We start from the raw sequence: 72,089 nt of genomic DNA on the forward strand, positions 1-72,089 counted from the left end.
TGGGCGTTGCAAAGCCTCTCCCCCCATCCGGTCTAAAAGAACCGGGCCTTCGACTTTGCTCAAGTTAGGGCGAGGTTCTCCTCCTGTCCCTAACAGGGCTGTGGGGGCACATATGGGCGTTGCAAGGCCTCTCCCTCCATCCGGTCTAAAAGAACCGGGCCTTCGACTTTTATAAGGTTGCCCTCTCGTTTTTGATACCGTCTGCTTGAATTGTCCCAAGATAAATGGGCATGCATTTTTTTTTTTTTTTTTTTGATTAGGACGAAATCACTGGTAGTACATCCGTAAGTTTTCTGAGCTCCACAGTCGCGGGAGGTCGGCTCCTCCGAGCTCCTTAAGATAATAAGTTCCAGGTCGGACTACTTCTTTGACCTCATAAGGTCCCTCCCAGTTTGGGGCAAGCTTCCCCTGGCCCTGTGGTTGTGAGACAGCAGCTCGCCGGAGCACTAGATCCCCTGCTTTGAATGCCTTGTTCTTGACCCGGGCGTTGTAATATCGGGCAACTTTCTGTCTGTAGGCTGCCATTCGAACCTGAGCAATCTCCCGCCTTTCTTCCAGTAGGTCGAGGTTGGCTCTGAGACTTTGCGTGTTTTGGGGTTCGTCGAATGCCACGACTCGTGCCGACGGGAGTTTAAGCTCGATCGGGATGACGGCTTCCGTACCAAAGGCTAAGGCAAAGGGAGTCTCTCCTGTAGGCAACCTCTGGGTGGTCCGATAAGCCCATAGCACATGATAAAGTTCGTCCGCCCAAGTTCCTTTTGCTTTTTCGAGCCTGGTCTTAATCCCCTGCAAAAGGGTTCTGTTTGTTACCTCGGCTTCGCCGTTCTCCTGGGGATGGGCCACTGATGTGAACTTGTGGGAGATGTCTAGGTCTTCACAGAATTCAGCAAATCTGGCTCCCGCGAATTGCCGTCCATTATCAGTGATGAGGGTTCTAGGCAATCCAAACCTGCACACGATCGATTTTCAGACGAAATCCTGCACTTTCGCTTCTGTGATTTTGGCTAGCGGCTCGGCCTCGACCCATTTGGTGAAGTAGTCGATTGCTACAAGGAGGAATTTCCTTTGACCGGACGCCATGGGAAAGGGGCCAAGAATATCCATTCCCCACTGCGCAAAAGGCCATGGGGCACTCAAGGGTGTAAGCTCGGTAGCAGGTTGTCTCTGGATGTTGGCATATCTTTGGTATCGATCACATTTCTTGACATATTCGATCGAATCACGATGCATTGTTGGCCAGTAGTATCCTTGGCGGAGCAACTTGTGGGATAAAGATCTAGCCCCCAGATGGTTTCCGCAGGCTCCTTCGTGAACCTCCCACAAAGCATAGTCAGCTTCCGAGGGCCGGAGACACCTTAAGAGGGGCAAAGAGTATGATCTTTTGTACAATTTGCCCTCATAAAGGATGTACCGGGAGGTTTGATTTCGGAGCTTCCGGGCTTCTTTCGCGTCCTGGGGGAGAACTCCATCTCTAAGATAGGTTATCAGTGGGTCGACCCAGCTGGGCTCACGGTCGATCTCCATTATGGGCCGCAGTTCTTCCGTACTCGGATGTTTTAGGACTTCAAAGAGGACGCCTTTGGGCAATTCGGCCGGAGCTGATGTCGCCAGCTTGGAGAGAAAATCGGCTCTGGTATTTTTCGACCTTGGAATTTGCCTGATGTCGAAACTGCTAAAGGCGGGGGTGAACTCCTTCACTTTCTCCAGGTATTTGGCCATGCTGTCCTCCCATGCTTCAAAGCTCCCGCTGACTTGTCCCACCACAAGTTGGGAGTCGCTGTGCACCCGGAGTTGATCTATCCCAAGCTCTTTGGCGACCCTTAATCCTGTAATCAAAGCTTCATATTCCGCTCCATTGTTTGTTGCGGAGAACTCGAAACGCAGAGCGTACTCCACGACGACTCCCTCTGGGCTAACCAAGATCTGGCCTGCACCCGCGCCTGCCACGTTGGAAGATCCGTCCACATAGAGGGTCCAAAAGCAGTCGGAGGGGCTGGCTTCTTCGTTGGGGGAGTCCGGTTGAGTCTTTAGGTTGCCAACTTTGCTTTGCTCAGGTTCGGCCTCCTCGGGGATGGTGCATTCTACTATGAAATCTGCCAATATTTGGGCCTTTATTGCTGGTCTGGGTTTGTAGTTGATGTCGAATTCTGTGAGCTCGATTGTCCATTTTGCCATTCTTCCGGAGGTATCAGCTCGATGCAAAACCGCCTTGATCAGTTGATCGGTGAGTAGTGTCACCGTATGTCCCTGAAAGTAAGGTCGGAGTCTCCGAGCTGCAATCAGCAAAGCGTAGGTTAGTTTTTCTAATTTAGTATACCTGGTCTCGGCGTCCCTCAGCACGCGGCTAATGTAGTAGACCGGTCGCTGGATTTTTATTTCTTCTTTGACAAGGACCGCTGCGAGGGCTGTGGGAGAGACTGCTAGGTACAAAAATAATTGCTCCCCGGGTTCGGGCTTCGCCAGCAGTGGAGGTGAGCTAAGGTAGCCCTTTAATTCTTCGAATGCCTGTTGGCATTCAGGGGTCCAACAGAAGTTCTTCGGCTGCTTGAGGGTTTGAAAGAAGGGCAAACATCGTTCGGCCGACCTCGCGACAAAGCGATTAAGAGCTGCAATCCTTCCCGTGAGGCACTGGACCTCCTTGATCGACCTTGGGGCGGTCATCTCTTGGATGGCACAAATTTTCTCCGGATTGGCCTCAATCCCACGTCCCGACACCATGAAGCCCAGGAATTTTTCTGAGGTTACCCCAAAAGCACATTTGGTCGGGTTCAGCTTCATTCTGTACTTTCGAAGAGCGCCAAAAGTTTCCTCGAGGTCGGCGACATAATTTTCGAAAGACCTGCTTTTCACGAGCATATCATCCACATACACCTCCATGTTTCGGCCGATCTGCTCCTTGAATATTTTGTTTACCAATTGCTGATAGGTTGCGCCTGCATTCTTGAGGCCGAATGGCATGACCCTGTAGCAGTAGAGGCCGCGATTAGTGATGAAAGCTGTCCTTTCTTCATCTTCTGATGCCATTCTAATCTGGTTATAGCTGGAGAACGCGTCCATAAAAGTGAGGAGCTCATGGCCTGAGGTAGCGTCCACCAGTTGATCAATCCTGGGAAGGGGGTAGCTGTCTTTTGGGCAAGCCTTATTCAGCTTTTTGAAGTCGATGCACATCCTCCACTTGCCGTTTGCTTTCTTGACCAGAACAACATTGGAGATCCACTCAGGATAACTGACTTCTTTAATGAATCCGGCCTTGAGAAGCTTATCTACTTCCTCGGCTATCGCCTTCTGCCTTTCTGGGGCATGGCTCCGGATTTTTTTCTTTTGTCGGCCGATGTTTAGGGTCGACCGCCAGACGATGCTCCATGACTTCTGTGTCGATCCCCGGCATATCCGTCGGGACCCATGCGAAAACGTCCGCATTCCTTCGGAGGAAATCCACAAGACGCGCTCGCACCTCCTCCTCTAGATTGGAGCCGATTAACACCACATGCTCCGCATTCCCATCATTCAAAGGAATCGGTATTAGATCTTCGATTGGACCGCCCCTCTCTTCAGTAAGGTCATCGCGCGCGTCCAACCCGTCGACCGGACAGAGGTCCACCTGATCGTTCCTTTGCAAGGCAATGTTGTAGCAATGCCTAGCCAGCGCTTGGTCTCCCCGGACTTTGCCGATCCCCTGGCTGGTGGGGAACTTCAATTTCAAATGGTAAGTTGAAACGACAGCTCTGAGGGCATTGAGACCGGGTCGGCCAAGAATTGCATTGTAGGCAGATGGCGCCTTTACCACCAGAAAATTTACCAGAGCTCTGGACTGTTTTGGATGCTGACCCGCGGTCACAGTCAGAGCTATCATTCCTTCCGTCGGAACGGCGTCACCGGTAAACCCTATTAAGGGGGAGCAGATCGGCCTTAGATGACCGCCAAGAGTGGCCATTCTTGAAAAGGCGTTGTAGAACAAGATGTCGGCTGAGCTCCCATTGTCGACGAGAATGCGACGGACGTCGTAATTTGCTATGTTCAATGAAACTACGACCGCATCGTTGTGAGGGAATTGGACTCCCTGGGCGTCTTCTTCAGTGAAGGCTATGGGTTCTTCGACTTTTTGCCGCTTGGGGGGTGCAGCTGATGTGCTGATCGCCTCCTGCCGGGATTCCCCCGAGATGACATTGATGGAATCCGGCGGAGACTGGTCACCCGGCCACCCTTTATCAGCGACCATGGCCGGAAGTAGTTGTGCAGAAACCCCGCGAGAAGGCATCGGACGGGGAAAGGAGGATTGGGTGCCGGAAAAGATGGCCGGAAGCGGATCCGTTGAGCGCTCCTTTAAGAACAAGGGTGCTGCGAAGACACACCCCTTCCTCTAGCGCCAATCCTGTTGGTGCAAAAATTCGCTTGCGCCGGAGAAGCTGGAGTCGGGGAAGCCGCGGTCGCCGCCGGGACCTGCAAGGGAAGTCTAAACCGGAGGTGGGGTTGCTCCGGTAAGACCCTCCGACGCTCAAGTCAGTTCTCTGCCTCAACAAGAATGGAGTGCTCGAATGGAGAATTTAGCAGAGTTTTGAGATAAGAAAATGAGCTTAAAGAATAACGTATCTGAGTCTCCCTTTTATAGGTGGAGGGGGCAATGGATTGATGGCGACACCTGCAACCGTCTGGTAGTGGGCCGCCCATGGTCAGGGAAATTTATTGCGAAGAGTGGTGGGGTAGACTCGTGGCTATTGTCGTAGCCTGCCACGTAGGGCCTGTTGCAGGTAGTGGAGCGGCGTCCGTTGCCACGTAGGGCCTATTGCAGGTAGTGGAGCGGCGTCCGTTGCCACGTAGGGCCTGTTGCAGGTAATGGAGCGGCGTCCGTTGCCGCTAACTGTCAGCGAGTAGTGGGATCGTGCAGCACCTGCCGCAGGGAGCGGGGTAGAATCGTGGCCGTTTGGTACAGCCTGTCAGGGAGTAATGGGTTCGCCGCAGGGGGTGATGGAGCCGCGTGGAATCCGCTAAAGGACGTGGAACAGGATCATGGTCGTTATCGTGATCTGCCAAGGAGCGCGGATCTGTTGATCGAGGCTCGGCAGCGGTCGGAGTCCGGCCTCTGTAGAAGTCCGGGAAGGGTCCTCCTTTCGGTTGGGGTTATAGATGGAGTCCGACTCCCGTTGGAGTCCGGACGGAGCTTACCTGCAGTAGATACTGAAAGCGGAACCCGGCTCCCGTAGGAGTCCGGGCGGAGCACTCTGCAATCAAAGTTAAAGATGAAGTCCGGCTCTCGTAGGAGTCCGGACGGAGCTTACCGGCAGCCGAGGTCGAAGGCGGAGCCCGGCTCCCGTAGGAGTCTGGGTGGAGCCGCGCTGAAGTTGGCGGTGGAGCCCGGCTCCCGTAGGAGTCCGGGCGGAGCCATTCTGATGTCGACGGTGGAGCCCGGCTCCCGTAGGAGTCCGGGCGGAGCTGTGCTACAATCAAAATTAGAAGTGAAGTCCTTCTCCCATAGGAGTCCGGTCAGAGCTTACCCGCAGTCCATGTCGGAGGCGGAGCCCGGCTCCCGTAGGAGTCCGGGCGGAGCCGTGCTGATGTTGGCGGTGGAGCCCGGCTCCCGTAGGAGTCCGGGCGGAGCCGTTTCGATGTCAGTGGTGGAGCCCGGCTCCCATGGGAGTTCGGGCGGAGCCATTCTGATGTCGGCGGTGGAGCCCGGCTCCCGTAGGAGTCCGGGCGGAGCTATTCTGATGTCGGTGGTGGAGCCCAGCTCCCGTGGGAGTCCGTGCGGAGCCATTCTGATGTCGGTGGTGGAGCCCGGCTCCTATGGGAGTCCGGGCGGAGCCATTCTGATGTCGGCGGTGGAGCCCGGCTCCCGTAGGAGTCCGGGCGGAGCTATTCTGATGTCGGTGGTGGAGCCCGGCTCCCGTAGGAGTCCGGGCGGAGCCATTCTGATGTCGGCGGTGGAGCCCGGCTCCCGTAGGAGTCCGGGCGGAGCTATTCTGATGTCGGCGGTGGAGCCCGGCTCCCGTAGGAGTCCGGGCGGAGCTATTCTGATATCGGTTCCGCCGAAGGTTTCAGCCGTGGGTATTTTATACCCAACACCTAATAATTTTTTTCTCTTTTTTCTAATCAGCACGGCGAGAGAAGGAAGGATTTCCTTCTCTTCCATGGAAATGATGCCCCAAATACCCATGCACATTTCTTTTCTTTCGTGGAGGAGACGCCTCAGCCATCTATCCAACGCACACAAAAAAAATATGATGGCAAAAAATATAGTTTTCTCTTTTTGAAAGTTTCTCGATCATGAGAATTTTTTATTAATATATTTTAATATAAAATCATCGTGATGGAGTGATGTTGGATATTCATCCTCAAAAATGGATTTTCTATCACCACATTAGATGGTGATTTGAGGAATAAAAATGATTTGGAATCACCATCATATAGGATTACCATGGTGCAACCAAATATGATGAACTCATCATCTCCATCCACATCATCTTTGATTCTAGATAGATCACCCCATATTAAATACCCTCTGTCCGTCTATCTCTTGTCTCCTACACTCCCCTCTTCTTTGAAATCATCCTCCTCTTTTTTGTCCACTAGACTGCCGAACAGGGTGCACTCTTTCATTTTCCTCAGGAAGTTGGAATTGCGAACTTCGAGTCTTGTGGCTACAATACAAAGTCGTATCTTGGGTTGTGCTGGATCCAAACCCGGCCCAGTTTAGCCGTTGAGCGGGTCTAGTTCTGAAACCTTTGGAGGACAATGATGAGACTAGGGCGCATCCATAAGCTTACTTTCACCGAAATCACGATGGGACTAAAAACCTATATCTGTGATACCAATTCGAAGGACTTTACCTCTACCAAAAAAAAAAAAAAGACTTTACCAACTATTTGACATGCTGTGATTTCTCATATTCAAATATAAATATTGTAGGATAGATTTCATTGAGTTGCCAATCAATGCCCATTGCCGAAGTGTATGTCTATAAATTCTAAGTTTATTTTTCAAAATAATTCCTTGACATAATTTATCTCTGAGAAAGAACAACTCAAAACTGATAGATATTTCTTGCACAGCTGTTTCTTCTGAAAGGCTTGTCCCAGATGGCCGGTTGATATTGACTTAATTAGATTTTTGAAAAAAAAAAAAAGGCTACGCCAGACTATTTCCTTTGAGACCTTGACCGAAATGCATGCTTTGTGTTTAAACTAATGATCTAACAATTGAGATCTAGCCTCAAGTACAAGTATTCATATAACCCTTTAACAAATCATCTTCCATAGAATATGTGACCTGAGAGACAAGATGTTTGGATCTGGGAGCTAAATGAATTCACTCATGTGCCCTCAATGAAGTCCAAAATAAACAACATTATTTTATTCTCTGACGTTAATCCAGAGATGGTGGATAGTTTCATTTCTTGAGTACTTTACCATGCTAATATTTTTTTAAATTTTTTTATCAAATTAATATAGATTTAAATTTATTTATCAAATTAATATAAAAAAAATATCATTTAGAATGATATTTTTATAGACAAAAATATTATTCAAAATGATATTTTTTTTGACCTAGTCAGCAACTCCTTTACAACCTATATGGAATTAAAAAAAAAAAGAGCTAAAAATGCCATTCAGAATGGTGCTTTTGAAAACGCCATTCAAAATGATATTTTTAAATCATTATAAAAAATAAAAAAAAATAGCCAGCCCTACCGGCTTCTTCTTCTTCCCATGCCTCCTTTCCGACGACTCCACCGATGCCATTCATCTCTTTTTTTTTTCTCCTTTCAGTAATATATTCATTAAATTAATGTATCTATTAAGATTGTTTGCTATATTCTTGAAAATGAGATCGGATCTGATTTTTTCTAAAATCATTGGACCTAAGCCTGGCCCGAAGTTCGAAAAAAATTTTCGGATCAGACTCAGTTAGAGATAGTGTCCGGCCCAGCCCGGCTCGTTTGCAATGCTACTCGATACTTTGATAGACGGCTAATTTAAAAATTTTAAATATATTACATTACATAAAATCGTAGACCCATCTTTTAATTAATATACATATTCTATGGTATTCGTATATTTATATATTTTTGTACGAATGAGAGAATTATATATATTGATCAATTGACTGTCCAGTTTAGATAGTTTGAAAATTACACTTAATCCTATGAGCAAGTATAGTAATCAAACGATAAGTAGAGGGTTTGAGAAAAATTTTAGACAACAGTTTTCTTTAGTTCTCCTCACATATCTTCAGCCGTGTGGAGAAAACTAAGAAAAAATACTGTCGAAATTTCTTTCGATTCCTATTGTGTATCATTTGATTATTATAATTACCTCTAGAATTAATGCAATTCTTGAATGAGATAGAACCTATCTATACCCATTAGTTGATGATAGAATACATTTATTATATAAGCTATTTTATTAAAATAATTATTAATACTAAATATTTTGATTTTGATATTGTCATAGAATTTTTTGAGAAAATTGTCAGTGCTCGAATTCGTCTACTATTGTATTATGATGGCATAATAGAAAATGGCGAAGATGGTATATAGTACGATCAGCCTGCGAGCTGGATGATTAGGCTATCTTTATCATTATCACATCAAGAATTATTAGATCATTTATACAGTGGTATTCCTGTAGATAGAGAAAAATATGAAATCAAATTGAGGTGGAGATCTTCTAATTTATCAGGACAATTAATGCAGAGCAAGTATATCTTAGTTCTAATAGATGATAATGAAGATATCTAAGAAATATTGATATTTTTTTTAAATATCTAAAATAATAATATATTAAATTATATATTAAAAGAAAAGATGTGCCCTAGATGCCAGATTGGTTGACATATTTCTATACAAATCTAAGGGTAAATTTATAATTTTGACTATAAATCAATAAATTAGTTATTCTTCTATCACATTGTGTACATTGTGTCTGTGATACATCTTTTGAGTTAGTAGGAATGTCAATTCATATTTTCAAGAGTTGAAAATTTAAGATATGAATTTACATAACTAACTCATAAACAGCTTCTGACCATAGGATCATCACGAGGATGGTGATCGATCCAGAAGGTTGGTGTACGATTACTTTCTTAGGGTAGATGTGTCTTGAGTCTACAGTGTGGAGACACCGAAGTGAGAGTACAGGTATTCGTTGAGAATGAGAGTACTGAGCGTGACCACCTCGAGCAGTCATAAAGAAGTTTACCTTCTCATCGATGACTAGCTCGATGCTGCAGTTGTGTGTCTAGTTTTTTGACCTGAGGTGCATCGACAGTTCACCTTGAGTGTGTTATAATTTGACTACACCATAACTCGATCTCCTAGTCATTCAAAACCCTGAGGTGTATGTTGGCTGTAGCATATTCATCATAGGAACTAAGTCGTACCAAGATGGGATCTATCAATCTCGGTAGATGAAAGGAGTAGTCCTATGGTGATCAAAAGATCGAGTCCTTAAGCCCATGACCATGGCAGAGTGAAATAATGGAAAAGAGTTTTCTATTAGGGTTTCATATCAGACTCGGATCGATCGATTAACTCATATGACTGATGTTGGATTTGACGAGTTCACCTTAACCCTAATTCAGTCGGGACTCATGATAGAAGAACTCAATCACATAGGTAGTTGCACCGAGAGGTTTGTCTTCAGCTCTGATACCAGTTGAAGAAAAAATTGCCTTTATGAAATCTGGAAGATCCTACAAGGAAAAAGATAATTTTTTCTTCAACTGGTATCAGAGCCAGGTTGATGGCTCAGTTTTAGATCTAATTTAGATTTGACTTTATTTTAATTTATCTGTAAAAGATTTCAGATGTCACATCAAATATGATAGAATCTGAAATTAAAATATTTAAAAATAAATATAATAAGATTTAACATGTATGAGATACATGACTAGACTAGGATTAGTTGAATCCATAAATAGTCTTGTAAGTTTATATTTTAATATGATTAAAATATGAATTAGATCTAATTTATTCTCTATTTTTTTGATATTATAAATATTATAATCAGATCAAAAAATAGAAAATAAAATTTTAATTATTTTATAAAATTGATCTGTTGCATGCCTAGACTAGTTGTAGAATTGTTCTAGTAACTTGTCTAGAATAGTTTTTATATTGAATAGTTCAATTTAAATTTTATTTTTCAGATTTATATGTGATGTATTAAATCTGAAAGCATGATTAATTAGATCAATTTTTAATACATGAGATGTATGCAAAGCATGTATTAGTTAGATCTTAAATTGTATATGTGATATATAAATTTAGATCTAACTAGTTTTATAGTTAAATTTATATTTTTGATTAAGGTGTTCCTCATGACCGTCCGATCATAAGAACAAAGTAGGGTTTAAAAGTCCTCTCCTCCCATTCAATGGAGTGTTATTATGACGTGTAGGGGTGCTGCGCGTTCATCCTTAATCAGAAATTAAAACTTACTTTTCTGCAAAATCCTAGATCCTTAAACTTTAAGATTTATTTTATATATTTTATTTATTAACCCAAACTTAATTAATGAATTAAGCTTATGAAATTAAGTTAGGTCTAAAATTGAGAATTTCAGATCTAAGATATTTTCATAAAATTGGGTTCAGACTTGGGTAGCTCAATTAGGTCTAGCGGTTGATCAAATTGAATCAAGAATTAGTTAGATGGGATCATGAAAGCTAATAATTGACCAGCCTAATAGGATTAAGTCTGAGTCAAGGTCGAATCACATTCGGATGTGACTCGATCAAGTTAAGACCTAATTTGGCTTAGTGGTTGGAGCTTAGATTGTAGACTAACTCAATTGGTTCTGTTTCAACAATTTGGTGTCTAAGGTAAGTTGGACAGATGTGACCGACTGATTTTTAATTGAGAGCTACTCGACTCGAATGCGTTCTTATCGAGTTAATGGCATATCCCTTCCATCGGTCTCACTTACCTGGCCATATGTATTGATCCAGTTCTGATTTGAGGTGGCTAACAATTCGAGCTAACCCATGCCACTAGGTTAGTCATAATTGTTATGACTATGTTAAGTCAAGTTTAATGAGACCTAAATCAAATCTTCCTAAGAAAATATTAAGTCTAAGGTGTTCCACCATTGTGGATATGCGGGCCCTTCCCGAGATTGATTGTTCTCGACTGGTTACAGTGGCTCAGTTGCACCGGAAAGTCGCAATCATGTCCATTAGGCATTGGATGCTACAAATTAGAGGATGGGTTGGGCTCAATATTTTGGATACGATGAGGGAACCAATCAGGAATCTAGTTCGTGCAAATGGTGGGTTTGACTTAACTAAGGATTGGAGCAATATTTCGGCACGGTGAGCTTCATGAATTAGAGATCAAGTTTTGGATGCACCATGATTAGAGAATCATTGGACAAGAATTGTCCACTCATCGATTGACCCATCACCAATAACTGTTAGGTGAGGTGATGAGCCAGTCGGTGAGATCGCACCACCCACTAGAAATCACTAATTACGGAGATTTTCACATCTCTACCAAGAAAGTGTAGGGATCTGAGAAAATAGTGAGAGCCTAATTTATTTAAAAATGAAACTCCTAAACAAATTAGTTAAGTCTGATTACAAAATCTAACTAGAAATTGTTGACTCTCTACAGGAAATATGTCTGTGTCCAACCCCCTGACTAAAATACTAGACACCCACAGATTGACTGGATCTAATTTCAAGGACTGGTTGAGGAACTACAGAATTATTCTGGGTTTCGAAAAATTGACTCATGTCTTGGATTAGGACCCACCTGCCATGCCAGCACATCTGACTGCTGAACAGAGAGCGTCTCTAAAAAAGTGGACGGATGATGATAACAAAGCAAGGTACTACATGTTGGGTGTAATGTCTGATGACTTACAGCGCTAACATGAGAACATTTTGACTACCCACCAAATGTTGGCTCACCTACAAGAGTTGTTTAGTGAACAAAGTCGCGCAGCCAAGTATCAAGTCTGTCAAAGACTTTTTAAGGTTAAAATGCATGATGGGCAGTCAATCCAAGATCATTGTTTGACTATGATCAAGGATCTTGAGGAGCTTGAGAAGCTCGGTATCATCTTAGACAAAGATTTTTAGATTGATATGATCCTTCAATCCTTGTCCGATATATATAGTCAGTTCATCATGAACTTTCATATATATAAGATGCAGTGTACCTTGGCTGAGTTAATGAACATGCTGGTTACGGTTGAGCTTTCTATGAAGGGTTCAAAAGGCTCAGTTCTTACTGTGGAGTGGACTTCTTTCAAGAAAAAATCTTTTGGAAAGAAAAAGAACTCTGTGAAGAAGCAGAAGATGGATGGGAAGAAGAAGAAGACAGAACCGAAGAAGAAGGTTGCTGAAAAGAAAAAATATTTTCACTGCCATTCAGACGGCCATTGGAAGCGGAACTGTCCTCAGTACCTAATCACCCTAAAGAACAAGAAGGATGGTCCTTCTGGAGGTATGCTCATTTTAGAATCTAACCTTATGGTTTCTTTTGCATCCAGTTGGGTGCTTGACTCTGGTTCTAGTGCTCATTTGTGCACTTCTATGCAGAGTCTTGAGGAGAGCAGGAGGCTGAGGGATAGGGAGATGATCCTACGTGTCGGAACGGAGCAAGAGTTGTTGCTGTGGCCGTGGGAACCTATCCTCTGCAATTACCATTAGGATTAGATTTATTTCTTAGAGATTATTATTATGTGCCTGCAGCAAGTAGGAATTTGATTTCTGTTTCAGGTTTAGCACAAGAAGGCTATGTGATTAGCTTTCATAAGGATCATTGTAACATATTTTATGAAAATAATAAAGTTACAAATGATTTTCTTATTAACGGTCTCTATCAGCTACATATTAATGTATCTGTATTTAATATCGAACAAAATGTGAATGCCATAGGAATTAAAAGGCCTAGAGATAGTCTAAATGATAGGTATCTGTGGCACCTAAGGCTAGGTCATATAGCGAAAGACAGGATTAACAAATTGGAGAAATCCAGGCTGTTGAGTCCGTTGACTTTCGAGTCATATTCAGTTTGTGAATCATGTCTTCAAGGCAAAATGACCAAACTTTCTTTTGTAGGACATGGGGAAAGGGCCACAGACTTACTTGCCCTAATACATACGGATGTGTGTGGCCCATTTGATGTGCCAGCTAGAGGCAACTATGTCTACTTCATTATCTTTACCGATGATATATCAAGGTACGGGTATGTGTTTCTAATGAAACACAAGTCTGAAGCCTTTGAAAAGTTCAAAGAATTCAGACATGAGGTAGAAAAACAAACAGGAAAGCCCATTAAGATTTTTCGATCAGATCGAGGAGGTGAATACCTTAGTTGGGAGTTCCTAGACTATCTTAAGGATAATGGCATAGTCTCACAATGGACTCCACTTAGAACGCCACAACTCAACGGGATTTCAGAACAAAAAAATCGGACCCTATTAGATATGGTCTATTCCATGATGAGCTTCACAAACCTCCCTGAATTTCTTTGGGGATATTGTCTCATGACAACAATATATGTATTGAATAGGGTTCCATCTAAAATCGTTCCTACCACACCATATGAGATATGGTATGGTAAGAAGCTAAGTCTGAATCATCTCAGAATTTGAGGTTGTCCGGCTCATGTCAAGAGACAGCAGACGAACAAGTTAGAGTTCAGATCTTTTAGAGCTCGATTCATAGGATATCCTAAAGAGTCATTAGGATACTATTTCTATATTCTGAAAGACCACAATGTGATTGTGAGTCGAAATACTATTTTTCTTAAAAAATAGTTTATTCAAGATAGTGGCATCGGAAGAATAGTTAAGCTCAAGGAGAATGTCTCCCAAGAGCAACGAGCTAAAGAACCTGAGGAACCCAATCAATCAGAATCAGTCCTAACACAACCTCTTCCATCTCGTAGATCGACTAAGATTTTTTGACCTCCTAAAAGGTACTTAGGTACCATACAAGAGGATGTAGAGGAAATATTCCTCACAGAAAATGGGGCTTATGGTGATGATCCCAAGACCTATGACGAGGCGATATCAGATATCAACTTCGAGAAATGGTTAGAGGCAATGAGATCAAAAATTGACTCGATGCACTCAAACCAAGTCTGGACCTTGGTAGATCCACCTGAAGGTATTGTACCTATTGGGTGTAAATGGATCTTCAAGAGAAAGATAGGTGTAGATGGAAATGTAGAGACATTCAAGGTTAGGCTCGTAGCGAAAGGTTATAGTCAGCGTGAAGGCATTGACTATCAGGATACCTTCTCGTCCGTAGCCATGCTAAAATTCGTCCGCACATTGCTTACTATTGCAGCCTATTTCGATTATGAAATATGGCAGATGGATGTGAAAATGGCGTTCTTAAATGGACATCTTGAGGAAGATATCTATATAGAACAGCCACTTGGTTTTACATCCAGTGATGATGATCACAAGGTCTGCAAGCTGCAAAGGTCCATTTATGGACTTAAGCAAGCATCTCGGAGCTGGAATACTCGTTTCAATAATGTGATCAAAACGTTTGGTTTCATCAAGAATGAGGAGAAATCATGTGTGTTCAAAAGGTCAGGAGAGTGCAGTTATCTTCCTCATATTGTACGTAGATGACATCCTCCTAATTAGGAATGACATTCTCATGTTGACCTCAGTCAAAGTATGGTTGTCTAAGGAGTTCTCTATGAAAGATCTAGGACAGGCATCCTTTATACTGGGTATTAAGGTCTATAGAGATAGACCAAATAGGATGCTGGGACTTTCACAGAAGATATACATAGAGGAGGTGCTAAAAAGGTTTAGCATGAAAAACTCCAAAAGAGGTTTAGTACCTTTTAGACATTGCATTCATCTCTCCAAGAAGATGTGCCCTAGCATACCTGAGGAGATTGAACGCATGAACAAAATTCTTTATGCTTCGGCAATAGGGAGCCTCATGTATGCTATGCTATGTACACGGCCTGATACAGCCCATGCTGTGAGTGTCACAAGTAGATATCAGTCGAATCCAGACGAAGAGCACTGGACTTCTGTGAAATGTATCCTTAAGTACTTGAGAAGGACTAAGGATATGTTTCTAGTCTTTGGGAATGGAGAACTCCAGATTCAGGAATATACAGATTCAGACTTTATGTTTGATATAGATGATCGAAAGTCGACATCTGAAAGTTTGTTCATTTGCAATGATGGTACAGTTAGCTGGAAGAGTTCTAAACAGATGGTGATTGCTGATTCCACCATGGAGGCAGAGTATATTACTGCATCGGAAGCTGCGAAGGAGGCATTCTGGTACAAAAAATTTATCATGGAGCTTGGAGTGATGTCATCGAATATCATCTCTCTTTACTGCGACAATAACGGCACCATAGCCCTAGCTAAGGAGCCAAGAACTCACCAAAAGTTCAAGCACATAGAGCGATGATTCCATCTGATCTGTGATTATCTCGAAAAAGATTATGTCGAGGTTAAGAGAGTCGACTCCACAGATAATGTGGCAGATCCACTGACAAAGCCATTAGGCCAGCAAAAGATCGAAGCCCACCTTGAGAAGATGGGACTTAGATATGTAACCAATTGGCATTAGGTCAAGTGGGAGTTTGTTAGATGTGTGTCCTAGATGCCAGATTGGCTGACGCATTCTTGTACAAATCTAAGGGCAAATTTATAATTTTGACTATAAATCAATAAATGGGTTATTCTTCTATCACATTGTGTACATTGTGTCTGTGATACATCCTTTAAGTTAGTAGGAATGTCAATTCATATTTTCAAGAGTTGAAAATTTAAGGCATGAATTTATATAATTAACTCATAAATAGCTCCTGACCATAGGATCATCACGAGGATGGTGATCGATCCAGAAGGTTGGTGTACGATCACTTTCTTAGGGTAGATATGTCTTGAGTCTACGATGTGGAGACATCGAAGTGAGAGTACAGGTATTCATTGAGAACGAGAGTACTGAGCATGACCACCTCGAGCAGTCATAAGGAAGTCTACCTTCTCGTCAATGACTAGCTCGATGCTACAGTTGTGTGTCTAGTTCTTTGACCTGAGGTGCATCGACAGTTCACCTTGAGTATGTTATAGTTTGACTATACCATAACTCGATCTTCTAGCCATTCAGAATCTTGACGTGTATGTTGGCTGTAGCATATTCATTGTAGGAACTAGGTCGCACCAAGATGGGATCTATCAACCTCGGTAGATAAGAGGAGTAGTTCTATGGTGATCGAAAGATTGAGTCCTTAAGCCCATGGCCACGGCAGAGTGAAATAATAGAAAAAATTTTTCATTAAGATTTCACATCGGACTCAGATCGATCGATTAACTCATATGACTGATGTTGGGTTTGACGAGTTCATCTTAACCCTAATTCAATCGGGACTCATGATAGAGGAACTCAATCACACAGGTAGCTACACCGAGAGATTTATCTTCAGTTCTGATGGGTTGCCACCATATACTGTTAGGTATCACTAGTGGATTTTGGAAGCAATTAGAATGATCTTGATGATCGATCATTCTAATTGTATGAATCAGAAGAATTCTGATCCATCGAAAGGAGTTTTGATGATGTCGATAATGAGATCACGACATGTCTCATTACCATACGAAATTGAACCTAACTGGATCACACTAACAAGGGTGAGGATCTGGATGCCATCAATTGGGCTAGCCCAATTGATTTGGATTAGATCCAATTAGGTTCAAGAAAATCGTGCTAGCACACGATTGAGCCTAACTTTCTCCTCGTGTAATCTTTTTCATCTCGACTGAGCCAAATGTGATTTGACTCACCCAGAGAACCTTGAGAAGGTTTCTCTTAGTCTAAATAAAGTTTATCCAGCTCAGAAAAGGCTTGTCTTAATTCATGAGATGAATTTAAGATAACACCTGCTAATTCCTGACACCTGTCATTTTCATTTTAGGACATCTGTCAATTGTTGACATATGGGTCTTAAACTGAAGGCCACTTGGCAAGAGGTTATTAAAGAATTTTTGTGGAGTGTCCACAAGCCAAACCACATCAAATTGGGCACCATAATCAGATTATTGCGTGAGCCCAATTGGATTAAGTGGGCACCCCAAGTGGATAAAAATGGAAGGACTCTTGATAAGATTGGACTCCTTGGCGCCAACTCTCTTTGTGCTTATCCAAAGTTGGTGCCAACTTTGAGTGAGAGGATTGGGTGCTTATCTGATATGATCAGATGATATCAAGCAATCAATCAAAATTTTTTCAAAATTTAATGGAATTATTTGATTGGTTGATTGATGAGAAATTTTAGGCACAGCAGGGTCTATTTAAACCCTTCTGCGCCTAGGGTTTTTAGGCTGAAGTTGTTTTATGCGCCAAACCCAATAGTTGCCACCCCCTCTCCTCTTCTCCAAATCCTCTCTACTCTCCTCTATCCCCTCTTCACGTCCAAAGAGTTGGACGTCCATCTGGCAAAGGTCTAAGGTGTGGTGACGCCTGAAACAGGAAGGCTGTAGGACATCTTCGACAAGCTGCTGCTCCAACTTCAGAAGGAGTTCTGAAGTACTTTCAAATCAGATAGAGATCTGATTTTTAGATCATAGATTCATGAGGAGAAGACGTTCCAGATCCTACCTGAGTGGATACCGGTAGAGACCAGGCGCTTGCGTGGCTACATCAGAACCTTGGGATTTCTACGATCATCTACAGGGTAATCAGATTACCCTTGAGGTACTTGTTTCCTCTTCATGTTTTAGATTTATTTTAGACTTCAATATCAGATAATAAAATTAGATCTAGAGATTTAGATCTGAAATATATGTAGGATAAATTTTTTTTAAAATTATTTCATCCCAGATTTGATGAAATCTGGAAGATCCTACAAGAAAAAAGGTGATTTTCCTTCACCCTTTACTGAAAATACTACTCAAATGATGGTACCGAGGTTTGGATATTTTAGTAGACTTTTAACCTAAGAGGACAATACTCCTGGACCTTCCTCACCTTTCGTAAGTCCTATATATTGGTGTTGAGGTCATGCTTACAGAACAACATTTTAATACCGTTGGCCCTAATTGTCTAATTATTCAAAGTCCTATAATGACTTTTCCTATGATAATTTCTCCTATGGTGGAAGTAGCAGTAAGTGTAGGATATGACACTCAAATGGAGGAGATAATTGGATCAGCACTGGAATAAATTCTGATAATCAAGATTTTGAGTCAGATGAGAATGAGGCTGAAGAAGAATGGCTTGATGAGGATAGTAACAATGATAAAGACGAAGATGAAGATTGTGATGAAGATGATCAGCCCGATATTAATATAGGAGAACCTGAACCTCATTTGCATGAACCTTCATAATTTTTTAGCAACTTAAATTTAGATCATGGTGGTGGTGTTAGTACTGGTCGAAGATTGAACTATGACTATCAGTTTTGAAACTCTTCGATAACTGAATTTTTTATAGGTCTGATGTTTGAGAGTAAAGATGAGCTAAAGAGAGCTGTTGATCTTTATTACATTCAGAAGCACTAAAAATATAATATAGTTCAGTCACATTGAAAGTTGTGGTCCATATGATATGCATCATCAGATACTGAACAAGAATGTAAATGGAGGCTTCATGCTGTATTGTTGAAAAAGTATGGATATTTTGAGATCACAAGATATGAGGGTTCTCATACTTTTTTATTTATGAGGTTGAGTCAAGACCGCAAATTTGTCAGTAGAAAGATGATTGGCAAACTAGTCCGACATTTAGTTGAGAAAGTCCAGGTGTTAAAGTTGAAGCTATTGTGGCAGTTGTTAATGAGCAATTTTAATATATAGTATTATACAGAAAAGCATAATGTGAAAAACAAAAGGTATTGATTGATATTTGTGGAGAATGGGAGCCGTCTTATGCAAAATTATCCTATTATATGGCTGCACTCTAAAATGCAAACCCAGGTGCTGTTGTTGCATAGAATTTCTTCCCAACTGAAAATTTTGATTTGCGGATTTTAAATTATATTTTTTAAGCTTTCCAACCATCCATCCAGGGTTGGAGGCACAGCTGTCCTATGATCAGCATCGATGATACGCACTTGTATAAAAAGTTTAAAGATAAGATGCTAATTGCAATAGGAGTTGATGTAGAGAATGAGATTTATCCCTTAGCATATGTAATTATGGATAAGGAGACGACTGTTAGTTGGAGTTGTTTTTTTTGGCTCAAAATACATATTGCACAAGATAAAAATAGAATATATTTAATTTCTGACAGACATCCAGGTATATTAAATGCTATTACAGATGAGTCTATTAGATGGAGTCCACCATGTGTCTATCACCAATATTGCTTAAGACATGTTTATAGTAATTTCAATACTCACTTTAAAAATGCACAGCTCAAAAGAGCATTATGACAAGCAGGGAGTACTCATCAAGTTTGCAAGCTCGACTTTATCATGGGTAGGATCAAGATAGTGAATGCAAAGGCTTGGAGTTAGCTGTCTAAGTTGGAAAAAAAAAAGTTGGACATTGACACATGATGCCGGTATGTACTATGGTGTTTTAACTATAAATTTGTCAGAAATTTTTAACAGTGCTATACGAGGAGCAAAAAATATACCAATTACAGCTTGTGTTCAAATAATATGTTACCGTCTTATAAAATATTTTAATATGAGACGTGTCCAAGTCTCAAGATATATGTAAGAAAATCTAAATAGTTTTTTTACTCTTCATATTGTAATTAAGATTGCAGAGGATCGGATTAAAGCTAACCAACACACTGTAATAGCGTTCGACCTCCAAAGAGGCATACATGAAATACTTACGAGGAGAGCAAACGCAGGGTTAAGAGGTGAAAAAAATTTTCAAACTGTGACATTAAGTGACAGAAAATATTCTCATGAAAAATGAAGCATCTATAGATATCCTTGTTCATATGTTTTAGCTGTACTAAGAAATTACTATATATTTTAGTAGATTCATGGATGATGCATACACAGTTGCGGCATACATGAATGCTTGGAGTGACGAGTTTTATCCATTACCATGTGAAGACTATTGGAGATCCACACATATGTTCACATATATGCTTGATCATCATTATTTAAGACCTAAGTAGAAAGACATGCCAAAGTTAACAAGGCTGCGAAATGAGATAGATGATAGGCAAATAAGAAGCAAGAATCATTATGGCATTTGTAAGAAATAGGATCATGATCATCGTCACTATCCCAAGTTACTTCCACACACATCAACTTCAAATAGTGGAAGAAATTAAAGGCAGACTAGTCTATGTATTGCTCTATGTATTTTCAGAGTTATATATTATTTTATATATTTTCGATAGTTGAACTATTGTGTAGTCTATGTCCAGAGTTGTGTACTGTTCTATCCATTTTCTGATTGTTAAACTGTTGTGTAGTCTATGTCCAGAGATGAATCCTTGTTCTATGTATTATATTTCTCATACTCTAATGCACTTGGGATGTATGTCATTATTTTAGATTCATTAGTGTATTATGGCTTACGATGAATGGCATCCAAATCCTCAAGACTATAATATTCTTACATTATAGGAGATCCATCACTCACAGACCATCTTAGATGGCAATGTAAGCATTCTATTACTCAGGCACATAAGGGGGTCACTCAGCTTGCAGATGCTCTGACAGCATCTTTTATTCCTCATGTACATAATCAGGAGACGTTCACTGATATAGGAGAGGGGTCATCACAGGTGACACAAGAGCAGGAGCGATCGTTGAGGATCTTTCTGAAAATATCTAAGCAACCAAGGGCACCACGACGTCCTTGTGGGACGGTATTTTTTGGACTTGTGGTACTGTAGGATTCTTTTTTGCATACTTGATATTTTTATTTTATCTTATATTATTAATTATTATTTCTATCAGAGATTAGTTTAGATATTTGCTTGCTTAATTTCATGTGTTAGGATGCTATGGTTTGTAGACATGGATACAGATCTTTAGATGTGTCTCAAAAAGTTGGAAGAGAAAATGCCAAGCTAAAAAGGGCATATAAATCAAAATATAAATATAAATAATAATAATATATCGAGTAATTTAATTATATTTTTTGAAATAATAAGAAACAAGCTTAGACAACTTAGCTCTACTTCTCTAATGTATGAGAGAAATATATCATATTAAGATGTCAGTTGAGGAGACATGCTCCAACAAAAAAAAAAATATTTCCCAGCTAGACAACCTAAGAGGAGGGAGAGTGAATTAGGTTTAAAAATTTTAAACAAATATGTGCACTAGCTATGAGTTAATTCAAATGTTGTATTATGAATTTAAGCTAAAGCAGGCTGTTAGGACTTCAGAAATCGATTTAGACTGACTTCGAGTCAACTCGACTGGTCTTCCAAGACTATTATTCACTCTTCCAAGACTATCTACCCATAAAAATGATCCAAGTTTCGGTTCGGAGTCCCAACAAACATAATGATAATCCAAGATGCCACTACCACCATAGCCATCTAAGGCACCATCGACATCACCGCCATTATTACCATCATCACTACCACTAGAGCAAGCCAATTAAGATAGTACTTACAATCCGGATACTAGTCTCACAAGCAAACTAAAGTGTCAGTAGTGCTCCAACAATCTCAGATGCAGTCTTAGCGAATAGCAATTCAGTCGGTATTGCTCCGCCACCACCAATAGCACAACCACTGCTTGAGCACTAAGATGCAGAGGTTTAATCTAGCCATCAATCCGCATGGGATGACCCTAAAAGTGCCATTTCGAATTGGGGGGACGGAGCAGCAGGGTGGAGTGGACATTGAGAAAGAGACAGAGGGGTGTCTGAGTAGGGTGATGAAGAGCTTTTAAAAGTGCTTTTTTGAATGGTGCTTTTGAAAATGCCATTCACGGGGAGGGCGTTCAGTTGGGACGGAGAAGGGAGTCAGCATCGACATAGGCGAAGTGGTCGGGATGGAGAAAAAGCAGTGTGGGAAGGAGCAGATAAAGTATGCGAATAATGACCTAAAAGTGCCATTCAGAATGACGTTTTTATTCCAAATGGCATTTTCAAAAGCGCATTCTGAATGGCATTTTCAAAAGCATCATTTCGAATGATATTTTCAAAAGCATCATTCTGAATGGTATTTTTATTTTTATTTTAATTTCACATAGATTGTAGAGGGGTTGCTGACTAGGCCAAAAAAATATCATTCTGAATGGTATTTTTGCCTATAAAAATATCATTCTAAATGATATTTTTTCTTTTTACATTAGTTTGATAAATAAATTCAAACTTGCATTAATTTGATAAAAAATTTTAAAAAAATATTAGTATAGTAAAGTACTCTTCGTTTCTTTCAGCCCTATAGAGCGATGGAATGGCGACTAAAATAATGCTAGCAAGCTAATAAAATTATGAAACCAATACGAATCCCCCTTTTGTTTATTTTTTTATTTAGTGGCCTATGCGATCAAATGAACATAATTGGATCTCCATTTATTCGAAAGGGAAGAGGTGTCATAATTTTTATGAAGGGATATCATAATTTTTAAGAAGAGATGTCATAATTTTTAAAAAGAATATTTTCATCATTCAAAATTATTCAAAATTTCAAACAAAAAAGTAAATTGCGGACATTAAATGTGTATTGAAAAGCGGTGGCTACGGATTCAGTAGGATGAAGTGATGTGCTCCACATCAGATTTTCTACACCACGGACGGTGCACAAAGAAATTCTACCTCCACCTAACCACCAACCATCCTAATAAAGCATAAGCCCAGGCCAATGATCCTTGGGCTGGTTTTGGGCGCATTACATCGTATCCGGCTTTAGAAACATCAAAATGCTTTGTTCTACTCCATCCAAGTTTACTTATCTTTGTGCTCTACGTGAAGTAAATCAAGTGGTTGATCAATCGGCAAGCATGGCTTGCATTGAACAATGTCAGCAAGTGTGGCACATAGGGATATTCATTAAATAGTTCAAACTGTTAAACCAAATCAGACCAAATCATTTTTATCGATATGATTTGGTTTGAAAACTAAAATAGCCTGTTTTGATTAATGATTTTCATATAAAATAGTTTAACGGTCTGATCTGATTTTATAAAAATATTAGATCAAATCAAACTATAAACCATATATATATATATATATATATATATATATATATGTGTGTGTGTGTGTGTGTATGTATGTATGTATGTATGTGTATATATATACACACACATAGTAGAGCTAGCTTTTGGTTGGCTATAGACGTAATCTTCATTTTAATGATTCCAAAAATCAAAGCTATACATTAATCTGAAAGTTATCCTGATAATTTCAGTCTTTATTTAGCTAAAATATATTTTTTTTCAAAATTTTCTATCTTCCATATTGTAATATATTAAATCGTTAATCAAACTAGATCAAACTATAATAAAACAATCTGATTTGATTTGTAAAATTACCGAACTGTAATTTATAAATTTAATTTAAAAATATCTTCAAATCAGATCAAAACCGACCATATACTTCCCTAGTGGCACGAGGGTTGTCCTCCACTGCCGACTGAATCTATTAGAGCGGATGCAACGGGTCCATTGTAGTGAGTGCTTTTAGCTCCCTCACGCCAAGGGGAGAGAGGCACTATATTTTGAAGCACCATATCCAAAATACCGAACGACACGAGAAATCAATCATGGAAGTGTAATCTGGGTCTTTTCGTTTGTTAGCCAATCTGAACCTGATCCTAAAATATACACCACATGGAGGGCCCTTTTGACAATCCCTGCAGAACTATATATAAGTCCAAAAAAACATGTTAGCCTTGTCTATAAGCAAGTAACACGTCATTCTTGGGCGAGGTCCACTGTCCTTCTACTGTCCATAGGCTGACAGAACTGGATTTTGAATATATAACAAATTAGCTTCAGGCATTAGACAGGGAAAATTTAATTCAAAATGTGCACATATGGGCCTCGGATATTTGGTCTATCGTTTTAATTACGAGCTGCACATGGCCTCCAGTTTTTTAAGATCCTGGCCGCAGTAAATGTTGAATATAAGAGGGGCCTTTCCGAAACTCTAATGAAATGAAATATCAGATAAACAGGGACTCCAGTCATAAGGAGCATCAATGCACAACTTATTTGGCGGTTGCTTATTTTGCAGCTCCGAGGACTGCATGCTCCGTGGTCCATAGAGAACAGATTAAAACACACACATTCATGTACATACATACATACAAATAGATAAATAGAGAGAGAAAATCAGATTAGAATCAGATCGATTGAATTTAGACATAAATTCAATCAAATCAAAACTCTATAATATGAATGCTCTATCGATGATTCAAATCGTTGAATGTGATCTACTGTCTTAAATATATTTGGACACAAAAAATCATATGATTTGAAAATTTTTAATTTATGCATCAAGTAGTCAAAAATTGAATAGTTTAAATAAAATTAAATTAATTTTGAGATGATAGATTACATTCAATAATTTGAATTATCGATGTACAATTTTTATTATCTAATTTTGACCTAATTAGATATGTAGCTAAATTCAATTAAATTTATTCAAATATATTTTTATATATATAATCAAAAAATTTATCTAATTTAATTTTATTTAAATTATTTAATTTTTAATTATTTGATGTATAAATTAGAGATCTCTAAATTATATAATTTTTTATATATAAATAATTTTAAAATAATAAATTATATTTAATAATTTAAATTATCAACATAAAATTCGTATTATAAAATTTTAATCTAATTGGATCCGAATACAGAGAGAGAGAGAGAGAGAGAGAGAGCGCGCGCGCGCATTAATTTCGATGGAGTAGTCAGGAGGCAAGCATATAGGAATTGGTTCGTGGGGGCTTGTGAAGGTTGAGAGGTTGTACTTGTTAGGTAGGGGGCTGATTTAAGAATGGTGTATAAATTCTTTCGCATGATTTGACATATATATATATATATATATATATATATATATATATATATATCACGAGATCAGGGTCCCATTCTACCCGCTCTTGGACCAAGAAAATAGTAAGTAAATGCCATTTGAGTTGGAAGAGGACACTTAAAAAAGGTTAGCTCACCTGATGCTAGGAAAGAAAGCGAGCGATCTGGTGTGCGGCTCGTACACTGAAAGACATGGTCAGTAGAAGTTGACATACCAATTACTACATTCTTGGGTCATACAAGCATAGTGCCATGGGTTGGATGGCACGTCGTCTCTGACAGCCAAATGTCACTGGGATCCACTTCAATCCATTTTCTGTAGCATATCCCGGATTAAGTAGGTTTTGGAATGCAATAAAAAAGATTGATGGAAACTCGTTTGAATGATTTAATTTTTAATTAAACTTTAGCCAAATTTATGAGCGTGGAGTTAAGTTGGCGTAGGGGTTTTATTGTAGGAGATTTATTGCATTTTCCAATAAAATTGGAACTGGGCTGGGCCGGGCCGGGTCTTATCCCTATTTAAGCTCGGTTCGAAATAATTTTTTGGACTTCAGATCGGGCTTAGGCTCGATTTTTTTGAAAAAAATACAAGCCCGAGCCCGGCCCGAGCTCGGATCCGAAGATAGCCCGAGATCAATCGAGCCAGCCCACATCCAATCGCGCTTCAACTTCTTCACGTCCAACCACCACGCCCGACACCACCCGCATCACCTCTGCCCATCTGCAACTTTGAGCGCAGCTCTTCCATCTCGATCCCCTTCCCCCGACCCCCCTACCTTGGCATCCATGGACATGTCCCAGTTGTCGACGGGCGACGGCGATGCGGAATCCGCTAAGGATGGCGCGAACGGTGTTGCGGAGGGATGTCGAAAATAGGATGACCTTGGGATGCTTGGGCTCATCGGCGAGGTGCTTCCAGAGGGGTTTAATGGCGGGATGCTTGTCCTTGGCCTTGATCAGGCGATGGTGGTAGTACGTGAGGGATCGGGGGAGGAGGTAGGGCTTTTTGGAGGTGGAGGTGGGAGAGGAGAGGTCGTCGAGGTCATCCATGAGGTCCCAGGCGTTGATGACGACAGTGGGTGAGGCAGAGATAGTGGCAAGCTAGGGATCGAGGTTGTCTAGGGTTTTGAGGGAGCCATAGGTGGTGAAGGTGATGGACACGAGATGGATAGACTAAAGAGGAGGGAGAGAGATGGAAACCTAGGGAGAAGAGGAGGTGGAGCGGTATGGGAAGGTGGTGCCGTTGGAGAGCACCACCCAACCTGCCTCCCTCGTGAGAGGGCGATGACCTCATTGATATCCACCCGCACCCGAAGGTTGTAGTTTCCATACCGTCGAAGCCTAGACAGAATCCTCGCAATGATCACTAGCCGGTGCCGCTCTCTAAGCTTCGTCCTTTCCTTCTCCTCCTTCGACCGTGGTCGCCTCATCGCCCCCCTTGCATCATCCCCTCCCCCTCACCGCTGCTGTCGCCGATCCCCCCCGGTTGCTCGAAGTAGCATGGGGGCTCAGGTTGAACCTTGGGCCGAGTTTTGGGTCCGAGCTCGGGCTAGGCCAAAGGTCTGCTCGAGCCTAGCCCGAAAGTAAAACGGGCCTATTTTTTGGACCCAAGTCTGGCTTGAATGATTTCAGATCGAGTCCAAAGCCCGACCCGAAGCCGGCCCGAGCCAACTTCCAACCCTAATTTTTCTATTTGGCCGCAATTTTATCTTTATTGTGGGCTTGAGTGCCATGTACACAAGTTTCATCCCTGACATTTCTTATCACTCCTTATCTACGTATTTAATTTGAAATATATATTTATATTTTTATCAAAATTTAATATCAATTTGGGCAGTTTTATAAGTTCAGATGATTATAAATTTTAATTTAGAAAAAAATTATGGTGGCACCACTTTAAGTTTGGTCCAGTTAGACTTAGGCTTTAAAAATTTAAAAAATTTTACTTAGAAACCAGTATTTCATTTTCATTGTAATATATTTAGATTCTAACACTATTAATAGGGTGAGAAAAAAAATAAAAATATCCTTAAGTCAAAGAGATCATAGTAGATCTCAAAATACTCCATCTTCTATCATCTATCTGTCTATATGGATCTCAAAATATTTTATCCTCTGTCATCTATTTACATGTGCAGATCTTAAAGTACTATATCTTCTATCATTTATTTATTTGTACAGATCTTAAAGTACTCTATCTTCATCTTTTATTCATCTATATAGGTCTTAAAGCATTCCATTATCTATTAGATATTCTCACATAAACCTTAAAGCATTCTATCACTTTTCATCCATCCACTTGCACAAATCTTAAAACACTTTGCTCAATCATTTATCTACCTGCACAGATCTCAAAGTATTTCATCCTATGTTATTTATCCACCTACAAAAATCTCAAAATATTTCATCTTTTATCATTCATCCACATATATAGATCTTAAAGCAATCCATCATTTATCATCCATCCATCTATATAGATCTCAAAGCACTTTATTCTTTATCATTCATCCACTTGCACATATCTCAAGGCACTTTATCTTTTGTCATCTATCCTCTCATATAATCTCAAAACACTCCATCTTCTATTATGCATCATCTGTATAGATCCTAAAGTACTCTTTCCTTTATTATTCATTTCTTATGTAGATCTTATTGTTAGGAATAGTGTCCCAAAGCCAATCGTCAGCCTGTTGACGGTTGTGCTCATTCTTGTATTAGTATATGAATTATAAATAAATAAAAAAATTATTTTGATATTTTTCATCATAAAATATTTCATTTTCTAATGAACTCCTGTGTTGTGGTGAAGTCCTTAGGACTATTTAGACTCGATAAAGGAGGATTTGTCGTTTAGTCCTTAAATCTGTTCGCGATCAAATGATACGTTGTAACCAAGGACGACAGCGTTTATCAAGCATAGGTCGTTGTGTGCCATATGGGTTGGTTGTCCTCTTAACCAAGGAGTGTGGAGACACTGGTATGGCATACAGGTAAGATGTAAGGGTACATCTGCACTGAACGTGATCGACTCCGGAGCTATTTCTGCTGTCAAGATTTGCTCCGATAGGATATGGGTATAAATATCCCTCCAACTTGAGACCGCCACGGTGACTTGCAAGCAACTCACTGCACTTAGGCACTGGACTACCTGAATTTCTAATTCAGTGACGGAAGGATGCTGGGTGTAGTCAAGTACTTGACTTGTCGGTGCGTGTGTCAAGATGGGATTGACCACTCCAGTTCTGGAGCTGTGTACAGTCGTGTTTTAATTTAGCAAAACCTTGGTCAGGGTAGTCCTAGTGAGGAGTCACAGGACTGTTTGAATTGAGCACGATTCGGATGATCTAATCAGGGTTGACAGTTTAACCCTGAGTCATCCTAAACACAGGGTCAAAAGGGATGAATTATACAGTAACCATATTCACGTAGGTTCTGAGTGTTGCGATTGTGACTATTCGACCTATTCGGATATCGAGTACCATTGCTAGATGGTCACTTCGATTAGTGCAGGAATTGGTTCTTATACTACCGGCTTAGGTTCGAACCTGCGGGGTCACACACATTAGAGATTTCTATCTGATCTGATGGCTGATGAAGAGTCCTATATGTCTGAGACTCTGTGATCGAGAATCAAGATTCTCTGATCATGAGTACCACACATTTTGGATACCGGGATCAAGAGTCCCACTGGTTTGGAACTTTTTTGATCAGGGTTTCATATCGATGGACTCTGATGTCCGATTGTCCATCAGATTTGGACTCAGTATTTATGAGAGATTTAATTAGTGATTTGATCACTAATTAACTCAATTTGATTGAATAATTATTTTTGGATCAAGTCCAATTGAATTGGATTCAGTTGGGTTTGATCCGATTAGGTTAAGTGTTGATCTAATCGCTAAGGTGTTTTGGTCACTGATTTGATCAGGAGTTGGACATAGTCAATTTTTAATTTGATTAGAATTTTATTGAGCCTAATTAAGCTTAATTAAGTTGAGTTTAACTTAGTCTAATTGTGCCTAACCTATTTTGATTAGGTTGGCTCAATTAGGTTCAAACCATCTTAACTAATCTCCCTGCACCACCTCACTTCTCATGCACCCATTTGAATTCACGAGAAACAACTTCTCATGAATTTTCTCCCACGCAGAAGCCTTCCCACGCCCTCTCTTGTGCGCCATTTATCTGGATAAAAATGGTTGGTTGGCCATTCAAATTCAAATGAAGTTTGAATTTGAATGGGGTAACCAACTCCTTGCGCCAACTTGCCTTATCCATCTTGTGCGCCACTTATTATACACGAGAAAGAGTTTCTCGTGTAAACTCTCCATGCACAAGAGAGCCCACGCCCTTCTCTTCTCATGCCAAGAGTGGATAAGGATGGGTTGTTTTGCATTTGAATTCAAATTCGATTTGAATTCAAATTCGATTTGAATTCAAATGAGCAACCACTTATCTTTATCCTCTCACGCGGATAAGACATGTCTTACACTGTTTTAAAAAAGAAAAAAAAGTGGAGCGTGCGTAGAATTTTTTCTGAGAAAGAATAGTGGGCGTGAGGAAGCCTTGTGCACAAGTTTGAAGTTCAAAAACTTCCGAGAGAAAAGAAAAGAAAAGAAACAAAAAGCGGGCGCAGGGTTTTCAGAGAGTACCCTAGGGTTTCAGCCTGGGGTTCGTGAAGTGAGTAAGTGAGCTATGAGTGTCGTGAGCCCACCAAACTTCGAAAAGAGCTTCATCAACCTCTCAAGCACCTCTGCTAACGATCCAGAGCATCCGAAGAGTCGGTAGATCAAGATCGAAGGAGTTTGATCAACATCGACCATCAAAAGGGTTCAGCTACGAACTAGCATTCGTGAGGAGCCGATCAGACTGAAAACTTTGTGTGGATGATTTGCAGAGGTCAGACACACTGTGTGGCTGTATTGCGACAATCATATTCTTCCGACGGTGATCAGATTACGACGATCGACTACTCGCACAAAGGTAATGTGTTCTGAATACATAACAGTAAAATATTTACTGTAGAAGTTTAAATTTCAAATTTAAATGCATACTATGTATATATCATATTTAGATCCTTGTGTAGGATTTATACATGTTAATTAATTAGATCAATTAATAATTTTCACTATAAAATAATAATTTTAAAAAAAATTTAAAATTATTGTTTTATCCCTGCACTAAAATTCACTACACTTATAGTGTTCTGTTCTCTATCATTCGTTTACTTGTGTCAATCTCAAAATGCTCCATCTTCTATTAGCTTTTTGCATATATCAGAGAGCATCCCATCTTTTGTCATTCATCTATCTACACATATCTCAAAATATTCTATTTTTTATCATCCGGTGCATAGATCTCAAAGTATTATGTTCTTTGTCATTCATGTACTAGCATGGATCTCAAAGCATTATGTTCTTATAACTCTCCTTTCTCTTTTCTTCAATTCATATCAAAAAAAAAAAAAAAAAAGCACCTGATTAAATTAACGTGAATGATAATTATAAAATTTTATAAAAAAATAATTTTTCTTGTTTTTAGTATGTGAAATGTCCAAAAAAAAAGCAAAAAGAAATATTAGTCTCTTACATAAGACAATCCTTGGGCGTTAGCATGAAGTAAATTTTAAAACTCGCCAAGAATACAGTCACCAGCTGAAAAATATAGTTTAGTTTATAAAACTTCAGTTATTAGATGATTGCGGTAATGTTTTGTGACAGAGATTAGACAACTGGTCATATTGCAATGTATTTAAGATTATGCTGATTAATTAGTTATTTTAAATTTTAAAATTAAGTACAAATTACTAAGGGATTTTTTCCTTTATTTTACGTGCTTTTTTCTCATTTTCAGTAGTCATACACCGAAGGTCCCAAACCCATGATGGGTCCAGTCCTCCCCACGTCCCAATCTAGTTTTGCCTTCTCGCGCCTCAATCGTTGTTTTAACTTCTCACCCCATTGTGGGCTCAACCAAGCCTTGTGATTCACTCCATTTCATCACTCCGAACACCCTTCCTCTTCTCTCTCGGATTCCTTCGTCCCTCTTCCCCTCATTCTCCTTCAAACCCATCCCCCCTTGTCAACTCCCCCATGTCCTCCCCAGAACCCTTAACAAACTAAAAGCCTCATTCACCCCCTTCTCATCCATTCCTCATTTCTTGCTCAAGACCCCTAAAACCTATCACCGTCCAACAAAATTTGAAACACATCTCACTCCCAATTACTAAATCCACGCAACATCTCCCACTTCCCATCTTCACAAGAAGTCCTCTTCCATTCCTTTCCCAAATTTTCCTCCCATCATCTCGCGCTATAATGAATCAAATCGTCGTCTCCCCCTAATTTAACTCCTCTCTCTCTCTTGCTCGCTCGCTCGCTCTCGACAGAGTGGAGCCTAGAAAGATGGCCACTACCATCTCAAAACCCTCGTCAAAGCTCTCCAAATCCCCTTCCCAATCCTCCACTTCCAAGTCCTCCTCTTCTTCGCTTTCTTCTCATTTGGCCATGGTGGAGCTCAAGTCTCGGATCCTCTCCGCCCTTTCCAAACTCTCCGACCGCGATACCCACCAGATCGCCGTCGACGACCTCGAGAAGATCATCCACACCCTCCCCCCCGACGGCGTCCCCATGCTCCTCAACGCCCTCCTCCACGACCCTTCCCCTCCTCCCGATCCCAACTCCCGGCAGACTCCCAACGTCGCCCGCCGCGAGTCACTCCGCCTCCTCGCCCTCCTCTGCTCCTCCCACCCCGACGCCGCTGCCGCCCACCTCCCCAAGATCATCGCCCACCTTGTCCGCCGTCTCAAGGACCCCGCCTCCGATTCCTCCGTCCGCGACGCCTGCCGCGACGCCGCCGGCTCCCTCGCCTCCATCTACCTCCGCTCCTCCGCCGCCGCCAACCCTGAGGACACCTCCGCCGCTGCCGGTGGCGGTGGGTCCTCCTCCCCAGTTGTTTCCCTCTTTGTGAAGCCCTTGTTCGAGGCAATGGGGGAGCAGAACAAGGCGGTGCAGGCCGGGGCAGCAATGTGCCTCGCTAAGGTGATGGAGTGTGCCGGGGGTGGTGGGGATGGGGATGGAGGACGGCCGGCGATGGCTGGAGCGGCGTTTCAGAGGCTGTGCCCCAGGATCTGCAAGCTGCTTGGCGGGCAGAGCTTTTTGGCCAAGGGGGCGCTTCTGTCGGTCGTTTCCAGCTTGGCTCAGGTTTGTCCTGTGATTGGATTTCAGTTTAAAGAACAAAGAAAATGAATGTAGGTGTTTTTAATGGGCTCTATATCTTTGTTTGTGTGTTAAATTTGTGATTTTGGGGGATTCTTGGGCTCTTATAGGTGGATTCTTACCATGGAATTTGGGAGAACCCACATCGCCCAATTGAAGGAGATGGGATCTGTAACCCATTTTTTTTCTTTAAGGAAAAAGTTATCCTTTTCATTATTACGTCAAATGAGCTCTGTGTATTCGAGTTGATTATTGCTTGATCTAACCTGTTCCAGACAAGCTGTCTAGAAGTCAGCAGGGTCTCCCTGATCTTTTTTTTTTTATTGCTCTCAGTGTTTTCTTATATGTGTACATTATGTTTTTCGTATTTCTGTTCCAATTGTTTGTCTTTTGTGTCACGAGGTTTTGATTCCTTTTTCCTGATATTTTCCTATATCTAATGATGCATGATCTCATTGCAACTCCATCTTAAGTGCAAAATGTGGAACAAGTTTAGATGAGTGCTGATAGATGTATTTTGACACTTTGTAAAGTTTAAGTAATGTGCATTTTGCCATCCAATAAAGTTTTCATGTGCTGATGGATCAAACATATTGAAAAACATAACCTACCCATTTAAATTAATATGGAATGTAAATAAATCTTTATGTGTTTCAAATAAGTAGCTTCTGCATTAACACCATAGTACATTTAGTTTTAGTGTTGAAGCTGATGACCTGTCTTTGGATAAATGATGGAGAAGAAGTTTAGTTCTAAAATTCTGAAAGAAAAGTAGCTATACATATTTAATTGAGCTGTAGCAAGAGTACTCACTATATAAATCTGTTTCAGGTAGGAGCAATTAGTCCCCAGAATATGCAACAAGTGCTGCAAAGTGTTCGTGAATGCCTTGAGAATAACGACTGGGCTACCCGTAAGGCAGCAGCTGATACATTGAGTGTGTTGGCATCTTCTTCAATGCATTTGATCGCTGATGGGGCTTCTCCAACAATAGTGGCTCTTGAGGCTTGCCGTTTTGATAAGGTAGCTTTCCTGTTTACAACTGCATCATTTTGAAGACCATTTATTATAGTGAAAGTATTTTGTTCAATAAGTTTGATGTTTCTATTTTTCATGTAAGGCTGCTAAATGAATTAATCGAATGTTGTCTGTATTTCAGGTGAAACCTGTTAGAGATAGCATGATGGAGGCATTGCTGTCATGGAAGAAGATTGCGGGAAAGGGAGACGATGGAAATTCAGAGGACTTCAAGGGTCTGTATTATACATTGATTATTTTTATTGTTCTTCTTTCACAGATTGTCTTCATTCTTTTTTTCTCCATGATATGGTACTACTTGAATTTATTTTTGATTTGTGCACTTTGTTGCAGATGGTAAAAATTGTGAATCAGCTGATACTGAAGAAAAGTCAGAGAATAAAAGGTCAAGTTCCAGTGGCAGAAGACCAGAATCCATAAAAGATTCATCTGCTGGTTCTTCACCTACTGATCATGATTCTGTGTCCAAAGGAAAAGGTACTAGCATACCAGAGAGAGCAGCAGTTTTATTAAAGAAAAGAGCACCTACTTTAACAGACAAAGAGTTGAATCCAGAATTTTTCCAAAAACTTGAAACAAGAAGTTCAGATGACTTGCCTGTAGAAGTTGTGGTACCTCGCAGGTGTCATCAGTCTTCCCACTCACAAGGTGAAGAAGAACCAGAATTGTCTGATAGTGATCCTCGGGGCAATTCAAATAATGATGGCTTGGCATGTCGTGAGTCGAATGACACTCATGGACGTGTCAATCCTAATTATCAGAATGCCGAGAAAAGATCAGGGGCATACGATCGACCACAACACTCTGATGATTTTGCTCGGGATAGGTGGACAGAACAAAGAGGATTTAGGGCTAAAGACTCAAAAGCAAGGGCTTTTGATGTTGATGATAGGATTGAAGTCAGTCAGAAGGATCCCTCTGTCCGAGTGAATATTGCCAGAGGTGATGGCCAAGCTGAAGGATCCTTCATGAACAACAAAGGGAATTGGTTGGCCATTCAGAGGCAATTATCACAATTGGAGAGGCAACAAACCAATCTCATGAACATGTTGCAGGTTTGTTTATAAATGAAGACGATAGCTGCAATTCTGTTATCCAAAATGACATAGTTAAATTTTATGACTGCTGCATGTGGAGTGAGCTTTTTGCACATTTTTCCTTTTATTTAGACATGATGGAATAGATATGAGGAGAGAAAAAGGGTTTTTTTTTTTTTTTGTTGTTGTGGGGGGGAGGGTGGTGTGGGTGAGTGGGGGGCAGTAGATAGATAGACAGATATGGTGCATTATGTGCTTTATGGCCTTTTATGTCAGTGCCATTATATTGTCTAATTGCAATTTATTTTCCTTTTGTTTTCTTGTAAGCTTTTGTTTGGTATGCCATGAAAAATGAGTGTTCTTATTTACCAAATTGATTTGTTAACATACCATTCATGTTTTGTATGCTGTAATTGTTGTGAAGCTGGATTTTAACATGAGAAAATTGTGTTCAATCTTGACATTTTAGGGGATCAACCTAAGAGATGCCATTGCTAGAGCTAGCAAAACCAGTATGAGGTTCTTTATATTATTGCATGCATTAAAGGAACAAATGTCATTTAGTTGATTGGAAGCTGACTCATGAGAAACTTTGGGAACATCAAAATTCTCATTTCTTCATTGTCAGGTCAGATTTAGTAATTCTATAAAAGGAAGGATATAGCAATTCCTTCATTGTATTAATCTCTTGTTGGCTAACTTGAAGGGATCAGCTGAAAATTAAATATGGTGAATGGATTAATCCTGAAGCATTGAATTGGTAATACTTCTATAGTTCCATGCTTAGTAGATCGAAGGTGGTGTCCAAATTGATGGAGGTGATGCACTGGTGCCAGATGGATCTAAATGATTGTTCTTTGAAATACTAAAGTTACATCATCAAAAAAGAAAGAAAGAAAGAAACAAAGAGAAAGAGGGTTGATGAATGAACTTGTTGAATTCCAAATTCATCAGAACTAACATTTCTTATTTTTTAAATCACATGATTTTATTTTAAATACATTCTTGGAGTTGGATATTGTATTTTCTGAAGTGATGTTATGATTCTTGTCATTTATGTTTGAACAATGCTACTGATATAGAGAGATCATTTTTTCTCCTTTCTTCTTGAAAATGCTACAATATTTTAAGATTTACACAGTTGCTCCACTAAATCACTCAAATCTCTCTCATCTGCCTAGCCTACATATTGCTTTCCCCTTTAAGTTTTCAGTTTAAACCGTCCTTGTCTTGGCACTGGAAGCTAGTGGAACATTGAAATACACCTTTTATTTTGGGGATTCTTGAAAAGTGTTTCTTCTACATCAAGCTGGAGAGAGGTTCACCATCTAATAAGCAGTTGTTATAATAAACAGAAAGGCCGGTGTTGTAATAAAATTAGTTCTTTTGGTCGTCTAGACTTTATGCATGGGCAAGACCTCTTGGGTATCTCAGAAGTGCCATTTGAATATTGTAGTAGCTTTCCAACTCTTCAGCATCTGTGGTGTATAATTGAATACATGCACATTGTGAACTGCCATGAAACCTGCCTTTTATAGATAAAGGAAACTTAAAACTAGCATCTTGTGTTTTGCACATTCTTAAGATTCACTGTGAAATTCCTCTGCAATTTTGGATGAAACGTCCCTGCTCTCCTTTTCCCAGATGACATCCAGCAACTTAAATTTATGGCCAGAGAGCTCAATAACTGTTTGATGCCAGTTTTTAATTTGTCCCTCATGTCAGCTCTGCATGGTGTGCCTGCAGATCTATTTCCATGTATGTTACCTTGCATGAAAATGAAATTCAGATGAAGTTTTCCCTAAAAAGAAAAATTCAGATGAAGCGTTAATAAAGCAACTTCCCTCCTTTGAATTCATACTGTGCCTACATGTTTTCATCAAGTGAGATCTTTGATACACGCTATGTGCTGCTGAACCTAGCCATACATTGATTGCCATTTGGACATTGAACATGAACTTCCCTTAATTAGAAAAGGTTAAAAATTCAACTAATGCTCAATAAATAAAATCTTCATCTTATAAAGCATCAAATAAGAGTGTGTAGATCTGGGGATGAAGAGAGTGTAGGTAATCAACAAGTGTCTTTATCTCACTCATGCATCTGTGTCAGCAATTTGCTATTCCATGTTATATTTGTTTTGTTTTACAAATTTCAGGATTTTATGGGAGGTTCCCATGACAGCATGGTAACACTAGAAAACAGAGTTCGGGGTCTTGAGAGGGTTGTTGAGGAGATGGCACGAGATTTGGCAATATCATCAGGAAGGAGAGGTGGTAACATGATGCTGGGTTTTGAGGCATCTCCTGGTAGGTCCTCAAGCAAATACAATGGTCTTCACGACTATTCAAGCTCAAAGTTTGGCAGGGGTGGTGATGGACGGATTCCTTTTGCAGAAAGATATCTCTCATCAGATAGTATAATTTCTGGATTTAGGGGAAGAGATCCCCCTTGGAGATCAGATTCTGAAGCACGGGATCCTTATGCATATACTGCTCAAAGAAATGGAGTCATGAACTCTAGGAGAGGTCCTGGTGCTGTTTCTGTTGATGGTAGGGTACCTAGAACTGAACAGGATGGCGATCAGGTTGGTGCCAGGCGAGCTTGGGATAAGGGGCAAGGACCATTTAGGCTTGGTGAGGGTCCTTCTGCAAGAAGTGTTTGGCAAGCATCCAAGGATGAGGCTACTTTGGAAGCTATCCGAGTGGCTGGTGAAGATAATGGGACCTCTCGAATTGCAACACGAACAGCTATCCCGGAGCTGGATGCTGAAGCTTTGACAGATGATAACCCAGGGCAGGAAAGGGGTCCACTTTGGGCTTCATGGACCCATGCTATGGATTCGCTTCATGTTGGTGACATGGATTCAGCATATGCTGAGGTTCTGTCTATAGGTGATGATCTATTACTCATAAAGTTGATGGATAAATCTGGTCCAGTTGTCGATCAACTTTCCAATGAAATAGCAAGTGAAGTCTTGCATGCGGTTGGGCAGTTTCTTATGGAGCAAAGCTTGTTTGATATAGCTCTGACCTGGCTTCAACAGGTATGCCTCTAACTTTGTAGTTCTGTCTGGAAACTATTGGTTAATATGATTATAGTTTATGATAGTATGTTTAAGATATGTTACATGATATATCTCCATGCATGTATACATGGCTACTTGTTGCATGGTGCTTCTGGGAAGTTTGCTTCCACATCTGTTTTATCTAGATTCTGTTTTTCTGGAGTGGAACAAAAAGTATGTGAAGTTTGTGAAGCTGGTCCTTAACAGAGTAGCTACATAAAGGAACCAATTGTGCATGCATGGCAACTTTCCTGTTTACACTTTGTGTCCATATTTGCATGGTTTTGCCAGGAAAGGAGGACAATGCATTGGAATATTACTTTAGTAGCAATCTCATATTTCTTTTCCAACTCTTATGTTTGAATCTGAGAAATAGAACTAATTCTCGCAAAGCAACTTGTACCTTAATTCATAGAGGTGCATGATACAGAAGAAGAGAGAGGAGGAAGCCTAGGCTTGTGAATGGGTTGGACCCATGCTAGAACGATCCACACTTTCCAGGATTTTTACTTGTATTAAAACTTTGCGGTCATTCAAGGTTCAAATCTGCAGATTTGGCAGAAAATTTGTTATCAGAATCATGATTACAGAAGTTAAGATTTTTTACGAGGTGTTTGGTTATTGAAAATGGATTTTTTTAAAAGGGGAAAAATTGTAAACATGGCAGTCGCACAGAGAGACATGAATTGTGAAAATTCTACTAAAACACATTCCCTCAGAAAATTCTATCCAAGTAGAAATGTCCGGTTTTATGATTCGAGGACATTAATGTAATTTTGTTGCACAATCAAGCACTAGATATTAGAAGATCACAAACTTCAAATTTCAAAATATATGTAAAATCATAAAGAACCATGATGTTTTTGAAATACATTCAATTGCTCACCAGTCTTACGAGCTGGTGCTTCACTCCATTAGTTGTTCGGAAAAATTATCAGTCAGTCTTATCTGTCTGGAATCTTTTGTAGTCCATCCATGTCATCTTCAATGCACGGGCCACTCTTGAATGTATGATATACAGCCTGCTGCATACCATTTCATCTTGCACATCATGTGCAGCACAAATATGTATCGCCCAGAGGTCTCTTTGTTCGTGCCTTCTAATATAATAGCATCATGCTTATAACCGTGTCTACTGAATGTTGTTTGCAGTTGACTGATCTGGTCATAGAAAATGGAGCAGACGTCCTCAGCATCCCTATCGAAGGGAAGAGAGAGATCTTGTTGAGCCTTCATGAAGCTTCTGCGATGGAACCACCGGAAGATTGGGAAGGGGCGACACCTGTCCAGATAATGATGCAGTTAGCTTCGTGTTGGGGAATCAATTTACAACAGCTTATTAAGTAGTGTCTTGGATAATCTCTATTGGGCGTGTACTTGGTTTTCTTATAATTATTTGTTTGTCTTGCTTCTTAAGAAGCATTTAACATAATATGTAATGAAATATAGGAAGATGGAAGAGCATGCACTAGGCCACAAAAATCACTATGGTTTCTTTTGTTTCATTATTGCTGGTTTCTTTTTCTTACTATAAAAACAGTCATTGCATGTATGTATCGGTTTGATGAATGTTTCAACCAGGTGAATACATTGAGGCTTGCCCAGTGTAGTTGATTGTGAGGGTGGCCCAGGCAAAGCTATCGATCAGGATAGGGCCGGCAATTTTTGATACAATCTTTTGGCACGGACACGATACATATTTAGATGAATTTGGATTTAGAATAAATTGATTCGAATCATAAATTAGTTGATCTATTTATGGTACGATAAATTCATATCTTAAGGTCAATTTATCTATGACAAGATAAATTCGTATTTTAAGTGAATTGATATGTGTAATCTGTTTTGTGTAATTTGTTTTAACTTGTTTAATTAAATGGGTTAAAATGGATTAACAGGTTATATGACATGTTTAAATATATTTATTTTAAGATTATTTGAGTGTAAATGAGGAAAATTAAAAAATTATAATTTTAATCTAAAAAAAATAATGATGGAATTTAGAGCTGTGAAGTAGCATAGTAAGTAATTAAATTATTTTTATATTATTTTAATTTTTTTGATTAAATTTTTATTATTTTAGTTAAATTTTGTAAATAAATCAAATAGCTAAACGGATCATTAGGTGGATCGTATATTCGTTTGACTCGTTAATATGATTATTAATCATGTTAGAAGGATTGTATCGTGTCAATCTGTACATGTTCGTGTTATGTTTCGCAGATTGATCCATTTAATTAAATGGATCATGTTTAGATTGAGTTAATTTGTATTATACATTCAGATCGATACGATTCATTTATGTCTTGTGAACATGAATTGTCAGTCCTAAATCAGAGCTATAACTTCTCTTGTTCTTCTTTAATCTCTTATATGATTATCGAAAACCTCATTTCTTGTTCTTCTTTAATCTATTATATGATTATAGAAAACCTCATTGAACATTTTTTGAAGAAATAGAGCTCTAGTGGATATACGAGCTTGTTGGCTAAATTGATAAGCCAAAAAGTTACTGTCCAAATTTTTTTGTCTTTTTTATCGATCATGACTAGCACGGTAGCAATTTTATTGCAGGCACTCAAAGTTGTTCTTCTGATAACTCGAGGATTTTGCCCCTCGCAATAAAAACAAAAATCTATAGTTAATAGAATTTTGGTACAAAAGCTTAAGATTGCATTTGGTAGCTAGCAATCTATTTAAATTATCGGTAATTTAAAATGAGCCCATCAAATTATCATATTTGGTATGCTTTTTGGGTGGCAATCCAGATTACCTTGACAATCTATATTGCCTTTCAAGAGACAATTTAGATAGTCTTGAGGAAGGATGGCTATCCAGATTATCACTTCTTTGGTAATATTTCAAAAAAAATTTTGGACAATATTATCCTTCAAAAATATCACACAAAATTTGTTTCTCCGACTACGGTGGTGCCATTAATGGAGGCTAGCCCCGCCGCCGCCTCTCCCTCCCTTTATCCCAATAGGCTCCTCCCATTCCTCCAATGGCCGTGGAGATGGCGACGATGATGAAGAGGAGCGTGGGCTCCTCGCGAACTCCAAGACCTCCAAAAAGAAGGTATTTGAACAAAAGCCCGAGGTTTTCTCATGCCGTGCCATTGCCTCTCCACTCTCCTCTCACCTTTCCGTTGCCTGCACCCTGCACCTCTTTGGCCCCTCCATTCGAGTCTGGGCCCCTCTCATCCCAATGGGCTCCTCCCACTTCTCTCATGGCCATGGAGACGATGATGACAGCCACGATGACGAAAAGGAGCATGGGCTCCTCGCAAACTCCAAGATCTCTAAGGAGAAGGTCCTTGAGCAAGAGTTTGAGGTCCTCTTATGCCGCATCGTTGCCTTTCCGCTCTCTCTCTAGCTCTCCATTGCCGGCTCCTCGTGCCTCCTTGACCCTTCCATCTGAATCTGGGACCCTCCTCCCATCCCAATGGGCTCCTCCTATTCCTCACATGGTCGTAGAGATGATGATGACGGCGACGACGATGAAGAAGAGCGTCGGCTTCTTGCGAACTTCAAGATCTCCAAGGAAAAGGTTCTCAAGTAAGAGCTCGAGGTCCTCCCATGCTGTGCCGTTGCCTCTCTGCTCTCCCCCTAGCTCTCTGTGCCGGCACCCCACGCCTCCTTGGCCCCTTCATCCAGATTTGGGACCCCTACAACATCCTTCTCCCCCCAACTCTGCTTGTGTCTGCGATCTCATCTGGAGGCCCTATGGACTAGGCCATAGATGTGCTCCTTATTGCTCATGGCGAGCGAGAGGTTGGTTTGCGGTCGGATTTGGTCGGCGGGTGGTGGCCAGTGGTGGGGCTGACCTCCAAAGAAGAGCGCCAGGCCAGAGCTTTGGTCGTGTTCAAAAGTGTGAGATTTACTTTTATGTACACATCGTTGTTGGATGGGACGAGGGTCACTGTGGTCTTTATTTGTGTCACATCATCTTTCCTGCTAGCTGTGCATTGGCTAAAGATCCACTTGCCATCTCTGTATGGCCCATCGCATCATCAATCCCTTTATAAGCAGAGATAAAGAGGAGACCCCTAGGTACGCACGTGTGTGCCCTCTACACTTGTACCCTCTTGTGATTTTCTCTCTTTCTCCTTTGTTATATCAGATTTCTGATTTGATTGTCAGAGGGTCCTCGTTGGAGCCAATTCTGGTCAGAACTTGTTTTGCAGGAATATCGTTTCGGTGGTCTCCAGTCCGCTCTAGTTGCATTAGTACATGGTCAAAAATCTTCCATAATGTATTGGCACTAGAGGAAGGATCTAGGCCTGTTCTAAGGAGAGGAGAGAACCGTGCAACTACTATAGCACTGTGCAAAGGGATATCTTTTCGTCGGTCGAATGCTACTGCTTCTCAACCGACAGACAATCCACCCAACCCATAAACTCAGACATCACCGTTGGAAGTACCTCCACTGACTGCTCCACCATTTGAAGCTATTGTCGGCATGAATCAATTCAACTTACTGGTTCAACAAGTTCAAGATCTAACTATGGTGGTGCAAGTAATACAGAAAGATAACCCTCTACCACCTGTTGCATTTTTTCCCAAGCATCCTCAGGTCCCCCCACAAAGATAGACTAACCAGAGTCGCTTGAGGGACTCGAAGCGCAATGCTCGATGGTCTCTGAGTCCTCACTCAGAGTATGACCACTTCAGACCATGCTTGCTCTCCTCATTCTAGAGCATATACCACCTGAGATGCAGACATCGATCATAAGCTTAAAGAGATGAGCCAAATGATTGAGGCCTTATAAAATTGAGCTCCAGCAAGGGATGATGGAAACAGCACTGATCCCCCTTTTAGCATTGAAATCATGAGTTAGCCACTCCCTCACCATTTTAAGATGCCCCAGTTGGAAAACTATGATGGGTCCGCTGACCCTGTGGATCATTTGGAAAGTTTCAGGACAGTAATGCTTCTTCATGGAGGCACTGATGCCACCCTCTGTACGGCTTCTCTCAACTTTGAAAGGTGTGGCCCGATTCTGGTATTCTAGCCTGAAGCCATGAACAATTTTCTCCTTCATCCAAATGGGTCATAAAAAAAATGGGCTACCTTTTTGTGACCCATTTTGTTAGTAGTAGAAGGTAGAAAAAAAGGTCTGACTCTTTAACAACATCAAGCAGAAAGAAGGAGAGTCTCTCCAAGCCTATCTTGGCCTTTTTAATGTGGTCATATTGGACGTACGCGATCTAGATCAGTCGATCGTAATGACCATCTTGAAGGGTGGACTTTTGAAGAACAGTTTCTGGTACTCCTTGGAGAAGTCCTATCTCCATGATTTTGTAGAGATGCTAGCCAGAGTAGAAAAATATGCTCGAGCTGAGGAAGCTTTTGAAGATGGACCCATGTCCGGGATAACTCTTGGAGAAGGGAAAAAGGAAGAGCTTGAGAAGGCCTGACCATCGAAAAATCAAAAAAAAGACTCTCGATAGTCCCGATCCCCACCCGACGTGCAACCGATCGCAGACTCCCTCGAGGGGATGCCAACAACGGAGCCCAGTTGAGAAGCAACGCTTGTCTCCACCCAGAAAATTTATCAATTATACTCCCCTTAATGTTCCCTGAACGCAAGTTCTTATGGAGGTGCGTGGCTAGATCCCTCAACCCCAAAGAATGAGGGGGAACCTAATGTGTAGAAATTTGAACAAGTTCTGTCTATACCATTGTGACCACAGTTAAGACACCAAAGACTGCATCCAGCTACGGGATGAAATTGAAAAACTTATTCACCATGGGCATCTGTACTGATTCATTAGGCACCACCTCGAACATCGTGAAGATCACTGAAGAGATCCTCCACAGTAGGAGTAGTGGCAAGAACTCCCAGAAGACCGACCCCCGATTGGGATCATCAATGTAATAGCAAGGGGGCATTGGCCCTAGATTGAAGAAGAAGCCGAATCATCTAAGAAGCTGAAGATTGAGGAGCCCATCAACTTCACCAAAGAAGACATTCAAGGAGTCTTGTACCCGCATAATGATGTGGTGGTTGTAACTTTGAATATAGAAAATTATGATATACGTCGTGTCCTGATAGATAATAGAAGCTCAACGGATGTGTTGTTTTATGATGCTTGTTCCAAAATGAAAAATACTCTCCGAGTGCTTGGGATGGCTAGATGCTCCCTTGGTGGGGTTTACGGGTGACGCGATACCTGTGGAAGGTGTTGTCATGTTGTCCGTAATTGTTGGCCAAACCCCACGATGGTCGATGGCTCAGGGGACTTCTTAGTAGTGCGAGCATCTTCTGCATACAATGCCATCATCGGATGCCCAAGACTCAATGCCCTTCGAGTAGTGGTGTCCACTTACCATCTCCAGATAAAATTTTTGACTCATGAGGGGGTCGGTGAGGTTTGGGGGGATCAGGCTTTGGCGCGCTAGTGCTATTTGGGGGGATCAGGCTTTGGCATGCTAGTGCTATACCATCATGCTTCAGGATGCCAAACAACTTGGGACTTACCCCATTGATTGGTTGGACACCCACGACGACCTGATCGAAGAATGTGGGGAGCCAGTGGAAGACCTAGAGGCAATCCCGTTAAACAATGGGAGCTCGGAGCATGTGGCACAAATTGGATCTAAACTGGATTCTGAAGTAAGAAAGCAACTTGTTTCCTTTTTGTAAAAAAATACAGACATTTTTGCTTGGACTCCCACAGACGTGCCTGGGGTTGACTCCACAGTAATGATGCATCAACTGAATGTCAAGCCCACCTATCGCCCAGTGAAGCAGAAGAGGAGGAATTTCACCCTCGAACGATAAAGGGCCATGGCCGAAGAAGTAGAGAAGTTGCTTAAGGCTAACTTCATTCAAAAAGTGACTTATCTTGACTGGATCGCTAATGTGGTTTTAGTAAAAAAAGATGAATGGCAAATGATGGACCTATATAGATTTTATGAATTTGAATAAGACATGCCCGAAGGATAGCTACCCTTTGCCTTCTATTGATCAGTTAGTAGATGCTACTTCAGGGCATGAACTTCTCACCTTCATGGATACCTTCTCAGGATACAATCAAATTCAGATGGCATCTGAAGATGAGGAAAAGATTGCCTTTATTACTAACCGAGATCTCTTCTTTTATAGGGTTATACCGTTCGACCTAAAGAATGCAGGTGCCACCTACCAGTGCCTAGTGAATAAAATATTTGAACATCAGATTGGCCAAAATATGGAGGTCCATGTAGATGATATGCTTGTCAAAAGCAAGGCTTCATGCTGCCATGTGGATAACCTTAAGGAGACCTTTGCCACACTTCAGAGATACTGGATGAAGTTAAACCCAGCGAAATACACATTTGGTGTAACCTCAGAAAAATTCCTGAGGTTCTTAGTGTCGAATCAGAGCATGGAAGCTAATCTAGAAAAAATTAAAGCCATTCAAAGCATGAGTCCTCCGAAAACTGTGAAGGAGGTTCAGAGTCTCACTGGATGGGTGGCAGCGCTAAACCGATTCATGTCTAGATCGGCCGAACGGTGTCTCTCATTCTTCAAGATTCTGAGACAACCCAAAGACTTTTTGTGGGCTGTAGAATGCAATTGTGCCTTTGAGAAGCTGAAGAGCTACCTGACTTCCCCACCACTTCTCAGCAAGTCGAGCATGGGTGAAGAGTTATACTTGTACTTGGTAGTTTCTTCAGTTGCGATGAGCTCTGTCTTGGTTCGGGAGCAAGAGAAATTTAAAAATCCATTTATTATGTTAGCTGAACCCTCCATGATGTTGAGACTCGATACATCAAAATAGAGAAGCTTATTTTTGCCCTCATCATCTCTGCTCGTAGACTTTGGTCCTATTTCTAGGCATACCCAATTGTAGTCATGACTGATCAATCCTTAAAGGCGGCCTTACATCGGCCCGATACTTCAAGATGATTGGCGAAATGAGCGATTGAACTCACAAAATTTAGAATAGAATTCAAATCTCGATCTTCCATTAAAGCTCAAGCTCTGTCTAATTTCATAGTAGAATGCACTATTCCCAAAGGCCCAACGGAGCTGAAAGTAGCTGAAGGAGCTGGGGTACCTGATCAGGACCCACCCCATGTGCAAAGTGAATTTTGGATTGTGAACATGGATGGATCGTCTAGCCCTGCTGGATCTGGTGTAGGACTGTTGCTTTCTGGACTAGATGGGTTCACCGCAGAATACGTCTTATGATTGAATTTTTTCACAACCAATAATGAAGCTGAATATGAAGCCCTTTTGGCTGGGCTAAGAATTGTGCAAGAACTAGAAGTCAATAAGCTAAAAATCTACACTGACTCTCAACTAGTAGCTGGCCAAGTTAAAAGAGAGTACGAGGCACAAGAGGAGAATATAAAAAAAACCTCTCAAAGATAAAGAATTTCATTTCAATATTTTTTGATTTTGAAATTCAGCACGTACCCTGAGTAGAGAACTCGAGGGCTGATCTACTCTCCAAATTAGCTACCTTGATGCCAGGTGATCTTCCAAGGGGTTTGTTCTTCAAAGAATTAGAGAAGCCAAGTCTTGAGGATCTGATCCAAGTTCTATAGGTCGATGAAGAGCCTAGTTGGATCGACCCCTTTGTTCATTTCTTAAGGAATGGAATCTTGCCGGCCGACTTGAAGAAAGCCAATAAAATCAAGCATCAGGCCCCTCATTATATCCTCCATGAAGGCAAACTTTACAAACGATCCTTCTCCTTGCCACTTTTTAGGTGTCTTCGTCCCATCGAAGATGAATATGCCCTCCGAGAGGTACATGAAGGGATATGTAGAAACCATATGATCGATAAATCGCTGGCCTATAGATTACTTCGACAGAGGTATTATTGGCCCAAAATGCAAGATGATGCAGTCAACTTCATCAAACACTGTGATCAGTGTCAGAGGATCACCAATATTTAGCACTTACCGACTACTCCATTAGCCCCAATTATAGCCCCCTGGCCATTTATGCAATGAGGGATGGATATCCTGGTCTCTTTCCTCCAGCTTCGGAATAAAGAAAGTTCCTACTTGTAGCGATCGACTACTTCACTAAATGGGTGAAAGTCGAACCTTTAGCCAAGATTATTGAGGCTAAAGTAATGGACTTCATCTGAAAGTCCATCATTTGCAGATTCGGCCTCCCACGAGTGTTGATCATGGACAACGGGTATCAGTTTTCTGGGTTAAGGTTTGCTGAGTTCTGTCAAGAACGAGGCATTTCTCAACATTTTACTTCTATGGGGCATCCCAGGCAAACGGTGAGGCCAAAGTTATCAATCGAACTCTCCTGTAGGGATTGAAGGTCAGGATCAATCGAGCCAAGGGAGCCTGGGTAGATGAGCTTTATAGCGTACTATGGGCCTACAGAACCATCCAAAGGACTCCGACAGGTGAGATCCTTGTCACCTTTCCTTCGGAATAGAAGCCATTATACAGGTGTGTTGGGTGGATGTCTGGCCAGGACACCACCTCCCAAGATCTTTTCAGTACCACGCAATATAGCAGAAAGAAAGAAAAAATAAAAAAAAAAAAAAATAATCAAAATACGTGGATCAGCCACAAAAGGGCTCGCCTCCATGGAGCATGCGAACTTCACTATGAAAAAGAAATTTTACAAGAGGAGATCTCACCCTCAAACCTTGTACACCCAATTCTCTCTCACCTGAAGTTTTCCTCACAAAAGTTCTCTCTCTTGGAAGACCCCCTGCACCCCTGAAGTGTCTGGCGACCGCTGTCCAGGAGCCTCCTGCTCCTTCTCTCTCAGCGCTTCCACCTTTCTCTTCTCTTGGGTTTCGTACAGGCTTCGTACGGCGAAAAACCCGAACCACCTGCTTCACTGTTCGTCACAGGGCCCTTTTAAAGGGTTAAACAGGGTTTAAACCTAATTAGATTAGGTTTAAGAGTCCTAAACAAGCCAAATCAACCTCCTGAACCGTCGGATCGTCATCGGAAGCTCCCTGGGCCATCCGATCGCGATCGGTCCATGAAATAGTGCCGTGGACTGCGTGAAACATGTGGGAAATGCCTACGTGGTCCACAGGCCCAGTCGTGGACCGTCTGGTCCACGGTGGACCAGGGCAACAGGGCCACCAGGGCCGGCCCGCTCCCGCTCCCGCGCACGGGCTTGCCCGCGCCTGGGCCGCGCGCCCGGTTGGGCCGCACGCCCGCCTGGGCCGTGGGCTTGGGTCGCGCATCCCGCACGCTGCCGCCTGCGGCCGCACCGCTGCCGCCCGCTGCCGGTTGCCGGCGGTCCTCCGCCATCTCGAATCTCGTGCCGACTTCAAAAGCTCGTATCTCCTCCATCCGAGCTCCGTTTCAGATGATCTTGATCTCGTTGGACTCCATTTTTCACCGCGAACCTCGCTGTGGGCTCAATGTAGGCTGAATCTTGAGGCATCAAATTCTAACAATCTCCACCTTGACTCGATATTCGGTCTCCTCCAAACTCTGAGAGCTTCTGGATCTCCTCGCCCCCATACCCTGGGGCAATTTCCTGTTGATCATGGATGGGCAAACATGGGAGTCGAGCCGAGCTACTCGATCCCATCTCTGTCGTATGCTGTGCTTCTCCTGACCTGAGACCTGCTCGGGGTATCATCCTGCGGTAATAGGAATCTCACCTTGTGATGTTGTCTCTTATCCTCCCGAGTCTCCTGTCTCATGCCCGATCCACCTCCTGGAGCTCCACCTCGCTCTGGGCTCCACCTGGCTCCCAAAGCTCCACCTCGCACTGGGCTCCCCGTCAGGTAATAATATCCTCTGCTCTCCTTCTTTTCCTCCAGCACAATCCTATTACCGTGTAGCACCCTCAGGATTCTTTCACCAGCTACCATCCTGTGGCCTCTCGAATCCAGTCTGCTAAGTGAGATAAGATTCCGCCTGAAATCGGGTATGTATCGGACCTCTCTGCTCCTCTCTTGCTCCTCTCTGCAATATACATGATAGGGGCATGCAGAATCTAATATCTATTGCTGGGAAGAAGTAGATACCTCATCAGATATCTTCAGGACATCTCCATCTAAATCGCTGCCGGCCGTCGCTACAGCAGCCACCATCCGATTTTTGAGTTGAGGGCAATCTCTGGCTAGATGCCCCAACTCCTCACACCGGTAACATCTGATTTTGCTTAAGTCCCTCCTGGACTTAGATCGCCCTCGTTGCGATCTCCTGTCGCTCCGTCTACCACCTCCTGCTCCTCTAGAAGCCACTAAAGCTGAGCTATCGCCACCTGAGCTTGAAGCTGGGTTCTCCCTCCTGAGAATCTCATTCTGGAGTATCGCCGCGGTGACCTCATCCATCTTGATGGTGCTCTTTCCTACTAGAAGAGCAGTCACCAAGGACTCGTACGAAGGGGGAAGCGACGCCAGCAAAACCAGCACCCTGATCTTCTCCTCAACGTTCTCGCCAACGTTGAGGAGGTCAGTGAGGATCTTCTGGAAGTGGCTCAGATGCTCCTGCACGCTCTGTCCTCAGTCATCCATAGTTGGTAGAACTGCCTCCAGAGGAAAAGAGTGTTGGTGAGAGATTTCGTCATGTACAACTCTTCGAGCTTCGACCACAGCACCGTCGGGGAAGTCTCGCTCAGCACATGGATCACCATCTCATCCGCCAGGTACATGCGGATGGTACTCACTGCCTGCATCTGTAGCCATTTCCAATCCCGCACCTCCATGGTGGTCGGCTTCTCATCGCACAAGAGAGCTTCGATCAATCTCCGTTGGATGAGCACGTCCTTCACCCTTGCCTGCCACAAGAAAAAATTGCTCTTACCATCAAACTTGTTGATCTCCATCTTGATTGTTTTTGTCTTCTCCATCTTCAGTCTTGCTCACCACCACTGCAATCTGCATCCTTGTACCGCCTTACTCTGATACCACTTGTTGGGTGGATGTCTGGCCAGGACACCACCTCCCAAGATCTTTTCAGTACCATGCAATGCAGCAGGAAGAAAGAAGAAGCAAAACAAAAGGAAAACAATCAAAATATGTGGATCAGCCACAAAAGGGCTCGCCTCTACGGGGCATGCAAACTTCACTATGAAAAAAAATTTTACAAGAGGAGACCTCACCCTCAACCCTTGTACACCCAATTCTCTCTCACCTGAAGTTTCCCTCACAAAAGCTCTCTCTCTCTTGAAAGACCCCCTGAATCCCTGAAGTGCCTGGCGACCGCTGTCCAGGAGCCTTCTGCTCCTTCTCTCTCAGCGCTTCTGCCTCTCTCTTTCTTCTCGGGTTCGTACGGTGCGAGAAAACCAACCACCGCCCTCTCTATTCGTCACAGGGCTTTTTATAGACCTTAATCACCACTTAGATCATGATTAGGACTCTTTAATCAACCCAAATCATGTCCCAGACCGTCGGATCAAGATTGAGAGCCACCTGGGCCCTCCGATCGCACTCCGGTCCATGGAATAGTGCCGTGGATCATGAGAAATGCGTGGGAAACGTCCACGCGGTCCACAGGCCCAGCCGTGGACCGCCCGGTCCACGGTGGACCAGGGCAAATGGGAGAGCCGCCTGGGCCGACCGCACGAGCGGGCCTGGGCCACGCCTGCGCGCGAGCCTGGGCCGCGCCTGCGCACAGGCCTGCGCGCGCCTGGGCCGCGCGCCCACCTGGGCCCGCGCCAGGCTGGGCCGCGCGCCCGCCTGGGCCGCCCGCCCGCGTGGGTTGCCCATCCTGCGTGGGCCTGGGTCGCGCATCCCGCGCGCTGCCGCCTGCGGTCGCACCGCTGCCGCTCGCCGCGGTCGCCGGTGGTCCTCCGCCACCTCGAATCTCGTGCCGACTTCAAAAGCTCGTATCTCCTCCGTCCGAGCTTCGTTTTAGGTGATCTTGGTCTCGTTGGACTTCGTTTTTCACCGCGAACCTCGTTGTGGGCTCAATGTAGGCTGAATCTCGAGGTATCAAATCCTAACAAGGTGGAGATCAGACTTCCATCATTTTGGGTCGAGAACTACAATACTGAAACCAACGTGGAATGACTCTGAGCAAACCTAGATCTGCTAGAAGAAGTTTGTGAAAAAGTGCGAGTTCAGATGGTAGCCTACCAACAGAAAATGGTCCGATATTACAACTCCCGTGTCAAAAATAAAGAATTCAGAATCAACGATCTGGTCCTATGCCGAACCGAAGACTCCCAACCTACGAAATATGAAAAGTTGGCTCCCAGATGGAAAGATCCTTATCAAGTAGAAGGAATTGCCAGACCCAAAACCAATCACCTAAAGCGGCAAGATGGAACACCCCTATCTCATCCTTGGAACTAAGAAAACCTCTGCATGTACTATAGATGATGTATCTGGTTAATAAATGCCGCATCCCTCTTTAAATGATCTCATATTCTCTCTGGCCTCCGGCTCAAGTCTAATGCATACCTTACTGAGTTCACAGCAATAATGCATCTCAAAACAAAAAGATAAAAACAATGTGCAAAAATAAGATATGCTTTACTAGAATAGTTCCATTTCATTTCATTGTAAATACTGTTTACAAGAGCAAAAAGACACATACAAACAAAGGAAAAGGGAAAGCACCACACAGAACAAAAAAAAGAAGACATAAAAAAATCCGACGATGTTCCATTAGACCAGTGATAATCCATTAACGTCAAGGCTAAGTTCCAGGACAAAGACCATCTGATCTTCGTCAATCGGTGATGTCTCATTAGACCAATGATAATCCATCAACACCAAGGGTAAGATCTAGGACAAGGACCATCTAATCTTCATCCGAAGAAAAGGCTCCAACCTCTTCATCACTATTATCAGGGCGGAGGCAGTGCAGATCCAACTTCGGCTCCAGGCGATGGATACGGGCCTTGCAATCCTCAAAATCCTGGATGAAGCCGATGATGGAGGCATCGAGAAGCTCTCCCTTGAAGGCCTTTGAGACCTTATACTCTGTGATACAGTGGAGTCAAGCCTCTTTGAAGGCCTCAGCAGTCGTGCCCTGACTGATGGCTTTGACGTAAGCGGAGGACCTTTCTCCCAGAACTCTAGGAGAGGGAGAGGGAGAGGGAGAGGGATGAACAATCGGAGGAGGCTTCGGTGACCTGCTCATCGCCCATCCCGACTTTCACCATCCCCTTGAAAGTTCGACCTTCTTTTTGGCTGCATCTTTCACCTGTCATAGGGAAGGCTCCATATGGACAAATTATCAAGAGGGGAGAAGTGTCAGAGTGAATAGATCACTTGAAAAAGAGAGACTCCAATTTATAAGGATGCCGAACAGGGTGCGCCCCTTCATTCAGCAACCACGCCGCACCACATGTCTTAACCTCGAAACATCAATCGATGTGTTTGTTCTTGGAGTTGTCAAGGAATAATCGCTAGGATATTTCAAGAACCATTTTGCTCAGAAAATGGAGCTCATCTTAATGGCATGGGGACTATCAAATATCTTACGACCACTTGTTCTGATTCTCAGGTGCGACTATTGGTTTTCCCACTCCATACCGTTGACTTCGGCAACTAAATAGAGAGGAACGATCTGTTTAACCCCTGAAGGGCCAAACTTATCTTTTGACGAGTCAGAATGTAAGTGAAACCTCCACCTATTCGATGAAAGTGCAAAGAAAGTTCCCACCTATTCGGTGGGAGTGCAAGTGAATCCCCCACCTATTCGATGGGAGTATAAATGAAGCCCCCATCTACTCAGTAAGAATGCAAAGGAAGCTCCCACCGAATGGTGGGAGTGCAAATGAAGCCCCTACCAACTCGATGGGAGTGTAAAGAGAGCCCTCACCTATTCGGTGGGAGTGCAAGTGAAGCTGCAAATAAAGCCCCCACCTATTCGGTGGGAGTACAACTGAAGCCACCACCTACTTGATGGGAGTACAAATGAAGCCCTTACCTACTTGATGGGAGTACAAAAGAAGCCCCTACTTGTTCGATGGGAGTGCAAGTGAAGCCCCCACCTATTTAGTGGGAGTACAAATGAAGCCCCCACCTATTGATAGGAGTGTAAATGAAGCTCCCATCTATTCGGTGGAAGTGCAAAAGAAGCCTCAACCTACTCAGTGGGGATGCAAAAAAAGCCCCCACCTATTCGATGAGAGTGCAAGTGAAGCCTTCACCTATTCGATGAGAGTGCAGACAAAGCTCCCACGATATTAGTATTACCCACACTGTCAAAGATCTAAGGTCGGTTATTCACATGTTTGTTAGATTGTGATGGTATCACAAACTCTTCGCATGCATCCCCACGTTTATCCAAAAGTAAGATGGAAGCTACTCACTAGAGGATCGGACCCTGAACAGCTTCGGGATTGGTCGCTCTCCTGACCCCAAGCAGAAGCTTGAAGGCCCTTATGATGGAAAGATTCTAAACATATAGTATTCCCACTAATCCAACCTAATTAGCACGAAACAGCCAAATACGATCAAAAAATGAAAGTGCAAGAAATTAGACATGGGCAATGTAAGTTCTGCCATAGTTCAAATATTATATTTATGATGATTACAAGGTAAAGCATCATCATAAGTACGATTATACAAATGTGAGAAAAAGCAAGAAAAAGAAAAATGGGAGCTGATATCTTCTCTGCATCGCTGCTAGCATGGTGGCTTTTCTACTTACTATTGATGGAGTCCTCACCGATCCAGTCGGAAAGCAGCACGGCACCAGCGATGGTGGGTAAAGCTAGCATCAGTAGGCCATTGAAGGCCCCAGGGATGAGATCTCTAGGTAGTAAAGATTGGTCCACATTGAAGAGCAATCATGCAGCCCGCTGGCCATCCCTCTTGGAAGTACATGCTCCACAAAAACACCATGAGGGACTACCATTGAAGCTATATCCGATTTGGGCATGGTGCTGGGACAATCCTTCAAGGCTACGGATCCACTCTTCTCCCGAGTAAGATGACTATTTCCAATACCTCCCAAGCTAAATTAAAGTTTATTAGGCGACTCCCCTTTCTTAGGTGACAAGCGGCAAGAACGACCAGAAAGGATGGCACTTGTGCTTGCAGAGAAGATTCCCATCATGCATCTATGGCAAAAGATGCTGCCCCATTACTCCATAGCACCCAGGATGTGGAGCTCCTCTCAGATGCCCTTTTCCCTATAAAGAAGGCTAAAAGTCAAACATCTCATGACCACCTCTATTAACCAGCATAACGTGGCGACCGAGGGGTAGTTACAAGCACCACTCTGGTTGACGGGCACTTAGCACAGATGTGTATGAAGCAGTCGTATTGTCTTGTCTCACTTTTTCCAAGCCCTGGAATGAGTACTCAACACGAGTACAAAAACATCAATGTGCCCCAAAATGTCACAAACAAAACCTCTAGTTAAAGTGGTACTCTGTACTTTCGATTGAGGCCTATGCAATTGTGTCCTGTTTGATATCCAAATGCAGAGAAGAATACATTGGTCAAATATTAAATTCGAATCAAAGCATACCCCCGCTGATTTTTGAGCATTCGATCTGGAAACAAGAACAAAACCGAAGCTTATGCTTGTTACAGGTTAAGAACTTGCCCGAAGTTTGACTAAAGATGGACCAAAGCCTAAAATGAAACTATCGATCCTAATTAGGATCATCACCAAACTCTACAAAGCCCATCCCTGAGGTGTAAATCCCCTTGAGGCCAAACTTTGGCACATGTCACCGATCCAACCTAGTCAACATGAAATAAGAAAAATGTTTTGGAGGAAAGAATCACAAGAAATCAAGCAAATATAGAATAAGATGTTCTAAATGAAACATTTCATTCACACAATTACGGAAGGATTATAGTAGATACAATAAAAAGCAAGAAACAAATCCTTTCTGGCCATGAAGAATTACAAAACCGATGTCCTTTTCAAGGAACCTCGGGAACTAGGGACAAGTACTTTGGCCGAGCTCTCCTGCTCTTTAGATTTGATCTTCGAAATATCAAGAAGGCTAGTGTCCACCTTAGAAAAAAGTTCAAAACTTGCACTTCACATTCTTCAAACACCGCTTTAAAAGCTTGGCGAGATGCATTAGCAAGTCAAAAATCTGCCTCCCTTTGGATGGCTTCAAATATGGCTGCCTTGCTTTTAACTTTGCCTTTGGCAACCCTCCTAGCAGCTTTCCTCTCCACTAGCTTAATCCAAAGCTCCACCATCTCCGATCTTTCTTTAGCAATCATCTAGTGGAGGTCTTTGTTAGCCCGCTCGGATGAGGCAAAATTGCATTAGAGCTTAGCCAATAGCTGTTGTTCCTTTTTGATTGTCCGATTATTATCAGTAATTTGTAGCTACTCCGAGCGAAGTTTCCCATCATGTTGTCTTATTCAAACGATCTATCTCCATCGAGCTTTGCTTATAGCCTTGTTGGTAGTGTCCCTTTCTTCAACTAATTTGCACTTTCGGGCAATATAATTGCATAAATTTTGTCGAGAATCCTCACGAACATGACTTACTTCGATCGAAAGCTCTTCACATTTTTTAGTCATTATTAGCAGCTCCTGTTTAGCCTTGACTGCTATCTTCCTTGCCCTAGCCAATGCCTTCTATAGCACTCTGACTCATGGCTGGATCGGCAACACCGACATTACAGCAGGGTAACTAGTTTGTTGTCTGCATCGGCCCAACTGAAAGCATATGCTAAACATCAGAAGAGACCATTTGTGCAAAAAGAGCACAACACAAATAAAAATAAGAAAAGAACTTTCTTTTTCATTAATTCAAAAAGTTGTTTACATCACTTTCAAGCTAAAGTGAAAAATACAAAAAAAATCCTAAACTTTCCTAACTTTAAGCGAGGCTTCAATGGGAGATCCCGAAGCCCCTTCGGTTGGTAGCATTTCAGTTGGATTCGGAGATTCAATGGGCATCATCGCTTCGGGCTCCTGTACCCCTTCAGTTATACTAGGTGCCGAACCCCCTTCAGTTTCTACCTCTGCTGTGACCCCCAAAAAAATCAGGTTGAGGTCAGGGAAGCGCTCTGTGATATTCTCCTGAAATCCTTTTTACCCACAGCATAAGCTTCAAGGGTGAAATCCACTTTAATCTTAGAAAGATCCATGGACTCCCGAAAAGCCTCCACTGCTAGTCGTTCAGCTTCAACAACTTGACTTTCCATCCTCTTTTTGATCTCAAGGACTTCAGCTTGGGCCGCTCGTCATCTTTCCTTCTCTGTGACTAAATTGGTATCGGCCTTCTTTCTTCCCTCCTTTGCCTGACCTTATCCACCTTTGCCCTCTCTAGTTCCTTCCTTAAGTCTTCGGCCACCTTGGCTTGAACTTGGGCTTTGGCTTTGGCAACCTTCAGCTTCTCTTGTGCCTTGGTAACCTTCAGCTTTGTTTCTCTCATCGAGTTTATGAAGGCCACAACATGACGCCCTAGCTAGACCAATTAAGCCAAATTAGCAAAAATACAAAGAAAATGAGAAAAGTCCTAGAGAACTTACTCGAACGAGGAAAGACACCGACTTTTTTTGCCACATCCTAAGACTTTGCCGCTCCATCCTCGAGACGTCAGGCTCGTGCAGTATCCCCTCTGACACCCTTCAGGCATTCTTATAATCCTCTATAGTAGTACCCTTGGGGACTCCGGCTGAACACTCCTACTGGTCCACCTGATCAGGAGTATAAGCTAATGTCTTACCTTCCTAGGGAACTAAAAAGACCTCCGATCTTGGGATAGCAGCCTCCGAAGATGGCATTGGAGGAACTTCGGTTGGTGGAGGGGGCACTGAAGACACCTCCCTCGCACTCGCCTTCACGGGCCGTGGTTTCTTAACGACCCCCATGGCAACTGGGAGGGCCCCCCTTTTTTTTTGTTGCTACGTGCTCCCCTTTCGAAGCCCCTCATATTCTTATTGGGTGTTTCCTTTTTGGAGTGATTCGAGCTCTTCTGACCTCATACCTGCATTACCCGATAGTTAATAAATTAAAGGCAATAAAAAGAAAATGAAAAGCTAGGGTCGGCCGAACTGACCTCCAGAATTAGCTGAACTCAGTCCGATGCGGAAGAGGGACTATTTCAATAGCAAATCTTTCACAAAAAAAATCTTATTCTCCCGCAGTAGCTAAGAGTTACGAAGATCCTCCCCCTCCAGTTTTGGGACATCAAACATAGCCTTCCTCAGTCAACCCCCATTTGGTAATGCTAATGACTCAAGAAAAGGATCCGAAACAAAGAGAAATTGCTCCTTCCACTCATGAACGGAGGAAGGAGCCCCTTTTATCAGGGCAAAAGCATCCTTTGAAGGACAAACATACTATCAGTCTGTAGTACATCTCTTTAAAGTAAAAAAAGATCAAAAGAGAGGAATGGAAGGACAGATGCCAGCCAAAGAACAAGCGACCATAAATTGAATAATGAATCAGAAAGAATTAGGAACAAAAGAACATGGAGAAAGATTGAAGAAATGAAAAACTTCTATAATAAAGGGGTGCACGGGAAGCCGATGCTTGGCTCGAAATGACTCCTCATAGAGGCCGATCCATCCTGTAGGAGGTTGCTAGTCCTACCATTAACACCCGGGAGTTCTAGCTTAAAAGAAACCAGAATCCTATATCGAGCATGGATTAAATCCAAATCCTTTGGACTTAGTACGGACTCGATCATGTCAGATGCAAAGGTCAATTCACCTTTGCGCCCGATATCGTTTCCCTCAACACTTCCACTCGATGCCAGAGAATGGCTTGAAGATTAGCTCCCGCTGGAGCCCTTGGTGTTGGCCATTAAGAATCAAGGAGAGGATAGAAAAGGGAAAGGAAAAGTGGTGGGAAGAAACAAGAACCCACCTGTCGAAGGAAAGGAACGGAGGAAGAAATTGCCGATGGGGATGACTAGTCACCTGAGGAATGGAGAGCGAAAGAACTTTAGAAAATGAAACTACAAAGTACTCGAAGAACAAGTGTTAAGCTATGCACCTTTAAACCCTCCCTTTAAAAGGCAACTGCGACCCCAAATTTGAAATCATCAGCAATTGATAGCTAGGTAGTGCTTGGCACCCCCTCATTGGTCAACACAAATGAGAAGCAGCCCATTATGAGAAACTCCAAAAATGAAGTGCGCCATTTTTTGAATCTTACAAAAATCGGTCCCTCTCCTCTAGCCATTAATGGTTGACGCAATGCCCTCTTTCTTGAAAGAATGCCCTCCTGACTCCAAATGGATGCACTCTCTCTATCACTTGTTGTACTCCCATTTTTCGAACCATCTAAGTTTTGAACTTGAGAGTAGGGGGGCTTATATGGGGGGGTAATACGTTGGCTATAGCAAACTAATGAAAGTTGGGATCTTTGACTTGTCTAATGTGATGTATCCTGAGTACTGTTTGAATTTTATTGATGATTGGCCTGAAAGTTCACCGACTAAGTATTTCAAAAGAATGCCTATGAGACGAAAAGACTGAGATAATACTAAGATTATTGGAGGTGGTATTCCACTATAGCCGAAGCTCGTCTTTGCCAACCACTTAGCAGAATCGATCCCCCCTAGGGGTTCGGCATCACCTTATTTGCTTCGATCTCTGCAGCAAATACATCACCAAAAGATACGAACCCTTGACCGCCTACTTCAAAGAATGATCAAGGATCGAACGAATGATTTCTACCTAGTGCTCAGGCTGAGAAACACCAAACAATACCCTGTGTGGATTTGTTGGGCTCCATTGTCCAGTTATATCACTCCGCTATCAGTCACACACCATATCGCATCACCATCCCTTCCAAAGCTAGCTGCACATTGAGAGAATTGATGGCCACTGTTAGAGATATTTAAATACCTCACACAATCCCGTGTGATGGGACATAGTCGAAATGACCTCTTGTCCTCTCATCCTTGACTTTTGTCCTCCCTAGAGAAGGGACACTAACCAAAATTATGGCACCGACACCTGACTCAACCTTGGCTTCCAACATTATAACCGATCCATGCATCAGCTGGTCCCCACCCCCCCAAAAGTGACATACGGGTGCCAAGCATTGAGCCAAGTAAGGCTCGACTATCTCTAAAGATTTTGAGTCAATCTTTATGCCTAATCAATTTTTGAATCATATGCTATTACAACTTATCATACATCAAGAGGCTAATCTTTTCTTGGGCCTCACGCGGTGAGCTAAACCGACCCTTAAGTTGCATCGAGCCCCGCTTGTCCGACCCCCCATTGACTTCAGATGGTCCACTTTAGAGGTTCTTCTAGCCTTCTTCCTGGCCATTGACTTCTACCACAGTTAAACTATGGGTAGACTGGTTCAAGCGAATCGACCGATCTCCCCGATCAACAGCATTCGATGATGAGGACACTCATAAGCTCTTGGGCTTCGACGTACTGGATAATGACCCTCCATCTAAAATATGGATCAAGACATGCCAATTATGATTTTTATCTGCATGAGTCAAATCAGGGTACACCCTTTCATGCCATTACCCCACTTGCGACCTATGCATTGGATAGGCTCACATCATCTAGCATCCCCTGATTGATTGCATGCCACATAGCTCTAAATGATGGGATAGCCGGAATGACTTTTCGCCCCTTTTCGCTTGATTTTAGTTTTCTCCCATTAATAGAGGAGCAGAGAGGGCTCTCGGAGAATGCACAAATAGTGAGCCATCTGGACATTAGGCTCGAGATCAGGAGAAGCTTGATTTTGATGTTATCCCTGAGGATTTTGAGCCGACCCTTACTCCTAATCGGACCTTAGGTCTTTCACTATCATAACCTATCATTTTGAAGAAGATGGATCCTATCATACTGACCCTCAAAATAGGATCTCCTAAAAAGCCCTCCGGTATCCACACTCCTACCCATAGGTGGATTTGGACCAATTGGCCGACCCCCCCTCTCGACCAGCACTCTCTGTTTAATAGTAAGGACCTTTGTTGGCCTTTAGACTTTGCATCGGAGGAACGATTGAACATCGAACAACAGAATATGTCCAAGGATTAATTATGATTCTTGTCCAAACATATCGAGTGAGGACACATTATCACCATTTCACTCATAGCCCATGTGCCTATTAAATTTATATCACATCATCTTTCTTGCTAGCTGTGCACCGGTTCAAGGTCCACTTGCCATCTGACATGATCCGTACAGCCCATTGCATCATCAATCCTCCTATAAGTAGAGATAAGGAGGAGACATCCAGGTATGCACGCATGTGCCCTCTACACTTGTGCCCTCTTGTGATTTTCTCTCCTTCTCTTCTATTGTGCCAGATTCTTGACTTGATCGTTGGGTCCTCATCGGAGCCAATTTCGGTTGGGAATTGTTTTGCAGGAATGTCACTTCAGTGGTCTGCAGTCCGCTCCAGCCGTATCTGTACATGGTTGGGAATCTTTCGCAACAAAAATAATGAAGTAGCTTCATCATAGTGGGCTTCATCAAGTGAAATACAAGTAGTGGGCCTCATCCAGATAACGAAGTGTAATTAGTGAGCTTCATTTTTAGAGACAAAGTGCAATAAGCTGGCTTTGTTTGTTCGATGAAGTGCAATTAGCTGGCTTCATTGGAGTGAAGTGCAACAGCGGGCTTCACTTAGGTGATGAAGTGCAATGAGCTGGCTTCATCGGAGTGAAGTGCAATGAACGGGCTTTGCTTAGGTGATGAAGTGCAATGAGCTGACTTTGTCGAGGTGAAGTACAATGAGCAGGCTTTGCTTACGTGACAAAGTGCAATGAACTAGCTTCATCGGGGTGAAGTGCAATAAGCGGACTTTGCTTAGGTGATGAAGTGCAATGAGCTGGCTTCGTCAGCGTAAAGTGCCTGATATAATTGAGTTTATATATAATCTTTATCTACAAAAATTATGGATCAAAAAAAATTTTATTAGAGAAAATTCTATTGATAATACATCCATAGATTATCCAAGTTCTAAGGATACTGCAGTGGGGTCCCGTTTAGCCGCTTCAAGTGATAAGTCCCTAGCTTGATGATCTCATCAACTTGATAAGGGCCTTTCGATCTTGGAGACAACTTCCCTTGTTCTGTGGATTGTGATACTTCGATGCAATGCAGGACTAGATCATCAATCTAGAATTTCTTACCTCAGACATGAGAGTTATAGTATCACACTGCTCTATGTTGGTAGGCCGCCATTCTCACCCATGCCTTGTCCTGAATCTCTTTGAGCATATCTAGATTGGTCTGGAGTAGCTCCGTATTATTTTGATCATTGTAGTTCTCTACCCATGGGAATGGGAGCCCAATTTTCACAGAGATGACTGCTTCTATCCCAAAGGAGAGGCTGAAAGGAGTCTCTCCTGTGGGTATTCGCTAGATGGTTCGGTAGGCTCAGGGCACATTACATAGCTCGTCTACCCATAATCCTTTGGTCTGATCTAACCTGACCTTTTGATCTCTATAAAAGGGTACGGTTAGTTACTTTAGTTTCTCTATTGGCCTGTGAATGTCCCACCAATATAAGATGATAGGAGATACCAAGGCTTTGACAGAATTCAGCAAATCCAGAATCAGAGAACTGACAGCCTTTGTTCGTGATCAGTATCCTTGGAAGATCGAAGTGGCAGATGATGAATTTTTAGATGAAGTTTTTTATTTTAACTTCGGTGATACCAATAAGAAGTTTAACTTCTATTCACTTTATAAAGTAGTCGATAACGACAAGCAAAAAATTTTTCTGGCCCAATGCCTGATGGTATGGACCCAAGATGTCCATACTCTGTGCAAACAGCCAACGGACACTGATCGGGACCAACAAAATGATCGATTGGCATGGATATTGGGATTCCATTGGCATCGATCACAGTGCTTAGCAAAGTTAGTTGTATCATGCTACATTGTGGCTAGTAATATTCCTACCGAAGTATCTTATAAGCCAACGGCTTACCACCTAGGTGGTTTCCACATATTCCTTCTTTCACCTCCCATAAAGTATAGTCAGCTTTAGACAGGCATAGACATTTAAGGAGTGTAAGGGAGAAGGATCTTTTGTATAGTTTTCCTTCATATGGAATATAGTGAGGTGTTTGATGCTTGATTTTTCGAGCCTCCTTTGAATCCTAAGATAGTATCCCATCTCTTAAGAATCGGATGTATGGTCTATTCAGTATGATTCTGTATCAACCTATAAGATAAAGACTAGTTCCTCTATGCTTTGCTCCTTCAGAATCTCAAAGAAAGATTCTCTGGGCAAGTCTCCTGATATTGAAGTCACTGGTTTGGATGAGATTGGTCCTCAAGTTCTCCGATCTAGGTACTTGCTGGATGTCAAAATTAATGAATGTTGGATGAGGTCCTTCACCTACTGTAAGTATTTCTCCATATTCTCCTTTCGTGCCTCAAATTCTCTCTTCACTTACCCCACCACCAATTGGGAGTCACTGTAGATCCTTAGCATTTGTGCTCCAAGTTCCTTTCCAATTTTGAGTCCAGTAATGAGATCTTCATACTCAGCCTCATTATTAGCGGCTAGAAAGTTGAATCGTAGGGCATATTTGATGACGAACCTTTTTGATCCGATCAGCAATAGGCCTACTCTCGACCTTATAGAGTTTGACGATCCATCCACATGCATGACCCAAAGCCCCTCAGGTTCACTTTCCAGTGGGCCTTTAGATGGTCCAGGCTCTTCATGGCTATCTTAGTTATCCTCCAAGATATTGTTGGGATTTAGCATCTCGAATTCGATCTATAGAGAAAAACTCAAAATGGAGGAGCCCAAAACACAACGCATGATGACATGGAGGCTCGGAGATGCAGCATGTGGATGCTCGCAGCATGGTGTATGTGGGCAGGCCCACAGGATGCATGGCCCAGGCTCGGGATGCACAGCCCAGGTGCGTGTTGGCCTAGCACAGGCGCAGCCTAGCATGGGCATGGCCCAGCCCAGGTGCACGGGTGCTTGCGCACCTAGATTCAAAAACACCATGCGGTCCACCATGGACCATGGGAACCTGGTGCAGTCCACGTGCTTCCCATGGACCGTCGTGGTCCATGGGCTGGATATCGTGGTGCATGGCTATTCTTTGCATGATCGGACAGTGAGGAGTGATCCAGGCAGTGTTTTGTGCGATCAGAGGATTCAGGTGGCTTGCAGTCATGATCAAACAGTCAGGAATGTTTCTAAGTCCTAATAGAGGTTGTATTTCGATATGTAGAGGATTTTGGACCCTTTATCAGGGGCAGATGGGCAAGAGACAAAGTGAACATCCTGTGGAACAGAGGGTAGTCGGCTAGAGTCAGCAGTGAGCCTTTGAGAGGTAGAGGAGCCACAAAGAGAGCCAGAGCAATGGCCAGAGCCTTAGATGGAGTCGGCAGAGGGTCTTCTTGGGTTTTTTTATGAGAGCTTTTGTAATGGATGAGAGGTGAGAGTTTCTTATTGAAAGAAAGAGGTTTATGAGAGTTGGGAGTGTGTGATCTCCTCTTATAATTATTTTCTTTTATAGTGAAGCTCTTGCATGCCCCATGAAGGTAGACCTTGGTCCAATCTACGTATTTGATTGTATCTCATTTTATTTTATTTTTTCTACTATAATAATTGGTACCAGATCTTCAACAATTGATATCAGAGTCAGGTGGTACCAGAGTGCATGATTATCCGAGTTGTGGCAGTGTTGATCAAAGATTGAAAAAGATGGAGAAGTCAGGCTTAATCAAGTTGGAGATCAATCGGTATGATACGAAGAGCAATTTTTCCTACGACAAGCAAGGGTGAAGGATGTGCTCATCCAACAGGAGTTGATCGATGCTCTCATATCCAAGGAGAAACTGACTACCATAGAGGTAAAGGATTGGAGACAACTCTAGAAATAGGCAGTAAGCACGATCCGCTTGTACTTGATGGATGATGTGGTGATCCATGTACTTGACGAGACTTCTTTGACGGTAATATGGATAAAGCTCGAGGAGATGTACATGATGAAGTCACTCACCAATGCACTCTTCCTCTGAAAGCAATTCTACTAATTGCGGATGAGCGAGGGATAAAGCGTGCAGGACTCACTAATGTGCTCTTCCTCTGAAAGCAGTTCTACTAACTATGGATGAGCAAGGGATAAAGCATGAGGAGTATCTCAGCAACTTTCAGAAGATCCTCATCGATCTCTTCAGCATTGGTGAGAAAGTTAAGGAGAAGATCAAAACGTTGATCTTGCTTATGTCGCTTCTCCTTTCTTTTGAGTCCTTGGTGACTACTCTTCTTGTGAGGAAGAGCACCATCAAGATAAAAGAGATTACTTCTGCACTACTCTAGAATGAGATTCTCAGATAAAAGAATTAGGCTTTGAGTTCAGGTGATGACTCAGCTTTGATGGTGACTGGAGGTGGTGATGGCAGAAGATGAAATGATAGAGGATCATAATGTGCGCATTCCAAATATAGGCCGAGGGACTCAAGCAAGATCAAATACTATCGGTGTGATGAGTTGGAACATCATGTCAGAGATTGTTCGCAGCTCAAAGATCGAACAAAGGCTATTATGATGATGGTCAGTAGCATTATAGAAGATAGTGATGATGTTCTCTTGGTGATTGATAAGATATCTATTTTTTTCTCTCAGTGGATTTTGGATTCTACTTATTCATATCATGTATGTTGCAGAGAGGAGTTGTTCGACATCCTAGAGAGCATTGAGGGCACTATTCACCTACTGGATGGATCGAACTGTGAGATCAAGGGCAGTAGGACTATCAGCTTACAGAGTCATGATGGAATAGTGAAGAAGTTGGATGAGATCTGATATATACCCAACTTTAGGAGAAATCTAATTTTACTAAGCAGACTGGATTCAAACGACTACCGATGGAGAGCTGATGATGAAATCCTAAAGGTCATGTATGGTAGTAGGATTGTGATGAAGAAAAGAAAATATAGAGGACACTACCTCTTGACAGGAAGCTCAGCATGAGGTAGAGCTTCAGGAGCCAGTGGGAGCTCAGTGCGAGATGGAGCTCCAGTAGTAGGTGGATCGAGCATGAGACGGAAGACTCGAGAGGATGACAGACGATATCACAAGATGAAGTTTCTATTGCCGTATGAGGCTACCTCGAGTAGATCTCAGATCAGACAGATCACAGTACACGATAGAGAGAGGATCGAGTGGCCTGACTCGACTCCTATATTTGCCCATCCATGAGCAATCAGACATTTGCCCTAGGATATGCGGGTGAGATCATCCAGAAGCTCTCAGACTTAGGTGGAGGTTGAATGTTGAGGCAAGGTAGAGATTGTTGGGATTTAGCACCTTGAATTCGATTCATAGAGAAAAATCCAAGATGGAGGAGCCCATAATGCAGTTCACGACGATGTGGAGGGACGGAGATGTAGCGCACAGAGGCCCGCAGCATGGCACGTGTGGGCATGCCCGCGGGATGCATGGTCCAGGTGCGGGATGCATGGCCCAGGTGCATGCTGGCCCAGCACAGGCATGCAGGCAGAATGGCCCAGCCCAGGCGCATGGGTGCTCGCGCATCCAGATTCAAAAACCCCATGCGGTCCACTATGGACCATGGGAACCTGGTGCGGTTTGTGTGCTTCCCATGGATCACCATGGTCCATGGGCAGAATATTGCGGTGCATGGCTATTCTTTGCATGATCGATTGGTTGAGGAGCGATCTAGGTGGTGTTTTGCGCAATCAGAGGGTTCAGGTGGCTTGCAGACAATCAAATGGCCAGGAACATTTCTAAGTCCTAATAGAGGTTATATTTTGATCTATCGAGGGTTTTGGGCCCTTTATCAGGGCAGACAGGCCGATGAGTAGAGTGAACATCCTGTGGAATAAAGGATAGTTGGCTAGAGTTAGCAGTGAGCACTTGAGAGGTAGAAGAGCTGCAAAGAGAGCTGGAGTAGTGGCCAGAGCCTCAAGTGGAGTCGATAGAGGGTCTTCTTGTATTTTTTATGAGAGCTTTTGTAAGGGGTGAGAGGTGAGAGCTTCTTATTGAAAGAGAGAGATTTATGAGAGTTGAAAGTATGTGATCTTCTCTTGTAATTATTTTCTTTCATAGTGAAGCTTTTGCATATCTCGTGGAGATAGACCTTAGTCTAATCTACATATTTGATTGTGTCTCATTTTATTTCTTCTTTCTTTCTGTTGCAACAATTGGTACCAGATCTCCAACAGATCGTACATTCTATGATGAAGTTTGCTAGAACCTATACCTTGATGGAGGGGCGAGGCCAAAACTTCATGTCAAATTTTGTGAGCTCAATTGCCTATTTCGTTAGTTGACTTGACATATTAGGCTGATGCAAGACGATCTTTAGAGATTGATTGGTTAGGACTACAATACTGTGTGCTTGAAAATAGGGTCGGAGCTTTCTGGCTGAAATAATGAGAGTGTAGATCAGCTTCTCTAGCTTGGTATACCTGATTTCGATGTCTTGCTGATGTAATAGATCAGCCTCTAGGCCTTATCTCGCTTGCAGACCAACACCACACTTATCATGACAGGTGAGACTGCTAGATATAGGTAGAGCTCTTCATCAAACTTTGACCTACGAAGGAGTGCTGCAGAGCCAAGGTAATTCTTTAGTTCTTCAAATGCCTGTTGGCACTTTTTGGTCCATTAAAAATTCTTTGGTTGCTTAAGGACCTAGAAGAAGGAGAGACAGCACTGAGCCGATCTAGAGATGAACCGACTTAGCACTACCACCTTATCAGTGAGGCACTGAACTTCCTTCATAGGCCTTGATGGACTCATCTCTTGTATGACCTGGATTTTCTCTAGATTTGCTTCTATTCCTTGGCCTAAAACTATGAACCCCAAAAGCTTTCCAGAGGCGACTCTAAAGGTGCACTTTGTGGGATTCAACTTCATCTGATACTTTCAAATAATGATGAAGGCTTTCTTAAGATCATCAATATGGGTCTGCGAGGATCTGCTTTTGACGAGCATATCATCCACGTTGATCTTCATGTTTTGCCTAATCGATCTTTAAAGATTTTATTTACAAGGTGCTAATAAGTTGCACCTGCATTCTTCAAGCCAAAGAACATAACCCTATAACAAAAGAGATCTCGGTCACTAATAAAAGTTATTTTCTTCTCATTTTCAGGCACCATCTGGATTTGATTGTAACTAGAGAAAGCATCCATGAAGGTTAGAATTTCACATCCTGAGGTAGCATCCACAATTGGTCGATCCGAGAAAATGGATACTTGTCATTCAGGCAAGTTTTATTCGAATCTATAAAATCGATGTAGATTCGCTATTTGCGATTCGCCTTCTTCACTAGGATCATATTAGCAATCCAGTCTAGATAAATTGCCTCCTATATGAAGTCGGCCTTAAGAAGCTTATCTACCTCTTTGGCAGTGGCCTTCTATCATTCAGGGGCAAAGCTTCATTTCTTCTGTTGATATGCCGATAGGTGGAATTCACGTTCACTCGATGTAACATGACTTTAAGGTCGATTCCAGGCATGTCCGAAGCCAACCAAGCAAAGATATCTACATTCTCCTATAAAAAAGTCATCAGTTGGTTATGAGTTACCTTGTCTAGGTTCAATCCTATTCAAACAATGTGTCCTCATTGCTGTCATTTAGGGAGATCATCATGAGGTCTTCCACTTGTTCCCCTCACTTCCCAGTCAGTTCATCATGAGTATCAAGTCCTTCAATCAGGAGTGGACTTGTGGTTGCCACTTCTTGAAGGGTGATCACTAATAGTGGTGAGCCAGCATATGATCTCCTCGAACTACTCCAGTTCCATACTCGTGGGAAACTTCATCAACAGGTGATAGATTGATACGATAATTTTGAGGGCATTTAGCCTCAGATGCCCTAGAATGGCATCATAGGCCGAAAGGGCCTTTACATCGAAAAACTCAATATTTACATAAGCTTGATGGGGTGGTTGTCCAGCTATGACCGAAAGGGTGATGACCCCCTCAATCCAGATGGAGTCTCCCATAAAGCCCACTAGGGTCGAACTAAGTTTACCCAGCCGATCTGGATCAATATCCATTTTGGAGAATGCATAATAAAATAAAATATCAGCTAAGGTTCCATTATCAATTAAGACATGACGTACATCATAATTAGCAATTCTTATGGACACTACCATCACATCATTATGAGGGAATTGGACTCCTTCTGTATCCTCCTTAGAGAATGTAATTGCTTTTTTGGTTCTTTACCTCTTAGCTGAGCTTTCTGGCTCTGCCTCTCTATGCCCCCTAGTGATGGTGTTAATAATACCTACCGCTGGTTGATTCTCCATTGGAGGTTTCTGACGAAGTTGTTCCTGATGCCGATGTGCTCTTGGGGGTTGCATCAGATCTTCCCTTATTCGATGGATAAAGCGATCTAGTCTTCCCCTTCGAACAAGCCCCTTGATATCATCTCGAAGCTAAATATAGTCTTTTGTATCGTGCTGATGATCTTGATGGTAAAGACAATACTTCCTTCGATTACGATTTTCTGGATGAGATTTCAGTCTGGCAGGCCTCAGAAGCTACTCCTAGATTTTCATAAGTACTTGCACCTTGGAAGCATTCAGGGGAGTGTAATTGGTAAATTTTGCTTGGGGGGACCAGCATCTTGGTGGGCAACGATGCTACCTGGTCTCTATGTCCTATGGCCCGAGGTGGAGTTTTAGACCTCCTATGTCATGGAGGAGTCCTTGATTGTGGGATATCCTGTAGGGGCTCTAACATCAGCATGGGCTCCTACTCTCCATTTTCTTCCACTAGGGATTTGGTCAGAACCCCATGCTTCTCAAAAGCTTCGTCTACTCAGGCATATTTCTCTGCCCATTCGAACATCTCCATGAAGTTTTGCAGATATTTCTTCTCCAATGAATAAAGGAGAGAATTCTTCTAATGTTTGTCTTGAAAGGCAATCATAGTGACCGATTGATCCATGTCATGCACTTCTAAGACAGCTACATTGAAATGAGCTGTGTGTTCTCGAATTGATTCTCCCTCTCTTTGTTTAATATGTACCAGGGATGTCGATAGTCGGTGGTGCCTTTTACTAGTCACAAAATATGAAACAAACATCCGGCTCATCTATTCAAATGAATGGATGAAGCCAAGCTTCAACCCTGAGTACCAATTCTAGGCCGTTCTTTTTAAAGTGGAAGGGAAGGCTCGGCACAGGATCGCATCGCTGGCTTTGTGGAGGAGTATGAGGGTCCTAAAACTCTCCAGATAGTCGATCGGGTTAGTTGACCCATCATAATTCTTCAGTTGAGGGGCTTTGAAGCCAGGAGGTAGTGATTCTCGCATGATCTTTTCAGAGAATGGTGGGTCAATGCGGAAGCAAGCTTGGCCCTCTTGTTTGGTAGCTCGGTGCTGCAATGCCTCAATCTTCTTGTTCATCTCTTGGAGTCTCCGATCCATGTCGGCATTTTAAACCATGCAGATTTCTGCATGATGGGCTGGTGACCTGCCTCAAGTGGAGCCTTTTCCGAAATTGGGGGTAGATGAGCACCTCCTGCACTCGGGACTCTAGGGCCGGTTGAGTCTAGTTTGCCTCCCCCTATCTGGGCTTTGTGGTGGAGATTGAGGAGGTTACTGTGGGGGTGTCACTTGTGCCGATCCTTGCATCAACCACTGCGGTTAGTGCCTGCACTAGTGTGGCCAATAGGTCCTGACTCACTCTAGGAGCCAACTTTGATGGTTGCGGGGGTGGTACCGGTTGGGTTGCCGGGACATGATTTTCATTCAAACCCTTGATTGTATAGGGAACCATGGCAGTGGATCATCCAGAGCAACTCGAGGATACTCTTCGTGTTGAGAAAAATGCCTTGAGATTTGATCCATAATAAGCCCAAAATTAGGTCTAGGATGAAAAATAAAATCTAACGAGCCTAAGATCAATTCAAACGAAGTCCAGACATTGAAGATACGCATGAAGGAAGCTCGAGAGGAGCTGCTATGGCACACGGATTGTCGGAGGGCCCCACGGGCCAGTGCAAGTCGTCGGTGGCATGGGCCAGGCCCAGCCAGGCGCACGGTGCAAGTGGGTCGCTGTGCTGGGCTGGCCTAGATATGCAGGCATAGGCCCGCTATCCATTCGTGGTCCATCATGGACCATGCACAGTTTCGCAATCCACACTTGCAGCATGGACCGATCAGGTGGGAGGTTGGATGACATGATCCGATGGCTACCTTTTTGCATGATTCGACGGTCCAAGATGCTGCTGGTCAGGATCGAATGGTTGAGATGAAATCCAATTTTGATCAGACGTAATCAGGGCTGATATGTGCGATCGGATGGCTTTGGTTTGAGTCGATCACGATCAGATGGTCCAAATGGATTCTAGGATTTGATTTGAGCTTGGTATCCTAGGAAAACACAGTTTTGATGATTTTGAAACCTATATAGCTCCGATTGATGAGCCACTTATTACGTTGGATAGCTGGTGATGTCCTAATTGTGCAGAGAGGCTTCTTAAGATATTGCAGAGAGCTTTTATAAAAATTTTGAGACTTCCTGTTGAGAGATCTTTGTACAAAGATTGAGTGGTGAGTTTCTCTTATATTTGTTTGATTTTTTTTTTCTCATAGTGAAACTTACACACTCTGTGGAGGTAGGCTTGAGATCAATCCATGTTATCTTGATTTATTTATGATATTTTTCTCTTTTTTTTCTTTCTTTCTCTTCCAATAGGTGGTATCAAAGCACAACAATTGGTATCAGAGCCTGATTATCGTGGACAAGTAGTACCAGATGATCCAAGCAGAGGTGGTATTGATCAAGATTGGAGATGGAGAAGACAAGCACATTAAGGTGGAGATGAATCGATTCGATGAAAAGAATAATTTCTCCTTGTGGCAAGTGAGGGTGAAGGATGTGCTCATCCAACATGGATTGATCGACGCTCTCTTGTATGAGAAGAAACTAGCCACCATGAAAGAAAAGACTTGGGAGCAGCTACAGATGCAGACTGTGAGTACCATCCACTATACCTGATGGATGAGGTGGTGACTCATGTACTTGACGAGACTTCTCTGATGGTGCTGTGGTCGAAGCTCGAGGAGTTATACATAATGAAGTCCCTCACCAATACTCTTTTCCTCTGAAGGTAGTTCTACCAACTATGGATTGATAAAGGACAGAGTGTGTGGGAGCATCTTAATTACTTTCAAAAGATTCTCACCAATCTTCTCAATGTAGGTAAGAAGATTGAGGAGAAGACCAAGGTGTTGGTCTTACTAGCATTGCTTCTCCCTTCGTATGAGTCCTTGGTGATTGCTTTTCTAGTGAGAAAGAGCACCATCAAAATGGATGAGATCACCATGGTGATTCTCTAGAATGAAATTTTTAGACAGGAGAACCAGGCTTCGAGCTCAGATGGTGGCAACTCAATTTTGATGGTTTTTGAAGGAGCAAGTAGTAGTAGATGGAGCGATAGATGATCGCGAGGAGGATGATTCAGGTCTAAGATGAGGGATCCCAGCAAGATTAGGTGCTATCAGTGTGATGAGTTAGGGCATTGTGTCAGAGATTGCGCTCAACTTAGGGATCAAACAAAGGCTACTGCAGTGACAGTTAGTAGCGAGTCAGAAGATGATATCCTAGTGATATCTGACAAGGTATCTATATATTTTCAGTAGTAAACTTTAAATTCTGTATGCACCCATCATGTATGTTGTAGAGAGAAGCTATTTGACTCTTTGAAGAGCGGTAAGGATACTATTCATCTGTCAGATGGATCGAGCTATGCGATCAGAGGCACCAAAATGATCAGTTGGAGGATACATGATGGTGCAGTAAGAAGATTGAAGAAGATCCGATATATATCCAATTTTAGGTGGAATCTTATCTCACTAAGTAGATTGGATTCAAATGGCTACAGGTGGGTAGCTGGTGATGAAATCTTGAAGGTCATGCATGACGATAAGGTGATTTTGGAGGAGAAAGATCAAAGAAAAATATTATTACTTGATAGGGAGTCCAGTATGAGGTGGAACTTCAGGAGCCAGGGGGAGCCCAGTGTGAGGTAGAGCTCCAAGTAGAGGTAGATCGGGCATGAGATGGGGGACTCGAGAGGATGAGAGGCGACGTCGTAGAGTGAAGTTTCTATTACCATAGGATACTTCACCGAGCAGATCTTTGGCCAGAGTGGATACAATTTATGATGGAGATGGGATCAAACGACCTAGCTCAACTCCTACATTTGCCCATCCATGAGACAGCAGACATGCCACAGGGCGTGGGGGTGAGACGGATCATAGCCTCTCAGAGATTGGTGGAGACCGAACATCAAGTCAAGATGAAGATTGTTGAAAAAAATATCTCAAGATTCGATATATAGAACGAGATTCAGGATGAAAAATAGAATCCAACGAGCCTAAGATCAATCCAAATGGAGTCCAGATAGTGAAGATATGCGTGAAAGAAGCCCGAGAAGAGTTGGTACATCCCACGGGCTATCGGAGGGCCCCACAGGCCGGTGCAGGCCATCGACGGCATGAGCCAAGCCCAGCTAGGCATGCAGTGCGTGTGGGCCGCAGTGCTGGGCTGGCCTAGATGCATGGGCGCAGCCCGCGAGTAGGTGCAAGCCCGCTATCCAGTTGCAGTCCACCATGGACCACGGATAATTTCACAATCCACACCTGCAACATGGACCAATCAGGTGGGAGGTTGGATGATGTGATCTAATGGCTGCCTTTTTTGCATGATCCGATCGTCCAGGATGCTGTCGATCGAGATCGGATGGCTGAGGTGAAATCCGACTTTGATCAGGCATGATCAGGGTTGATATATGCGATCGAATGGCTCTGGTTCGAGCTGGTCATGATCGGATGGTCCAAAAGATTTTAGGATTTGATTTGAGCTTGGTATCCTAGAAAAATATAGTTTTGGTGATTCTGAAGCCTATATAGCTCTGATTGATGAGCCGTTTATTATGTTGGATAGCTGGTGATGTCTTGGTCATGCAGAGAGACTTCTTGAGAGATTTCAAAATAATTTTTTGAGAGTTTGAGAGTTTCTTATTGAGAAA

At 42.5% G+C, this 72,089-nt stretch overlaps 1 protein-coding gene across 1 annotated transcript; it reads left to right on the forward strand.

Moving 5' to 3' along the window:
- The first annotated feature begins 30,911 nt into the window (after positions 1 to 30,911).
- Positions 30,912 to 38,875, forward strand: LOC105046879 (microtubule-associated protein TORTIFOLIA1). Its single transcript, XM_010925626.4, has 6 exons — positions 30,912 to 32,112; positions 32,959 to 33,150; positions 33,287 to 33,380; positions 33,499 to 34,220; positions 36,361 to 37,248; positions 38,422 to 38,875. The coding sequence occupies exons 1-6, from the start codon at positions 31,315 to 31,317 to the stop codon at positions 38,614 to 38,616; spliced, it is 2,889 nt and encodes a 962-aa protein (XP_010923928.1). The 5' UTR covers positions 30,912 to 31,314; the 3' UTR covers positions 38,617 to 38,875.
- Positions 38,876 to 72,089: the final 33,214 nt, after the last annotated feature.

This window comes from Elaeis guineensis, chromosome 6 (genome assembly GCF_000442705.2).
Source record: "Elaeis guineensis isolate ETL-2024a chromosome 6, EG11, whole genome shotgun sequence".
In the NCBI taxonomy this organism is placed as follows: domain Eukaryota; kingdom Viridiplantae; phylum Streptophyta; class Magnoliopsida; order Arecales; family Arecaceae; genus Elaeis; species Elaeis guineensis.

What these genes read in the sequence shown, in the direction of transcription:
- LOC105046879 (XM_010925626.4), top strand. Translation starts at nt 31,315, where the DNA reads ATGGCCACTACCATCTCAAAACCCTCGTCAAAGCTCTCCAAATCCCCT. An exon ending in TCGTTTCCAGCTTGGCTCAG is followed by an intron (nt 32,113 to 32,958) that starts GTTTGTCCTGTG and finishes AATCTGTTTCAG; the next exon opens with GTAGGAGCAATTAGTCCCCA. An exon ending in ATCTCATGAACATGTTGCAG is followed by an intron (nt 34,221 to 36,360) that starts GTTTGTTTATAA and finishes TACAAATTTCAG; the next exon opens with GATTTTATGGGAGGTTCCCA.